Raw genomic sequence first — 72,089 nt, forward strand, 5'->3', positions numbered from 1 at the left:
TTTGGTCTTAGCCAACCTAGCAACAATTTGTGAAAAGGCATGGTATTTATGCAAAGGACATCTTGCGATAAGAAGTGTGGAAGTGTACATTTTGTATTGTATTTGAACTTTTGTGAAAGCGATATATGCAAAGTTTTGAGAAGCTATTTTTGTGATCTAAGATCGAGCTGAAGATCAAAGATCAGTCAAGAAAGAAGTTACAGCACCTATATACCAGAAGTCTAATTACTTGTTTGGGCAGTGAGCTCTTCTTGTAATTGGAAGTGCATGTTTGGGTAGTGGGCTCATCTTGTATCTACTGTATTACAACTCCTAATAGAGTTGGAATCTCCTAACAGAGATTCAAAGTCTTCTAACAAGGACTCTCTATACTAAATTTGCTCATTGACTCCTAACAGGGTCCATCCTCTAATAAGGAACATATATATCAGTATATTATCTATAGTGGGTATCATCCCCACTGGGGTTTTCCCTTGGCCAGGGTTTCCCTAGTTAACAAAATATGGTGTTATGAGTTATCTTTGTGCATGGTTACTGTTACTGTTCTACATTACTTGTTTACTTTCTTATGTATGGTTCAAAGTAACAAATAATATCCAGTTGGTGACTAAAGTTTGTAAATTATTGATTCACACCCCCCTCCCCCCCACCAAGACTAATTCCTATTTCTAACAAAGGAAGTAGATAGGGATATCTTGTAAAGAAGTCGTTAAAAGTTGTAGTTCCGAACACTACTAAATAGTTTACCTTTCCAATATTGAGCCCCAAAAGATATTGGACACCTCTTTGACAATAAGAGGTAACCCCAAACATATTCCAAGGAGAATAACACACGAGAAATCCATAATATCTTTGATTTTATTTTAAAGACTGCACGCGATATTAAAGTTGTTCATAATTAATATGCTATCCTAAAACTTTTGCGCTCTAGTTAAGGAACCATTTTCATTATCTTGCTTCCAATATTGAAGTTGTACCAAATAGGATGGCATCATCCCAAACTACTGGAATACACTTCATGGCATAGTGGGGGTAGGACTTAAGCCCTTGCAATTTAGCCTCTTTAACCAATCTTTAAAAAAGGAAGGATGACGAATAAGGGGGCAAAGGGGATTTCAAATCAATGTCAAGAAGATCAATCTTGTTGATAGAGTCTACCAAATTCACCATGCTCTCAAAGTAATCCACTTCCCTCCCTATTTTTCAGAAGGCAAAAGTGAGGGAATAAACATTAATGCTTTTTAGTTTCTAAACTACTAACTAAATTTGCTAGCCATAAAAATATTTACCATTGGGGAAGTGCAAATATATTTTTGTTTCAAAGGTTTCTCTGTGTAAAATGCCCTAGTTTAGAACATTTTTTATAGGAGATCGTAGCATTTCCAAAGACTAGCCCCTGGGTCCATTTACCGAATTTGGATTGCAAGGCAATGAAACTAGGGAGAGCTTTATTAAATAACATTCAGCCAAAAGAATGCAAAAACCAACATAAATCTCATTTGGTGACATCATTACTAGAGAAATAATGGCCAAAAGTGGTATAAATCAACCTTAAAATCTACTTGTCGCAAAATTCTAGTGGGAATCCAAACACATGTCCAATACTAGTGCTAGTGTAAAAATTTAATTCTATTGCACGATCAAAACATGGCATCTATTCGTAGGCCCAAGACCCTAAGAGGATGGCAACCAAATCATCACCTGCAATGAGTTTAAACATAGAGAACACCAAACATAGTGCTAACCATGGCACTCCCTTTAAGCCTTCATTTCTCTGACACTCAATTCCTAATCTCAAAGGTCGGTCAAGAGGAAAACTTTTCTCCCTAAGTATTATACATGAAGGATAAAATATGATGGACCACTAACGAGTTAGGCAACAAAATCTCAGTACCTTCTTCCATTTATAAGCACTCAAGAGATAACTCTTGTTTCACTTGTTTATAGCTCTCACCGACAATCAGCTTCTTCCACACATTAGGTTGACAATCCTTTGCACTCAAAAGTTCCAACCTATTGGAGTCCTTGACACCATTGTTGTTACGCTTTGACTGAAATCAATTTGTACAAGAGCATGCCCACCTACCATATATATGTGGGGTCCTCATTTGGTAATGTCATTGCAACACCTGAGGGAGGCTCCTCAAATGGTACAAAATGGCCCCTACCTCCATCTGACATCATAAAAATTGTGTGAAATTCAAACCAAGGAGTTGGACAAAACTTGGAGAGCATTTTTCTCTAAAAGTTTATAGATATAAAATTTATATAAGTTACACATAATTTAATTTTTTTTTTTTAAATTTATATTTAGCAAACTATTTTATCTCAATTATTACATATATCTATATATATATATATATAAGACTACATGAAATAATTTTAAAAACTAGCCTCTTATTGCAAAACTATTTCTGAAGTTATTTTTAAGTTTCAAATTTTTGATGATTTTGCATTTAAACTATGCCATTCTAAACAATTTATGTGAATCATTTACCTTACACGCCTTAGTTTTTGTGAAACATTAAAATTCCATGCCTTGCTATCGGATATGCATTTTCAGAAATTCATTTTTACTATCATTTGAAATAATATATTGACACACAACTTAATATTAATCTTTGCATTGCTCCATCTATTCTTCCTATATAGTTTTATATGGTAATAACCCCTAAAATTTAAGACTCTTTCCAATTAATCTTTACATTATTTATAATTAAGAACAATAACATGTGTGACATAGTTTGTTACTAGAGTTGCGGAGTTGGGGCCCTATGGAGGGTAAAAAAAATTAGGAATATTATAAGTTGAAATTTTGATCGTAAAAAAATTATAAACAACAAATTGAATCTACCATATACAAATGCCCAAATTAATTAAATAAATATTTGTAACATTTTTTGTTTATTTTTTATTTTTTAATTAGAAAAAATGGCCACAAAATATAAGTAAATGAAAAAACTATTATAAAATATTTTACTAAAGACGTGCAAAAATAAAATAAATTATGAATAGAACTATAATAGCAATTTAAAATAGATAAACTTGATTTTCTTCCTACAATTTTGTTTGCGTAAGATTTTTATTTGTTAGAAGAATTTAAATTCTAGACGTATGACAAGTGGCAAATAAATCTCCTAAGTTGTTGGGCCAAATTATAGCCCCACCATAGTTGATAGCCCCTCCATAGTTGTTGTGTTCAAATATGCAACCTTAAAATATAGGGGCTTCTAATTTTTTTTTGGAGAAGATTCTAAATAATCATATAGCAATTTATTTTCTTCTCAACGAGAGCTCTTCATCCTTGAAAATAAATGCTTAAGCCCCCTTTAGAATCCCACCCTAAACCGCTCTATACATAGAAGTTATAAGCAAGTGTGCATAGAAGTGTAGAAATTACTACGTTCCCTAGGGACGTGTCCCCTCCCGAAAAGCCTAGATTCTCGAGACAGGGGGGAGGGGTATGGTATGTTCCCCCACCATCCCCATTTTCCCAAAAAAAAAAAAAAAAAAAAAAAAATCTCCAGTACTTGAGGACTTCTAGCAAATAAAAAGGGAATGGTTGGTCATCCCCAATATAGAAGGGGAGCCATAGACATCCCCGAACCGTATCGGGGATGACTAGCCATTCCCATTTCTTTTAAAGCTCAAACAAAAAAACTGAAGCAAGAAATATTATTTTTTAAATCCTAACTTGGTGGTCCGGTGGGCCCTACCCCTCCAAATGCCCTAAGAGAAAAAAAATTACCACATTATGGTTGTTTTGTCATTTTTTTGGTTTCGCCTATGAAGTTAGAGTGTGTTGCAAATAGCTGGGGTTTTCATTTTACAAGAGGAGGTGATTTTTTTTTTTTCACTTCCAAAAGCTTGAGCAGGGATTTGAGCTTCCTCTTTTGTACACCAAGTATAAAACTCTTTATACTTCTATTTTTTATTTTTTAAATAGATGTGCAGCTTGAGAAGTTTGATTGGTTTTTCATTGTCTTAGCTCATATTTTCATTACATATTTAAATCTCAAAACAAAGCACAATCAGCACCAGTGGAAGTACTAGTAGTAGTGGTGATGAGGGGGAAAATGTGGTTGGGGATGATATTACTAGCAATGAGACTAGGAATGGAGTTAATCCTAAAACTGATTTGTTTAAATGCCCTTCCAGCATCATGGAGGATTTTGCAAAAAGTCTTTTCTCCAATTTCTCACACCTACGCCAAAGGATAAAAAAGAATGTGGGAGGGACTAGGGTGTGGGATTATCATGTTTTGATGATTTTAGAGCAGCTATACATGGGTGAAGTCAAACATTTTAGGTGTTACATGTCATGGAGTCAAAATTTGTCCTAATTTGATTGATGAACATAAATTAGAATGTCAAAGATTGCACTTAGAGGCTGAAATGTGAGGGGGAGAAGGGCTCGATGGAAAGTTTGTTTAATGCACAAGCAAAAAAAAAAAGTGTAAGGTATCCATTGGTAGATTCGTTGTTGCTAATGGTGTCCCATATCATGCAGCTTGTTACAATTATTTAAAATAAATGGCGAAAGATATATTGAATATGAATCCCTCATTCATACCCCTTGGTGAACATAAGCTACGAACCACCATCCTAGATGATGAGTACTCTAAGGTTGCTTTGTTGTTTGAGGATATGAAACGTACTTGGGTTAGAACAAGTTGCTCTATTGTGATGGATGGGTGGATTGATGTTAGACATCGGCCACTCATCAATATCATTGTCACATCGTCTGCTGGCTCTTATATTTTGAAAGTCATAGATTGCTCAAGAAAGAAGGATGCAAAATTCTAATTCACCATTTTGAGAGATGACATAAAGGAGGTTGGGACAACTAGTGTAGCACAAGTTATCACAGTTTATGCACATGTTAGTGAACAGATTTGTCCTTCGGAAAGAAACATAAATGACACATATGCCTGAAAAGAAGAACAAAACGTAGTAATAGTTGGATGAATTATCGTGGAAATCATACCAAAATCATGACTTTGTGATGCTTCAATTATATGATTATAACCCATTGTGCTTATCTTCACAAAGATATGCCATCCACTTTCAACTTGGAATCTTGGTCTCACCATCATTAATTAGAACACAATTTTGGCTTTTAGATACCTTGGCTTTACAACTAGTCTGAGCGTATGAACCTAAATTTGGGCCTACACCTTTGAAACCCTTTACTTTGAATTGAACCTTAAACAAGTGAATCTGTATCTGAACCAGTATTTCAAGCCTAACAATGGTGGGACCTCTGAAATTGAAGCTTCAACTTTGGCTCTGCAAACTTGAAATCTAAACCATGTGAACCCTTGAACTTGAACTTGAACCTAAAACTCGTGGTTCAAGTTTGAGTTCAACACGACCCCAGAACATGAGTCTTCATAGATCACACCTTACAAGGCATTGTTAGCAACAAAAACCAACAAGAAACTAAAAAAATTTCCTCACAAGACCAATTTACGAAGTTAAAATCTCGAATACTGAAAGCACGCTTACAACACATATGTGCAAATCAAACAGTTTGATAGAAGAGGGTGCTTATAAGCGCATCTTTTTGACCCCTTGTTATGTTCATGCATTGAACAATGCATTGAGGGACATAAGGAAGATTGAATGGGTCAAACAGGCTATGTTAGAAGCTAGAGAAGTGCAAATGTCTATACGCAACCACCACACTTAACTTGCTCTATTAAGGTCCTTCTTTAAGGAGGAGTTCCTCAAACTAGTTGCGACAAGGTATGTCAATCTTGTAGATATATTTGCTATATCATAGCATCCATTGTAGATGTCATTAGATATGTTGATAGTGATGCTCCTAGTCTAGGAGAGATATATGAGATTTTTGACAACGTGTTGGGAAATATGAAGAAAATTGTAGCAACAAAGGATCCTATATTATTGTTTTATGAGGAGCATATTAGGCCTATTGTGATGGGGAGGTGGAACATAATGAATACCTCGCTTCGTATGGCATCCTTTGCTCTAAATCCAAAATGGTGTGCAGAGTTGGGTGGAAGGGGCCTCCCATGTGATGATCCCAAGGTATTGGATGGCTTCGCAAGAGCCATTGATAAGATGTATCCAACTCAAGAGATCTCTACTCTTCATGCACAGTTCCTTGGCTTCACCAACCTTCATGGCCCAAATGTGGGTAAGACACAAGCGATGTTGAATCGAACGGCTTTGGCACAGAAAGATCCTATTGGATGGTGGACCTTCCATGGGAGAGATACAACAGAAATAAAAGCATTTGTCACTCATCTCCTTGCACATGTTGCTAGTTCCTTAGCTAGAGAGAGGAATTGGTCCACATATTCATTTATCCACCTTGTCAAGAGGAACAAACTTACCTTTAAACAAGCGGAGAAGCTAGTAGCGGTGCATCATGCTCTTCGACTTGCAAATCGTCAAATTCCAAAGTATAGGAATACTCCAGCTTTGCAGTGGGATATTGAGCTTGAGAATGTGGCCCAAATAGATGAGGATGGGACAATACCAAGAATAGTTGGGATTCCATTAGATGAGACTACGCTTCCTGGGGAGTATGATAGTGAGGACTCTAATTTTGATGCCACGGTGGCAGAGGCAGAATAGGAGCAACAGTCTACTTTATTTTTATATATTTTGCTTTCTATGTTGAACTTGAACATGATGATGAAAATTTATGGAAGCCCTCTAGCCTTTGGTCATATTTAGATTTCCAAATTTTTATGACATTGTTCACTACTAAACTTATATTTAAATATTTTTGTTCACATGTTGATATGCATATTGACAATTGAGCACTCAAATCGGTTCTTATTTCCTAGATGGCATTCAAATGGTGTATGTTAAGGTTCTATAATATTTAAATGACATGCTTTGTGCTTAGTTTTATATGAATGACATGTATATTTGTAAATTTTAGTATATATTTTAAATATATATATATATATATATATATATATATATATATATATATATATATATATATATATATATATATATATATATATATATATATATATATATATATATATATATATATATATATATATATATAATCGTCCCTGTTTGTCGTCCACACCCACTCAGGTCCCCAAAATCGCCAAAAAAGCTTGTCGTCCTGAAAACCCATCCCGCCGTCCCCATCCCTGTCCAGAAAACTTGGGGAACACAAAGAAATTACTATATGTTATATGATGTTATTTGGCAAAATGATAAGCACTAGTTGGTTTACACAGGAGTAGATCATTTTAAAGCTTATGAATTGTAAAGGACCTAATTTTAGCTAAACTGTTGTAAATATAAAATGCTTTACACATATCTAATATTCCTTTATCGAAAGAAATAAGGTTTTTTCTGTAAACCTTTGTACATATGCTACATTTGTACATATGATGATGTTGATAATCAATGTGCTTTCTATCTGCACAAATAAGCAAATTCTGTTGGAAATAGAATTTACATACACCATGTCAAGTAAATGTCAACTTAAAAGCATGTTTACCTTATCCCTCAGGCTGCTTTTCTTTTTAAAGACAGGAGCTTCTTCAATTCTATGTTCAGCTTCAGTTAAATGAGTGACAGAACTCAACTCCTCTAAGAGAAGTTTGGGTTTTTTGTCTTCATTTTGAGAATATGTTAGTGATGGGCCTAATAGAAGATCCAGCATGTTTTGCGCAATATCGTCTGGCTCTCCTGGAGGACTAGAAAAGGCATTTTTTTGGCTTTGCACCATTAATGTTGAACTTTTCCTTTCAGTTATATTGCTACCAGAAATACCTCGAGTGATATTTTCAGCAGTTGAAGAGGTTGCTTCTGAAAATCTTGTACTATAAGAAAGATCTTTCCACTCATCATTACTGAAGATAGATGCCGCCTTTCTGGGTGGCTTCTCTTGTTCTTGTAGCTCTACCTTAATGTTTGTTCCCGTACCATGAATTTCAGCTTTTGTATTTTCCTCTGCATCAACATGCTTCACAAAGAAATGACCAAAGTAGTATCAGTATCCAATAAATTATTGATCATTTTTTCAAATTTCAATCTCTATAAAATCTTCAACATCATTAGCAGACATTTAGATCAGGCTTTCTTTTCAATCTTGAAGCATTATCAGTTATCCACATGTGCTCATGCAGTACATTTTACACACAGAAGGACAATCATTTGTAGAAAATAATTTTTTGACAAAAGTTGCCGAAGGAACTTCAAAATAGTTGTGAAACAAAATCCTTTGCAGTATTTCAATGAATACCAATCAAGTAAAATCTATGTACATAGCCATGGAATAGAGGACGGCAACGTAGTCCTGCTTTCTACTACTTTCATGATCTACAGGTTTCTTCTTGTATCTTTAAGCAGGTACTGGATCACCCAGTGTCAAGAAAAAGAGGTTGTCATTGTAAACTCCTTGTAGATCTATGGTTAATGTAGGAGGCTAGGAGCCAGATGAGGTATTGGTGTATTATTCATTTTTATGTATTGCCAGTCCCATTTACATAAGAAGTCGGTTGTAGTAATGTTGATGTTTTCACATTGGTACTTTTCTACAGAAAATAATTGGTGCATTAAAGAACAAATATGATCTTAAAAGCTGGTGCTTGGTTGTGAAAATTCTGAGTAATGTTTCTCTTCCATTAGTATGGCACTTCATTCTAGATAGTGAATCCTAGCATCAACTTGTACTTGTCAATAAAATAGTTTGTTTTCTGTAGAAAAACTTATTTGCTAGCCAAAACATTCTGCTATAATTCAGACCTCGTTCCTTGTGAGCCTTGAATCTGATCAAGGCTCACTGTAATGGAATTGATTATAAATGATTGCCCCTATTAATTTCAGATCCTTGAATAAAATTTTGCCTGTAAGAAAAGCTTTACAGGAATTTTTTCATCGCTGGAATGTACTTCTGAAGCAAAATATTGCAGTTTATGATGTTCAGCATCTTATATTTAGAAAAACGGGCAATTTGCTTCAGGTATGACTGTTAGTATCTCAGACATGAAACAAATGTGCATCATGATACTTCTGCTTATGGGCAAGTAATTTCGCTCAATAAAATGATCAGTTTATGTGATATGATGATGCTCAGTGTCATATATTTGCATAAACGGTCAATTTGCTTCAGGTGTGACAGTCGAGTACCTCGGACATGAAACAAACATGCATCATGATGTTCTTGGGTTAAGACTTTCTTGATCCTGATGCAATTGAAGCTTTAAGGTTGACAGATGAAAATCTGTCTCAACAGCCCTAACAAGGTTCATTCAAGCAACATTATGAGAACATTACAAGTTTTCAATCATCAAACTAAGACAAATACAACTGATGGAAGAACAAGAGTCGCTACTAGAATTCCACAAAGATGTCCCTCTTGGGATTTGAACCAAGATCTCCAAATGAGAACTCATTGCTTTAAACAACTTAGCTAAACCCCCTCGATAAGACACAACCACCTTTGTAATTCTCTTTCTGTAATTTATTGAAATAAATCTTATCACAATTACCAAATGTTGGAAATGCATATTTCAGGCAAATAACATCTTTCGCAAACCCAGATCTGAATTGTAATGAATGCAACATGCAAGTTTGCAACCCTGAAAATTTTTGTATTGATTACGGCAGCAATCTGGAATTTACAAATCTAATCAACTGATTAAAAGCATCTCTAGAGTTTTTTTTGCAATATAAAATCACCCTCTAGGAGGTTTTGATTATGGATGGAATTTTGTGGAGGAAAACACTCAGACCCCCTCTTTGCTGATTGGAGTGAACTATAACCTCTAGGCCAAAGATGAGTCATGGTGTCATTAACATTATGGAAACCCTAAACATCTCAAAGGTGAGAGCAATGATGCATGGGCATCTTTGAAGGCATAGTGACATCTTGGGTTTTCGGTTGTTTTTAACTGTTTGGATCAAATAAGGTCATTTAGGACCATATGGGGTCCTTTAGATCCATTTTGGAATGTTTAAATGTCAAGTTGTCAAAAAGATGCAAATGTTCCTAGAGTTGTCAGTTTTGCACAAAAGTTGTCAAGCAATAAAGTAAAAGTTGTCAAATTTGTTATGATTGTTAAGAATATGATTAGGTGGCAGTTGAAACAGTTGAACATGGGGAATTTGAATGTCAAAGGGGGTAAAACACACAACCCAAGGTGTACAATTGATTTGGAAGACCAAAAAAACTTCATTTTAGAAAGTTTTCATTGTTAAGTAGAAGATAATTTCCACAGCAAGTCATACTGCCCTTGACAAGGGTGTTCCATTTATTCTGATGAGAGATGGATTCATGTTGAATCCACTAGTCATGAAATATAGTTTAATGAGTTTGACTCAAAAACTACACAGTTAAATCCTGATAGCAATTGCTATCACAATGTTTTCATTGTATTTTCTGCTGTGTATTGCAAATTGGGATTCAATTGGTACAGCCTTGTATGGATTGGTATTGCCTGAAAACCAATTGGAGAAGTTGAGGGAACCTTTACTCTTTCAGATGTTTTTGATTTCATAAATTTTCATTCTATTATGTAGAGGTCATGGCTACTTTAGTGTTAACAATTGCAGATTTTTACTGTTAAAGTGCAAATAACTTGCTGGGTACGGTTTTGTACGACCTGATATGCTCAAGGGAAGACGTGAGGATCATAAAGCTATGAAATATGAGATTTTGATTCTTGTTTTGAGTCATTCATTATGTTTTGCATAAGTTATTGCATTTTTAGTGATGACAGTTCTGTACCCTAACTAGGGTTTCCAGAAACACTAAAGAATTCATATTTCCTATTTGGTAAGGTGAAAAAACCTTTTTTTTGTCAGAAACACTGTTTTGACATTCTTTACAATATCCTAAAGTTAGAGGACCTAAGACATTATTTGCACATGCTATGGTGTGACAGTCTGAAAACAGGATGTATCAGACTATTAGGACAGCAGATCATGGGATATGTTTATACCAATTCATGTTTGGGCTATTTGTCATAGGTTGGCCAAGGAAGTGTGCATTGAGAAGTTTTGCAGACCTATTTTAACTTGGTTTAGATCAATCCTTATTTGTATGCGCTTTAAACAGGCCTCTCACGCTAGCCATGCATCATTGCTTTACTGTACAAGAGATGGAGTTGTTTAACATCACAAATGGGCCTTGTGTTAGATTAAAACTCTGATGTTGGTGCCATGTACCAAGAATGTTGTTACTAGACCCCTTGAAGAGGAATTTGGTGGACATCCAGCAAGAAGACAGATTGGCAACCCAAATACCAAATATTTGGCAGATATCATGGGCATATAAGGACCCAGAAACCCCTGAACAATGAACATTTTACTCCTCACTTAACACAGAAATTGAGCCAGCATTTAAAGGAAAATGCATTCTTTGTTAAAAGGGTGGGGATGCATCTTTCCCGCAACAAAGCCCTTTGATGCCAAACAAAGAGATAGGGTCCTAAGGTCAGAGCTAAGTCTCTAACAAATGTTTTTCTTCTCATAGAGTGCAACTCAGTAGATTTAAACAGATCCATATTCAAAGAAAACCTACTAATGATGAAAAGAGCAGGTTTCTTCATCAAGGAGTGGTAATCAAATCTCAATCCCTTAATGCAAAAATTGGGCAAGGTGTCAATGTGGATCAAACTCCATTATCTCCCTCAGTGTTTTGGAGTGTAGAAAGTTTGAAATTGATTGGGAATGAGATTGGAGAATTTACTTTTGTATAACTTCTTAGATGCAGGTTTCAGAGGTTTATTTCAGTTATGTGTGGAGATAGATATGAATGGAACACAATGGCAAGAGCTGCAGATCATCTCGGCAGGGGAAGATGGAAGCAGAGCACTGAAACAGACAAAGAACCTGCTTTCTGTTACCTCTGCAGCAGAAGAGGGCACACCAAACTTGAATGAAAATCTGAATCTGCTCAGAAAAAGAAAACATTGCAAGTCGCATGCCAAGGAGGCAATGCTCAGGTGACAGACAGGCCCCTCCCTATAGATAATCAAAGTGAAGGATCTTGAAAGCATGGGCCCTCCATTCCACCATGCCCAATTTCATCAGAGCTTCAAGCAGTAGAGGTTGATTTGGAGAGAGGGCATGGGTTGAAGATCCATTTGGACAACTCAGAAGACCATCCTTAGGCATGCCCACGGGATCTAACAAATAACCATAATGTGTACATATTTGTCATGGCAGAAGGCATAGGCAATGAACTTTTCAGGATAACCAATGAGAAAAGATTAGAGCCTATAGTCTTTCCCTCTCATCAGTACTCTAAAGATCCACAAGGCTATCCACAATCTGAACTGGACATGACATTAGAAGAGAGTGAACAGGTAGCCACTCCTCCACACCCTGTTGACAAAGGCAATGCTTCGCATCAGGTCAGAAAGTTAGGGATCAGATAGACAGCAGAGAAAAAGACCCCTTCAAACTTTTATTAAGGAATGGGAAAAGGAAGGAAATCCTTGCAAGAAAAAGCGGCTTAGATGGGGATGCAGAAGGTCAAATCAAGATAACCAGATTACTGAGAACAGAGAAAGGAAGCACTCTTCCTGCATGGAATATTGAAGGCTTAAATGCCCCTAAGAAAAACGCCCTAGTCAAGAGACACATGGACCTGTCCATGGCAAATATGATAATGCTACAAGAAACTAAGATGATCAGGCTAGAAATAGAAAAATTTAGGAGAAGACTTCAGGTTTGGGACAGTGTCATGTCTAACGCAAAACTTGTGTCAGGAGGGAGTGTCACCTTCTGGCACCCTCAGACCAAAATAGCTAAGGCAATGGTTGTACAAAGGCATTGTCTGGCTTACAAGTTCTCAGGTGTTGTCTAGAGTCTGATCCCTTGCACCAGGAGGAAGGAAATGTGGTTGAAATTGGAACAGTTCACAGCAGCGTTTCAAAATGATGCATTGCTATAGAAGGTGACTTTAATGTCATTTTGCATAATCGCAATAAGGACAGGGTAAGTAAGAGCAGAACCTCCTTACAGGGATCCATATGGCCAATGGAGCCTTTATGTGGACCAATAGAAGATCAGGGTTCAACAATATCATGAAAAAGTGGATTGTTTCCTAGTCAAAAGCAACGCAGCACCTTCCCCTTCACACTGGAAAGTAGTATCATCCCAGCATCAAGTTCGCAGGAGATCAGGGTTCAGCTACACATCATGGGATAAGCAACCACAGCAATGTCCTATTAAATTTTTTAGTATGTGGCTATAGGACCCATACTTTCTTGATTCGATCAAGCATCAGTGAAGAGAGAGTCAGCCTTTTGGCAGAAGATGTTTTGCTTCTCAGCCAAATTGAAGATGGTCAAATAAACGCTGAATGAATGGAATCAATCTCAGTTCAAGAGCATGCTTGAGATAAAGCAAGAAATTGAGGAAGCTCTTCAAGCCCTCAATGAGCAGGTCTTGGACTCTTAGTGCATGGGATGGATCAAGAACAGTATCAGCGAGAAAAATCATTAATGCAAGAATCTGAAGAGACCTTGGCCAAGGAATCCTCTGGCGTCAGAAGTCGAGACAAACCTAGATTCAGAAAAGCGACAAAAACACAAATTACTTCAATAACAACATCAAGAGTAGAAGGAACATGAATAGAATAACCAAGCTCAAGCCAACGGGCAGGTTTGTCACTGGGGATCCAAGCATAATCAGTGAGGATGTTATTTCCTTCTTTAAGAGGCTCCTCAATAACTAATATAGTCGGATCCTGAACATGCAGCAGGATGTCCTCCAGTACATACCCAAGTTCACCAGGCATGAGAATAACAAAATGCTCTTGGCCAGCATTTCAGAGGAGGAAACCAGGACAGTTTTGAAAAAAACTCACCGCACAAGGCGCTTGTCCCAAACAACTACCTGGCAAGATTTCCCCAAATGTGTTTGGACATTGTCAACGAGGACATGGCTAGGACTGTTAAGAACCCCAGAAAATCTGGCTTTCTTTTGTAAGACTTGAACAACACCTTCGTTGCCTTAATACCAAAAAAAGATAACACCTTCATACTGGATGAATTTTGACCCATATCCTCATGCAATGCCATATATAGGATTCAAGCCGAGACTATTGCTAACCAATTCAAACCAGTTCTCCGAAACATCATATCAAAAGAACAAACTGGTTTTGTGCTTGGTAGGCTTATTGCGGAAGGTAATCATAGCCCAAAGCTATACACTCCATTTAGAAGGTCAAAAATTAAAGCGTGTTGATAAAGCTAGACATCAAGAAAGCCTGTGATTGGATTTGATTAGAGGTTCCCTCTCAAGGTCATGGAAGCCTTTGGTTTCAAGTTTCAAGAAGTGGCTGAATTTAATTTTTAACTAAAATGCAAGGATTAGATTCTCAGTTATCATTAATCATTCTCCTAAGGGCTTCTTTGAACATCATATCAAAGGAACAAACTTGTTTTGTGTTTGATAGGCTTATTGCAGAAGGGGTGATCATAGCCCAAAGCTATACATTCCATTTAGAAGGTCAAAAATTAAAGCATGCTGATAAAGCTAGACATCAAGAAGGCCTATGATTAGGTTCGATTGGGGTTCCTTCTCAAGGTCATGGAAGCCTTTGGTTTCAAGTTTCAACAAGAAGTGGCTGAATTTAATCACACAGTAGGCATTTTCCATATGAAAAGGGCCAAGCTAAATGTTTGAATCAACAGTGTGTTGTGAGGTTCTCACAACATCGCCCCAAAATTTTTGGGGACCCCCTTTTTTTTAGTTGCCTTCGCGAATTTTTGGATTGTCCAACAATTTTTCGATTTTTCAAGATTTTTGAGCCTTGGACACCTTCAGGCCAATGGGAGAGACTTAGCTTATTTTCACCCGGTTCTGCTTGATTTTCCAGAGCCACCAATTTTCATCCGTAGGCCGAACAAATTTTAAAGAGCAATATTTGGCAAGATATAATTGTAAATTTGTACTTAGATGTTTTCTTTTGAAAATCCGGATATAACTATGAAAATTTGAATAATCTTTCAAAAGAAAAATTTTGTTAGACTTGAGTTTTGGAAAATCTTAAATTTTTCTTTGGTGAAAATTTTAATTTTGTGGAAATGGGGCTAAATTGCAAATATTGATTCTTGGCTCTAGAAGCTATTTTATTTTATTTTTGTCAAAAAATTTCTAATTGGCATAGCAAAATCGATTTGAAGTAAATTTGCAAAAAATTGGCTTTAATAGATTAAAGTTGCCTTGAAAAACTTTTGCCTTTAATGAAATTGGTAATTTAATATTGAAAAATGGCTTTTGGTTAGCCAAAATCCAATTATAATGACGTATTAATTATTAAATCCTCATTAAATGGAAATATTTAACATCTCCAAGGCACCATTTAATTTCTTTTTGCAAATTGGAGCTAAATGGCAATTTAAAAGTGCAATTTTCCTTTTGGCAAAATAAAATTTTAAGCTAAGTATTTAATTGTACGCCTTAATTTAGTTTTAATTTTGTTTTTTCTCTCCTCCAGGACCAAGTCGGTTGGCTTAGAGGAAGTGAGAAGTTGGGTATAAGAGGAGGCCTCTCTCCCATTTCTTGCTCACTTTTCTTTTTTTCCTCTCCATGCTTAGGCGAATTTTATTAAGGAGCAGATTTTGGTGTTTGGCGAATTTGTTCAAGGCAGATATCCTCCATTGTTTGGCAATTTCTGCTAGAGTAGACCTGATTTGTGTACCATGGGCGATTTGTGTGAAGGTCTGATTTTCTCTATTTAAGAATGCACTTTCCATATTAGACTTAGGCGGTTTTTTGTTGGGAGAGAGGATATATGAGAAAGTCTGATTTTTGCTTTGTGGACAAGTGGTGGATAGCTTTAGATGTTTAAATTTCTGATTTGTAAAGGGTTTGAAGTTCTTGAGGTCTAGTCCTAATTCTGAAAAGTCGCTGTAAGATTATTGGTTAAGGTGAATTTTCATCATTTAGATTTGCAAGGGGTCCTTAAGCTGACATCCTTCTTTCATTCCAGTCTAAGGATTGTTTCTCTTGGTTCTACTTGCCTTCTGGTCCACCACTCTACCATCCCGTAATAGGGCGACGAGTATGGAGGGATGTTAGTGCAAGTAAGAATCCCAAGCGGACAAACACTAAGAAAGACAGAGGATATGATGCCCAAAACACCCTTCTCGAAAATGAAGAGAATAACCGACACCAATATCGGTACAATGGACATGATACGGATGAAGGAAAGACTAAAGGAAGAACAATCCCCCTTGGCAAAGAGGGTATTCAGAAGCGGAATTGTACATGCAGCAGCTTTTCCTCCTACATTGCTGTGTCCGGAATTGATTATGGAGTGTGCATCTAGATTTGATCTAAACAATAAATCCATCATTTTTGATGAAGGGAAGAGAGTGTTGACCAACATCGGCGAACAAGCAATCGAAGAAACATTCAACATTCTCCAGTACAAAGGCATGATGGTTGTGATGATGGATCAAGCAACCAAATCATTTCACGATAACCAAGAGGCCTATTTCACACGTCTAAAGCAGAATTGGATTCACGAGGGAAAGAAAGGTGTTAGCACATCATCAAGGTTCACAATAGCAGATTTCAAACCAGAATATGGTGATCTCGTTGTTCTTCTCAGCCGGATCATGGGCTTAGCTCAAGGGATGCAATTTGAAAATTGGATGTACTTCTTCATTGATGAGATTGAAAAGGGGAAAAGAAGATTTGATTGGGCTAAGATCATAAGCGAGAACTTAGAATTGCAACTTAGATCTATACAAAACCAAAGGCAATTCTACATGGGCTCCTATCTGTTCTACCTAATTGCTAGATTGTACAAGAATCCAGGACTTAAGGCCTTAGGAGAAGTTGGTAGTGGGCCGGGGCAATATTTGGTACATGAATGCTATCCGCAGCTCCATTTGGACTACAATAAGGATTACAAGATATTTTGTGATGCCTTTGCCATGAAGACAGTAAGGGTATTACAAGGGACACCTGCTAAGAGACTTTCACCGAAAGCAGAAGCAAGAATTAGGAAGTATGGGAGTTGGTTCCTCCAATTTCCGCAATTTACATACGTTAGAGTGGCAGGAAGTACAATTTGTCCCAAGAGGCTTCCAAGGTACCCACCCGACAAGGTAGTTTTAATGGAATTGGCTAAACAACTTGAGCACTATGATAGAATAATGAGAAACGATGGAAAAACAAGCGTTACATTCTCAATCATAATTGGCAATGATAGTTGCCCAAATCGGGCCTCTTTTGAAGCTGTGGAAAAGGAATTGGAATGGTATCATATAGGATGGTACAGAGCAAGGCAAGGATTTGATCCTAATGGTCTTATCAAGGTATCTCATGGAAATGAATTCAAGCATGTTCCCACCATAGAAGACTTTTGGGCCAACGCCAAAGATGACTTTCATGTGAGAAAGCTAGCTTTCTCGAGGCTGTCGGTGAACATGATGAGGGCTATCAGATGCAGAGGCATTGATATTCCAGATCAACTGGAGGATGATGGAAATGTGCTAAGAGAAGATTATGATATAGTAGAGGGATCAGAGTTGAATCCAGTGGATTGGGATGATCATCAAGATCCTTCCTTGGAGGCAGTCACAAGGGCGGTAGATTTACATACTAAGTTGTGGTATAACGAAAGACTAAGGAAGTTGCAAAGGCAAAGGATCCCCCTTACCTATGAGATGATGAGGCCAAAGGAGAAACAAAAAAAATCAATCGAAGAGAGGAATGAAGGAAGTAGCCGGCAACAAGAAATGGTTAGGAACGGCAAGAAGAAAGTTTTGGAGGTAGAGAAAGGCAAAAAACATCCTAAGCCTCCAGCCAAGAGACAACACGCAACGCCATCAAGAGAGAGTATAATTGAGGCTAGAAGCCAAGAGGTCAATTCAAGTGATAAAGGAGCCACGGTGGAGGTGAGCTCTGATTCGAAATCAAGTGGCTATAGTGAGAGCACCGAGTACTCCCCTCTCTCGGAGAACCAACAAGGAAATGATATGGCAGAAACTAGTAGAGAAGAAGATGGGCCAATCGACATTGAGGCAACAAGTCAAGCACCCAAGGCCGTTGGTGATGCTTTATTAGTCGAACCAAATCCAAATTTGGGGAGATGCACTGCACCATTATGGTTAAGGCAAATGCTTATACCAAGAGGCGAAATGGTAATTGCCAATACAATTGAGGACATCCGAGGGTGATAGCAAGAACCAAAAACAAATGGCAAAAATGGTGGCAAGGGTAATCAGGAGCTACAATGATGGTCACCAAAAGGTTCAGATTGCTATTCCAACAGTCAACAAGACAATGGATGAGATTGCTGCCTACGAATATGAGATAGTAGAACATAACTTGGGAAGGAATACAGATGATATGGAGTGTGAGGAGGTCCAGGAAGGTATAGCATCAATCAGAGAAAGGTTGAGGAAAGCAAATGAAAGAATTGCAAAGTTGGAGGCTGAGAACAAATATTGGAGAGATTGACAGCCCATCCAACAGCTGAACCAGGCAGCCCTTCCTCAAGACAACGGAAGCAATTCAGAAGAGATATCAGCTCAGCTACACTAAGTCAGGGGTCGGATCCATGATACAATCCAAGAGGGGCGAAATTTCTTGCCTTCCTTCATCTCAACATTCTAATCATTAGTGGCTGTTAGAGACAAGTTCAGATTATTTGAAGAGGAGTGGAAAGATTTCCTTCCCATCAACGATTTGGCTATTCCTAGGCTACGGGCGTTCATTGAGCTTCCAGAGGCATATTTGCAAAGGGCCAGGTTGATTGATGAGAGAGGATTGAGTACAGTTGAATCTTGGTTTGTTGCATTGACTACCAGATTTAAAACACTTGAAGAAATATATAATGAGATTGCACGGCACAGCCCAAGCGTTGACACTTTTATTTCAACCGTGATGAGCGACGTTGAGGTGGCACTTGATTTGGAGAATATCAGAGAAGAGGATGTCAATGAGACAGATTTTGAATCGAGGTTGGATGAGTTGGGAAAGGTTCCTATCAAGAAAAAGTATTTGAGCACCCTTTCCTCTCTAAGTGCTTTTATTGGATTTGCGAAAGAATATGAGAAGGATCACGAAAAGATACTACAAGCAACGAGTAGCGTGGCGAAGTCAGCAGAACTCAAGGCAAAGCACACACCTTGTCCTCCTATGGAAGAAGTTAACGAAAGGCTAGCTAAGTTCATTGCCTTAGCTAAGAAAATGAAAGAAAAGGGAAGAGTTATATTAGATCATTTGATGTAAGCCCAAGTAGCAATTTCTTTTTCTTCTAGAATAAGACAAGTGTCTATTTCTAATTGGCCACCATTTTGGTGCCTTCTCATTGGTTGCCACTTTTTGCACTTTTTTCATTGGTCCATTGATGAGGTGGCGTCTTCTCATTGACCGATGGGGTGGCAACCCTAATTAGGATTTTTAGGATCCAATCTAGATCGTTGATCTTGTTTTGATCTCCACCGTCTGTTGTATTTATGGCCCCTATATAAGGCTATTTGCTCTCATTTGTAAAGTGTTGGAAAAGTTGTTGTGAAGATAACACCAAAATCACTCTCTTTTTCATTGTTGTGACTTGAATGGTGATTAAGAACATTGGGTGTTATTGCATGTTTTCTACTTCCACATAGTTAGATTTCCTTTCAAGTTGTTGAAGCAAATTTCATTTCAAGTGGTTTAAGCGAGAGTAAAGTAGATGGATAGTTGTATGGTAGCATTGGTAAATGTTTGATAGGGATCAATTGTAGGAGTTCATAAAATAACCTACAGTGCCCTAAGATCACCTACATGCAAATAACCTGTCGAAGGGAAACCAAGAAGGAAGAGGTGGAGCTTGGAAAACCCCTAAACAGACATGAGAGAGGACATATGCAAAACAATGAAAATGTATTTACAATGAGAATGGAATGCTTGAGAAAATACAAAGAAAGACCCTGAATATAAAAGCCTCATAGAAGTTTGTAGAACAAGCTGGAAGGTGGTAGAAGATAAGGTTGACAACCAAGCACACTTCCACAAAAAGGTGGAACGTGCTAGAAGGGAACAAACTCCCATGTTGTCAACAACTCATCACTACATGCAATAAATACTAAATATTAAATAAATGCATTAACCTAAGTAAGCTTAAGTAAATAGAATAAATAATTAATTATTTACTCTAACACCCCCCCTTAAGTACAACTTAGGGGAATGCCTTAAGCTCACAAAACTAAGATGAAAATGCAGAATGGGTCCCAGCAACAAGGCCATGTTAGGTACCTATGTACAATGCAAGAAAAATGCAACCTCTGTACACGGGGAAAGAGAGAAAACCACGCGGGAAAAACCCTCCCCAAAAAGAGGTAAGAACCTAGTGAAGAGCTGAAGAAGCCTCCAACTAGGGAAATGTCCCCATAAAACAGGAACAAAAGCGATCATGAAGAGCATCACTGAAGCATGAAGAAGCCGCAAAGTCTGCCATCTGAAAGAAACTGCTGATCTGAAGAACCTCCATGGAAGAAGGCAGCACGAACCGAGCATGTCTATATGGTAGATGATCCATCTCACCGAAATGCATAGGTAGCTAGCCACTGCAATCGCCTCGTATATAGGATCAACCACTGAATACATAGCTCACACTATCGAACCATCGAACCAAGGATGCATTAGAACAATAGCATAACCCCCCTTAATGCAGACGGGGTGAGATGACAAGCAACTAAGAAGCTGGGCCAAAATCCCCTGCAAACAGAACCAAGAATGACGAGAGGAAGAGGTACAAACACCTATAAAGACATGGTACACACCAACACTACATGGGGCTAATGTTGTGGAAGGGACACTCACTTGACAAAGGGAGAAGGCCTAAAACAGCAAACCATCCCCCCCCATGGTGCTTTATAAAAAGAGTGTAAGTACAACTGTCTCAAAAAACAACATTCATAAACCCTAAATGCAAAAGTGGCACTTTATCTCAGTGCGTATACAAAAGAGCTTACAAATGATGTCTACAATGATCAAAAAAGGAAAAAAGCTGACTCAAAAGATAGTACAACCCAAAACAAAAGAAACCATGCTAGGAAAATGATCCTCGAACCTGAAGCACCGAAGATATCCACCATAGAGAAAAAATACCAAAAACATGATAGAAAGAGCATGGGCCAGAATCTGAAGAAAAAGACCACATTTCTGAAAAGATGACAAAACCAGCTTTTCAAAAATATAAGTTTTCAAAAAACTAACATGGGACACAAAAGATATGCATGCCGAAGTCAAAAATAGAACTTCGGACTTCAACTAAAAAAGGGGCAACAAAAATGCATCAAAACTTAAAAATACATGCACCAATGTCTCTGTCTCGGAACCAGCTTTCCGGCGCTTCTTTCGGATCGGAAAAATACCTCCATATGCTCAAGTTATGGCCCAAAATATCGCAAGTAGGTCCAAAAATGACCCTGGAGAGGTGCAAGAGGCCTGCTGATGCAGTGCTGACGTCATGCTAACATCAACAGACTGCTAGCTTAAAATTGACAGCTTGTTGGCCATCGCCGCAAAAAAAGAAGCTACGTGACAGCCACGTGGCAAAGGCTAACATGGCAGGTACCACGTGGCAACCTTGACACGTGTCACACGCTGGCAGGCTACAAAATCCACGCAGATGCTAAGCTATACTCCACCTGTGCACTGACTGTGCGAAAAATACTCCACGTGTTGCTGTAAAAATTACACCAAGTGTCCCTGACAAGGCAGAAAAGCCATACAGGCAGGTGACTGGGCGCAGTGGTCTGTCGACGGAGCGGAGGGCTCACAGAGCGGAGGACGCCGGCTGAGCGACACTGTGGAGGAACACTACTGATGGAGAATGCAGAGGCAGCGGTCGGGAGGGAAAACGGTGGCATTATCAGACTATGGCAAGACCGCTGCGTTTATTTAATTTTTTAAACGCCAAATCGTCCATACAGCAAGGCCTAAAACAAAACAAAAAATTGCCTCCCAAAGCTCTGTCTCCAAAAACAATAAATTTTATATGGATCCTAGCTGAAAAACGCCTTTTGATTCCAATGGCAACGTTCGTCTAGGCCCAAAGTGCTCTGAAAAAACGCTCTTCCCCCGGATTGAAGGAAAATACACAAACAAACTAGGGTTTGTGTCTCCAAATCGCGGCTTCAAAAAACCTTCAACGAAGCAACAGCAAGGAGGCTCTGATACCATGTAGGAGTTGATGAAATCAAACTCCACAGTGCGCCAAGATCACCTACATGCAAATAATCTGTCAAAGGGAAACCAAGAAGGAAGAGGTGGAGCTTGAAAAAACCCTAAACGGACATGAGAGAGAACATATGCAAAACAATGAAAATATATTTACAATGAGAATGGAATGCTTGAGAAAATACAAAGAGAGAGCCCAAATATAAAAGCCTCATGGAAGCTTGTAGAACAAGCTAGAAGGTGGTAGAAGATAAAGTTGATAACTAAGCACAGTTCCACAAAAAGGTGGAACATGCTAGAAGGGAACAAACTCCCATGTTGTCAACAACTCATCACTACATACAATAAATAGTAAATATTAAATTAATGCATTAACCTAAGTAAGCTTAAGTAAATAAAATAAATAATTAATTATTTACTCTAACATCAATACTAGACCACTAGCATCCTAGCGGTTGGTTGGGAAGCTTTGTGTGGCAAACTAATTTATTATTCCTTCGAATCATTGCACCTGTGGAAGTGAGGCCATTGGTCAGCTCTCATTAGGTTCGATCCCTGTCCATTTGCTAACCTTCCATTCGTAGGAGTAGGAGTAGAATAGTGAGTGGTTGGATAGTCGAAGTCTAGAAAGAGAAGTTAGAGAAGTAAGTCAAATATCATAACACACCCATTCACCCTCCACCACCATTGCTTTCCCATCAACATCACCATTGGTAGACACATCCTCCATCATCACCACCATCAACATTGTCTGCCACCCACATATTTCACAAACCCATCACCATCATTCCACCAAAGCCCAAGTCATCCTTGAATGAATAGCGTTAAGGCAGCCTACATGATTACCAGCAAATCACATCAATAAAATTGAGTGAGTATCCACAAAAGTAAGGAACATTGGAGTTATTCTCTTATCCCATGAGCAATAAATTTTCAAGAGAGGAATTGTATGTTTGATACTCTGTATCGGATATCCAATTACTAATATGTTATGTAAGTGATACAAAACTCGCATCAACACAGTGCAGACTTCTTTAAAACTTGGACAACCATGAAACCGATTGTCACCGCTGGCTTCATTTAGTCCTTTTTCACTTCTCACTCTATTGATTGTTCTCTGTGACAGCCAATTGAAAAGTATGTAGTGCATAGGCCTATTGCAAGATATTTGGAGTAAAAGATCTGCTTCAAATTGTGCATGAAACAAAAATGCTCAAATCCGGTCCACCCTCAAATTTTAAATTTATTTATTGAGTGAAGTTATTCTTTTCAATTTTCTCAAATGCATCTTCTTTAGAATATTTTTTAATTTTAATATATAGTTATGAAATAATAAATATTATTAAAACGGATCTATATATTATTAGAAAAAATAAATCAATGCACTAATTTTTTACTTGGTGCGAATTTAAATTTGTTTGAAAAAATATTTTTAAAATATTTATCTTATATTTTAAAGTAATTTAATTTTTTCATCATAATAGATTTAATTGTCTTATTTTAATTTATAAATTTAATTTTGGTTTTGTGTGTCTATCTATTTTTTAAATAATTGTTCATATATTGTTGATTAGTATAATTGAAACCACCAAGAAGAATTAAGAAGTTTTTAGAGGTAATATTACCCTTAAACTTACCAACTCTTCATGTAGATTTGAATTATACAGGTCAACAATTGTGTAGCTACAACATGTTTGTTATCATAGCTTTGTGTGAGAAATTTGTAAAGCCCATTTTGAGGAGAAAATTATTTTTATTGTTTACTAATTATATTATGTAGATTTATTTTAAATGTGTCTTACTCTTACAAAAGATTTTTAAGTGGAAAATTAAAATAATATTATTTAAAATTATTATAAAGAAAAATTAAATCAATGTCCTTTTAAAAATATCATAATTCAATTTCAAATTTAAAGATTTTTTCAATAATTTTTCATATAAGCTTAAATTTGCACTAAGTTTTATAAATGTTAATATTAACTTAAATCCACACAAGCAAAAACTTAGTTGATTGGTTTTAAAAATCCATCTTAGTATGATTTAGTAGAAGGATATGGAAAGGAGAAAGATAGATGGAGAAAGCCGAGATGGAAGATATATATATATATATATATATATATATATATATATAGAGAGAGAGAGAGAGAGAGAGAGAGGTACAAAGTGATATATAGAGAAATGTATAGAGGAGGGGATACATAAGGATAGAGGGGGACAAAAAGATTACAATATAGAGATATAGACAGAGACAAAGGGAGACATGGGGGAATAAATATGGCGATGCAAACATTTGAAGGTATACGAAGGGATGATGAAGAGAGATCAATGGATAGAGGAAGGATTTGCCTATATATGGATGGGTAGAGGAAGATGGAGATAGAGATGAATATAGAGGAGAGGATGTGAGGAAGGTAGATAGAAAGGTAGAGATACACTGAGAGATGAAGAGAGAAAGAGATATATGGATATACAAAGGGAGAGATTGAGAGGAAGAAATAGAAAGAGATGCATATGGTAAGCTAGATACATAAATAATACTTAAATTGTTGTACTATATACATGACAATAAATAATATATTGACATAATTCAAATCTTCTACTTTAGATTAATATGTGAAACACAAAAAATTCAAATATTTGATATTTTAAAATATATGTATATGAACATATTCATTAATAACTATCAAGAACATTTATCCAATATCCCTTGGACATGACTATGGCATACCTACTCCACACCAAGGTGCAATTGCTAGTTTTTAACTAAATTGCAGGGATTAGATTCTTAGTTATCATTAATCATTCTCATGAGAGCTTCTTTGAACCTTCATAACGCTTGACACATGGACAGATAATGTTCTCTATTGCTTTCCAAGGACACGTTGAGAGTATTCATGTCACTACCAATCAAAGTTTCAAAACTCAGACTTCATGCAAACTCAGTCGCCCAAAATAGGACTCGGACTTGGGACTCGGGGAAAATTCAGCTAGGATTTGGCAAAGAAAAACAAAACAAAGGGTTTTAACTCTATTTTTGTCCTTCCCTACAAATTAATGATTCCTTCCTAAAAACTTGCAAGGCCTTGCCTAGGACTAGCCATTAGTTCAGCTCGCGAGTCCGTGGCAAGACGACTCGGCCAGCCATAGGACTCGCAAGTCTTGGGGAGTCCACGGTGAGTCCACTGAGTTTTCTAATTAGGCTGTTAATGTTCCACTGATTTCACACCAGCAGTTCACAAACAACACCATGCTCTTTGGGGCTGCAAAGAGATGAGAGGTGGTGTGTTTCAAAGAAATGTTAAATCATTATTTAGATGCTTCTGGGCGAGATGTGAGTAAAGAGAAATCAGAAATCTTCTTTACTAGTCCAACTAGGAAAAAAAATGTAAATTTTAATAAAATTGCATTTTAAGTTGGGCACATTCTCATTTACATATTTGGGTCTGCCTTTAGCCAAAGGATCCAACAAACTACAGGACCCACTGGACAAAAAGGTATCCAAGAGGCTTGCCTTGTGGAAAAATCAGTGGCTTTCATAAGTTGGAAGAACTACCATGTTGAAAGCAGTCATTTCAGCAGTCCCTGTCTACCTCAGGCCTTGTCTTTCCCACACAACCCTAGACAATTGTAAACCAAATCAGAACACAAGACATTTTTTTCTGGAAAGGTACCTGAAATGAGAAAAATCTGCCTCTCATCATTTGGGACAAGATCTACAGGCTGAAATGGTAGGGGGTGTGGAGATAAAGAATCATCTCCTTCAGAATACACTTCTTGGGGCCAAGTGGATTTGGAGGTTATAAAAGGAACTGTACCTAAAGTGTGCAAGGATATTACAACACAATTACTTGGATTCAAAGAAAAGTCTTTACATATTAACCTCAAACAATCTACCCTGTGGTTCGAAGATAAGGAATTTTATGATCAGCAGCAAACCGCACAATTTAAACATTCTTTCCTGTGATAAACATGATGTTAGGATAGCTCTTTTTTGGGAGGATTTTTGGGGTGGTCATCGTATAGAGAACAAAATCATCGAGATTATTCACACCCAACAGGTCCTGCAACATTTGTGGGGTCACTAATCTAGAATGAATGGTCAAAATCAGGGCTTCTAAGAGCCTTTTCTCTTCCTCTCAAAACATTACATTTCATTATATATATAGGCTTAATGCCTTTTGTCAATAAAAAATGTGGGTCCATTTTTCAGGAATTATGTGCGACAAGAAGGGGACAATGGCAGTCCAAGCTGGCACTGGAAGGACTTCAATTTCCTTGGTCTGCCAACAACAAGGTACCACATCTGATAGACATCCTTAAGACTAAAGTCATTACCTCAAGAACAGGAGAGGATTGCCTTACTAGCATGGCTCTAACTGAGATCAATGGAAAGCAAAGGATGGGTAGAAAATGGTGGAATGTGCCTTCTTGGAGGCATTCATTCCCATACATTTCTAGTGGGATGAATAGTCTCCCTAGAATGGGGACTTTTGCATGGGCAATATTGAAAAATAAGAACTTGTGTGAATAAATTCGTAGAATTGAGCCATCACTGTCCTTTACGATGCTCCCTCTGCAAAATTGATGAAGAGGATGTCAACCACTTCACGTCGGGATGCACCTTTCCCCAAGAGCATTGGTGTTGGCTCTATGCCAAGATGAGCTGGGTTGGAGTCTTGCCCAACAAAATCTTGTTGGTAAACAGATTCGACACTCTGATATTGTCTTCAACACGGACCCTATTCACCCTGTGAGTAGTGACAATTGTGCCAATAGTTCAAGAGATCCTAATCAAATAACAATTTGTCACAATCTTCCTCTGCGTTTGCGATGGGCAGCTCCCTCGTATGATGGGTTTTCTAGTATTTTTGTGTACTTTTAGCCAGAAAGTACAAAAAGGAGAAAACATTAATCTAAAATAGATGAACAAAAGAAACCTCAGTAACAGACATACAAATACCAACTAGGACTACACAATAGAGAATAATCAAAAAAGGGTTTTAGCATATAAAGCAATGATGGTGAATGAAGCACAACGATCCTTTACGTATGAAGAGACAAGTTCTACTAGCACAACCAAATCAAAATACCATGATCTTAGTGTGCTTTATTACATCAAATACACAAATCACCAAATTAACATACGAGAAGTTGACATGATAACATAACACATTTAGAAGATACGAGCTAAACTACATCCTTTATTAAGTTATACAATCCCAAAATCCTTCATGTACAAATTGCAAACAAAAAGTTCTTCAAAACATCTCTGAAAATTTCTCTAGACTTTGCCCTCTATAAACCCCACTTCACCCGCCCACCCCTCTCCCCCCTTGTTTTCAATGAAAAAGCCTTGCATTTATAGGCTTGAGAGAATAACAATTTTGAGATCACTTGGCATAATAATTAAGATGACTACTTAGCATAACTACCTAAGTTATAGCTTCGAATAACTACCATTTTACAAACAAGTTAGGCTTTAGCTAACTTATAAAAAAATTAAATCCCAAAGACTAGTTTTAATTAGAGTAGGTGACACACATCTATTTTACAAAAATGGTAGTTTTGAAAGGTTCTAAATTACAATTTAAGATTGCGTTGAGGTAGTTATCCATCTTCATCAGCTTCATCCCTAATATTTTCTTAAAATATATCAAATGCCTCGTACTGCTTATCTTGTCCCTTTTGAAGAAATATACCAAGAATTGACAAAAGAAAATGATGTTCCAAATCCAGTCCTTTCCAAGGAACTTTTTGTCATCTCACTATTTCACATTTTAAAGATCTAAAATAGGCAATCTTTTGAATTGAAGTCAATACTTTAAAATTACTAAAAACTTGTCCTTCAATTTAGGATTCAGTTCATCTTATCCGATTCCCTTTCGTTATCTGATTCCCCTTTCGAGTAACCATTTAGTGCATTTATTTACAAATGCTAGTGAGTCTAAATGTTATGCTGAAGCCGTGTAGGTGGATACAAAGATTCAGTGGGAGTCTGCCATGCCAAAAGAAATGATCTCCTTGCTGAAAAATCAAACTTTAGATTTATGTAAGTTCCCTGTAGGTAAAAGGGCTTTATAGAATAAATAAGTTTACAGGCTAAAAGAAGAGGATTGTGGTAAGAAAAGATTTAAAGCCAGGTTAGTTGCACAAGAATTTGCACAGAAAAATGACATTGATTTTGATAATATGGTTTCTATTCGTACTATTTTAAGTTTGTGGGTACTGAAGATTTGCATTTGGAGCAGGTTGATGTTAAATATCTTCTCTTCATGGTGATTTGGATGAAGAGATATATATGGCACAGCCATAGGGATTTTAGGTCAAAGGTAAGGAGAATTTAGTGTGCAAATTGAAGAAAAGTTTATATGGTTTGAAGCAAGCACCATGGCAATGGTATCTTAAATTTGCCAGTTTTATGGACCATGGTTATACTTGGTGTCATTTAGACCATTGAGTTTATTTTATGAGGTTGGATGATGACAGCTACATTATTTTATGTTTATATGTTGATGATATGCTTGTAGCTAGGTCTAACATGGATCACAGTAAGGGGTTAAAACAATAGTTAGCACATTCATTTGCTATGAAGAATTTGAAGCAAGAAAACAAATCCTTGGTATAAAAATTTGTTGAGATAGAAGAACAGAAAATTGACATTATCTGAGGCTAATTATTTTGAGAGGGTGTTGCAATGTTTCTCTACGAAGAATGTCAAAGTTGTTAGCACACCTTTACCTGGTCATTTGAAATTGACTAAAGAGATGTGTCCAAAAACACAAGAAGAGGAGGATAGGATGCTCAAGGTACCTTATCCTTCAATCATAGAAAGTTTAATGTAAGTTATGGTATGTACTAGGCCAAATATTACACATGCAGTGAGAGTCGTTAGCAAGTATATCAGTCATCCTAGGATTGATTATTGGAATGCAGTCAAATGGATTCTCAGATATTTGAGAAGAACATCTAGTAAATGTTTTCATTTTGAAGGCTCTACTACTGATTTACAAGGCTATATTGATTCAGATTTGGCAGGGGATCTTGATACGAGGTGGAGTGCTATAGGATATGTATTTACTGTTGGTGGGTCAGCAGTGAGGTTGATTTCTTGGTTGAAGAAGGTGAATGATTTATCCACAACAGAGGCAGAGTACGTTGTTGCTACAGAGGCAACCAAGGAGATGATATTGCTTTAGTTCTTCATGGAAGAATTGGGATACCCACAAAGGGATAATTATTTGTTTACAACTATTTACAAATAGCCAGAGTCCCATTCATCTTGCCAAGGATTCTCCTCTACATTCAAAGACAAAGCACATACAGTTGCGCTACCATATCATTCGAGTCAATTTTGGATGATGGGCAGTTAAAGCTAGAAAAGATACATACAGATGATAATCCAACAGATATGATTACAAAGGCAGTGACAAGGGAGAATTTGAACTCCTCTTCTGCTTCGGTTGGTCTTCTAGACTAAATCAAATAAAGAACAGCAAAGTCTAGAGTGGTTTACGTTCCAGTGGGAGCCACAGGTTTAGTGGTGCTATGATCAATCTCCAAGTGGGAGATTGTTCTAGGGTCAGAGGCCCTAGGCGCAATCCTTGTCATAATACAAGGCGTGGTCGAGGGGTAGCACTCCTGAAGCCAAAAATGAATTTAATGTTGTAAAGGTGTTGGGAGTAATATTTTTCCTATTGGTCGGCTTATTCTAGACCTAATTTTGTAAGCAGCAAAATCCTATATAAATAGGCTTAGCGTTAGGGATGTTATTATGTAAGATGAGATTGTAGCTTCTTGCAGCAATATTGAGCTATAAGGGATTAGAGATTGTAATCAGATTGTAATCATTGGATAATAAGAATATTGGACTCGTTGTTTGGTGGATGTAGCCCAGGGATTGGGTGAACCACATTAGATCTTTGTGTCTTATGTTCTCTTCTGTGGGATTTATTATTTTTTGATATTGGTTATATTGGCATGTAATTGTTATTTCTGTCTCATTAATCCTAACAATTTTGATATCATATCTTCACCATTAAAAACCGCCTCATGCATGTGTATTTGAAATTAATTTGGTCATATCATTTTCTTCAATGAGATTACATATCTTTGAAACATGTGGTGGCATGTTTGAATGCACTTTGACTGGCATTCAAAACAAATTGAATGACAATGATAACTTTAAAATCACTATAAAATTGTCCTTGGATTTAGGATTCAATTAATCTCATTTGAATCCCCTTTCAAATAACCATTTAGTGCATTTACATGGTAGATGAGCTTCCGGAAGATGCTTCCATTCCAAAAGATACTACATTGTAAACCTTTCAAGAATGGGCCAAAAACCATATTAGGAATGAGATTTCTGATTCAAGTGTTTGACTCACAAGATTATACATTTTCATTTTGATATTGTATCTTCACCATAAAAAATTGCCTCATGCACATGTATTTGAAATTATTTTAGTCATATCATTTTCTTTTGCAAGATTACATATATTCGAAACATGTGGTGAAATGTTTCAATGTACCTTGACTGTCATTCAAAACAATTTAACTATTGAGAAGCTACCAATCAAATTTCTATTTGTAATCTCATTGTAATGCTTAAACTCCAATTGTGTTTGAACTCAATTCATTTGAAAGTTATGATCATTTCCATTCAATTCAAATACATTATCTCTGTCTTCATATCCAATATGAAAGCATCCCAAGCAAGATATCTCATTACACTAGCCTATTGCTTTTTGTTTACAATTTCTTACGACCTCTAACAAATCTTTCAGTGCCCACACAATGTTATAAGGTCTATTCAAGAACTCGTGTATGTGACTACACTTTTCATAAGCATTAACCCACAACATTTTGCTTATCCTTCGTGTTTTGTCACTCATCCGATCTTCTTCGTGAATGCAGTGAGGTTGGCAATGTTATGATATTGGCTTTACACTTGCCAAATGCATTTGCCAGAAAGCTTTGAAAGCTGATTCAACAAATCTATTTTGTGCACATCCCATAATTATTACATTTTCTGATATTGTATTTTCCTAGGGCACATTGCATGAAGTGATTCACCTCTTTTGTTTGTTACCACATTTTAATAGACGATTTTGAAATCTAATCTCCGACGAAACTTTTTGTCTATTACTCTCTCTTGCATTTTAGTAAACAAAACACACATGGAGATTATTACTTTGGAGATTATTACTTTGCAGACCATGCTCAATAAATGCAATTTACATTGACTAGAAGTCTTGAATCTGAAATACCATGCTAGATCATGAGGGTTAACCACAGGCACCGCATAAACAAACCTGGAAATGCTGATGTGGTGTAGAATGCTTCATGATTCAAATGTTTTCAGAATTTTCTTGTAAATTTCATTTTGTGCATTGTAAATTCCATTTTTGGCACCTTCTGCGATCATTTCTTCACACTCTTTGACACGGCATTTCATATGGGGACACTCATTAAGTCATTTGGTGAAAAATTCCATGCCTTCCCTATGCGTTTGAAGGAGTGAAATCTCTTTGAGATATTTCGTCAAACTATAGTGGTGTATTTTTTCTGCAACTCAATCATCTATGCAAACTGCTTGTGCATTGTTTGAAACCCTACACTAGGTGCCGAGCCTCCAATTGCTTCGTTTTGTTACAATTGGTGACATTTCTACACTATATTTTGATCAAGAAACCATGCGCTCAATAGGCTGCATGTAATGTCCCCAATTTTGTTGGCATCAAAGTTCCAAAGATTAGCCTATTATTGTGATCCTCGTAAGTTAATTATTGTGGATAGAGGGTCTTCTATGGCAGTGGCTTGACTTGGAAGGGTCTTATCTTCTCCACATCTCAGTAAGCTACAGGTTGGTTTTCGTTTGGCTCAGATCGGACTTCGTTTGGGCTTAGTTTTGTATACTTACTATTTGTGGTAAGTTGGTGTTGATCGAGATAGACTCTTTCTATTTTTGGAAAGTGCATTTGGTCACATGGAGAAATAATAGGTATGACTCCTATTTCAAACGACATATTTAAATGATGAGTATTTTGGGAGTTATTATATTTTTAGTGGCCAAATTATTATTAATTATTAAATGGTTTATTATAAAGTTATAATTTAACTTTATAATTTCACTTGAGATTTGAGTTATCATTGAAAAGTGTCATTTATTAATTAGTTAAGCCAAGTCAAATGAGAGAATCTAATGGAAGCTTCTAATTAATCTTGTGTGAAGAAGCTTCTTGAGTGAAGTTACATTTTGGCAACAACGGGAATCTGAAAGTTATAAATACAAGCCCATTGTTGAGGAAAGCACAATTGGATAATTTATTTGCTTTTGTTGCCTTTGTGGCTTTTTCTGAGGTTCTTATTTTCAAATCCCTTGTTGAGGTTAAGGGTTTGATTCTAAGTTGTGCATTTATTCTACAGATGAGGTATTGTGGATCAAGTTCTAAGTACTTTACCAATTCTCCTTACTGTGCTCACTGTATCTAAGGAGAGATTCATTCTGTGGTATGATTTGAAGGAAGATTATTTGCTGGAGTTTGTATTGGATCTGCTGTGAGAAGTTTTTGAGAATTCTGAAAATTGCCTTGAAGGATAGCTTGCTAATTGCTGCTGCTGTAACGTAATTTGCCAATTATTCTCACTATGTCTAAGGTGGAATGTGTTCTCATTGGTAGTTGATTGATTTGGAAGTAATTCATTGGCTGAGGTTTGTTTTGGCACTAGAGATTGTTTTGAATCTCCTTATTGTTTTGATTGTGGCTGGGTGAATAATATTGTAGCTGAGATTGTTTGGAATTCTGAAGCATCTTCTTTTCTGTGTTTACTGTGGCTTAGAAGACAGTGGTTTACCAAAAGATTTCATTTAATTTGTGAGAATTTGCAGTTATGATTAATCAATTGCGATCTACATATGTGTGAGTGTCTTAATTACTGAACCTGTTATAGATCGATGTCAAAGAGAACCGACTAGGTTCGAAAACAGTTTATAGACTGTTCATGCTATTGGTGAACCTGCATTTTGTTTTAGAGTTTTACTGTGCAATTGAAGGGTTTGTGTTTGATGGAACAAGGGCCTGTGTTTGAAGATAGCAGCCCTGTGATCTAATTCAAGGGCAGCATTGTCAATTGACGAGCCCGTGTTGGAAGAATTCAAGACCTTGTTAAAGCTCTTGGGCATTGGAAAACACTGTAGCAGGCAGCGTGAGAAATTTAATAGTGTGGTGATGTGGAACAGTCATCACAGTCCGCACATACTGGGTATATAACCACCGCCATTACTGGGTGACTTTCTTGATAGTCTGTAAGTGCAATTTTGGGCGTCCATATCTCTGTTGTTAATAAATTGCAGAAAAAATTCTGTCAGCAGGTTCTTTGCAAAATTAACAATATCATTTCAGTTCTATCGTGATTCAGTATTAGCTATTAGAGAATATTTTCAATTCTGAATTTCACATGCAAACCTGTGAGGAAGGGTTTATATCAGTTCTGTAGTATCCATCAATGCCAAAGTCTGGAAAGTCTGATTCATCTGGTGAATTATGAGTAGTCCAGTACATTTCCTAGTGCTGTGATAAAATTTAAACACATACTTTGATGACTGAATTGCTAGCCAATTGCTAGCCAACTGTTAAGCTAATTGATGTTTTAAGGTTTATTTGTTGAACTATAACCGTCTAGGGGTTTTTACACTGCATAATCCATTTTTGCTTCAAAGGCATCCAAAACTTTCAACACAGCTCACAACAACACTATATTTTGAAGTATTCAATCAAAGAATTCAAAGACAGGGTAGATCTCCATAGTTTCCATAAAGAGCTTGCCAAACCATAATAACTGGAAGAAAAACTTCAAACACATGCCAAGATAATGGTGATGGAATTGGTGAAACTGTCCATTATACAACCAAAAATTTAACATCATGGGCATTGCATGTAGATTTCCTTTGCTAGTTGAAATAACTGATATAATTAAATCCTTTTCCACCTGTAAACTGCACTGACCTTTTGACATCAATAACTTACTTTTGTTTTGCATTCAGTTTTTGAAACTAGTATTCCAGTTATGAGTTGCAAGTTGTGACTGCAAAATTTACATCTCGTAAAAGCTTCTTTACTGCTGCAATTTACCCAGCATCCACTTTTCACCATCCTCCAACTCTGGGTGCTCACTTTTCAAAACTCACAACATGGTTGTGAGTTGTGGATTTTGATCGCGCAACATTTTTCCTTTTGATTTTTCAACTCACAACTTGGTTGTGAGTTATTTAATTTGCATTGCATTGTGTGACATCACTTTGCATTCATATTTTGGAACGCATGATGGAAGTTTTTCCCCTTTTAGCCTCACGATTTAGTTGTGACTTATTAGCTTGAGCTGCGAGATTCAAATTAAAATGCTAGAAAAGTGATTTGATTGAAAATTTGAATATATTTTATTTTTTCTTAATTTAATCACCTATCCTCAATCATGTGACTTTTCAATTAAAATGAGGGGGAATGACATGAAAATTAACTGTTTGACATGAAGCGATACCAGAGACTAATTTTCAAAATATATTGCTTGGCAGATTAATGATATTATCTCCTAACTAAAAGGCAACAGGATTGTAGGCAAAATCCTACAACAAAAAGGTAGCATGTGAGCCTCTCATGTGGGAGGTATTGAGTTCGAGTTCACTCGATCTTAACACATAATAATAATTAATTTCAACAAATAATAATAATTAATTCGGGCCTCAGTCGTTTATCAATAATAATTAAAGGGAACAAAATTGTTGATGAAGAGCTTGGGGATTCAAAAATTTCAAAAATTGGTAATTTAAAACTTGGGGCAACACATCTGAAGCCTTACCAGTGCTTGGACACTGTTACACAAATCGGCATTTTTCTTTAGCCTGTGGTTTATTGGTCCCCATGCTGCTATGCCAGATTTGAAAAGAAAGAAATTGGAGGGCCTTCTAGGATATCCCTTTCTTCCTGAACAAGGTGGAAGCAATAATTGTTGAGCTGGTCAACAGCAAGCTGGTGGGGCAGATCTCTTCTCAAACCTTCTTTGATGGGAAGCAAAGATGAAGTGTAATTTGTATGGACTGTGCAATCCTGTGTTAGGAAGTGGGAGCTCAAAGACAAAAGTTCAAAGACAAAAGGTTAAATAGAAGAACTTTGATAGAGTGTCTAGGGGAAATCTTTGAGCTTCCAGTGTTGGTTACATGTTTTCAAATAGCAAAGCTCTCACAATTGCCAAGATCATAAAACAACTCCTAAATGGCACCAATAATATGGCAGGGATGCAAGCACTTCTTATCAGCTTATGTAAATGCAAAGAATTGAAGAGCAAGTAGCTAGATGTGGAGAATGACACCACAATTGTTATCAAAAAACTCAAAAACAAGGAAGAATATGCTGGAGATTGCAACAGATGTCAGAAATGACTCTGGAAGTGACGCAAGTCTTCCCTCTGTGGGTAGCTAATCAAACCTACAAGGGCGCAAACAGATAGGTTGGTAGCCTTGCAAACATTAAGAGTTCAAAGAGTTCATCACAGAGTCACTCAGCATGATGTCCACAATGGTCGCACCCATTTATGGAAGAAACCATATTGTCATGGAGTCTCTCAACATGACATCCATAATGGCTACTCTCATGTTTGGAGAAGACATCTCCGAGAGTTCATCGCAGAGTCACTCAATGTGATGTCCACAATGGCTACACCCATTTGGGGAAGGAAACATATTGTCATGGAATCTCTCACCATAACATAAAAAAGTATACAAGACTACATCTCCATCTGAGAGATGTACAAGCTTATTTCTCTTTCTTAGAGAAATGTAGAGTCCTAATGATGTTGAATTTCTCTTTCAATAAGGGCAACATTTTCTACAACTCCAAGCTTGTCTCAAAAATATGCAAACTTCTCTCTAGAGGGAGGGTTGGTGAGAATATCAGTTGTTTGTTCATCAACACAAATGTACTTGAGGTGAGTAGCTTTCCGTTGCACAATGTCTCGGACATAATGATATTTGATCTCAACATGTTGTTATCTATCATGGAAGTTAGGATTTTCTGATTGATTTATATAACTTTGATCGTTAAAATGAACTACAGACGGCTCTAGAGGATGACCGAACAATCCTGCAAGAAGCCTATGAAGCCATTCTACTTTTCAAGTTGTAGTACATACTACAATGTACTCTACTTTGTGGTGCTTAGAGCTACAGAATTTTGTTTCTTGCTACACCAAGACACCATGCCTGGTCCCAAATTGAAATAGCAACTAGAGGTACTCTTCTTGCCCATTACATTTCTGGTTCAATCAAAATCAGAATAGCCCTATAATATCAAATCTTCACAAATTGTGTATCTCAAACCATATCCCACTGTACCGCACAAAGACCTCAGTATATGCTTTATAGCAACTATATGCTTTAGACCATAGTCTTTCAAGAACGATCATCAATAAAGATTACATAATGCCCAATAAACCACTTAAGGAGGCCACAAACATTGGCCCACATCAATCAAAGTGAATATGATGAAGGAGCATCCTTGGGTCATTGGCAATCTTGCATCACCCAAAAAAAAAAAAATTTCAGATTGTTTACTTTGTTTGAGTTAGCCAGTTTCTATGATTTTAGCGGTGTTCCTTGGATTTGGAACATTTGCGGTCGCGGACCTCACAGTGTGTTTTGGACATCATGTTATGCTTATGTTTGGGTTCACACTTCATTTGGATTTCTTCTTGTAGAGATATTCTGAATTCTAGTTTCGTTATGAGTGTTCTTAATGTTCTAATGGTCAATTAGAGTTTTCCAATCTCACGAAGGATGTTCCTGATTGGCAAAGCTTTGTGGCTCAAACTAGAATGTTCCTTGATCATTGGCCAACATCTCTCTTCGATTGTGCATCATTTCTACATCTTGGCATAAAGATCCTTATGATTTGGGTCCTAATCTATATTTCTACACATTACATTTTCTTATTCTTGGAAAATGTAATAGATCTAGCCGAAATATGTGTTGCAAAGGCTCTATCTATTGAGGTTTACGGGCAATTGATGGAGAGGGAAACAAGTTGTAATTATACCTCTTGGAGGTTAAGATTGTACAATGTGTTTCTAATTATGGACATGTAAGCCTAGAATGTAATTTGCATGTCCTAGGACAATTTGATGTAAATCTTTGATTCTATAATAATGTGAAGATCTATTACCGCATGTTGATTATCCATTCTTGTGTCAAGTGTCAATTGTTCATTGTGTGACTCATGTTGCATGGTTGGGACCATCTCCATTGGGGAAACTCCTCCAATAATTGTGTCAGATAGTATCAGAGCAGGGTTGATGTTCTTGTGTTAACAAATCTGAGTTCTTCAACATGCAAAGCCCTAGATAAAATTGTTGTAAGGTGATAGAGTGTGGATGTAGCCCGCAATAGCAGAGGACTTGTACAAGGGGATCACAAAGGACTTGTTATTGGTTGAGAACCTTGATTGATTTGTTGAGGTATCCCATTGGTGAACAAATCATTGAGTTGGAGGATAGGCTACAAGTGGGTCTGATAGATCGCCGAGAAAAAGGTAATTGACACCTTGTAAACCAGATCATCGAGCTGAGGCAATTGCACTTGAGGATTGGGAAAGATGTCACCTAGAAGAATGAACCCTAAAAGGTTAGAGCAAATGATGGAAGACTTTAAGAATGAAATGCAAATTGAGATCCAAAATGAATTGACTGGATTGTGAAGAGATCCTAAGACTAAGTAGCAATATGAGGAAGCTACTAAAGCTCTTGAGACTGTAGATATTGAGATTCTTACAAATAAAGAAAGATTATTGAGAGCTATAGCACAAGTTACTAAAAGTCATAAAATGGAGGTTTCTAACTTTTATGGCTTATTGCATCTTGGGGATTTAATAGACTAGATTAGAGAGTTGGAAGATCATTTTGAGCTTGAAGATATCAAAGATCCACATATGGTTAAGTTAGCATAGACTAACTTGAAGGGTCATGTTAACTAACGGTGGAAAGAGTTGCAGAAAGATAGAGAGGAAATGGTGAAACGAAGATCAGTTGGTGGAGACAAATAGTTACTAGCTTGAAGGCTAAATTCATTCCTAAGGACTATGAATTGTAATTGTTCAAGTATCTACAAAACTTGAGGCAGAAGGACATGAGTGTGCAAGAATATAACAAGAAGTTTTACAAGATGACAATCAGGTTTGGACACCTAGAGATATTTAGGGAGAAGGTGAGTAGATATATTAATGTCTTGAGATTTAATATTCAAGATTAGATGAGTATGTTGTGGATTAATACAATAGAGGGCACTTATCAATATACACTAAAGGCAGAACACATAAGGTGAAGAGGAGATAGTGTAATACTAGAAGAAAGGAGAGGCCAGTAGCAATGGCAAAGAGAAGTAGATAGTTAAAGATGAGTTAAAACCTAAGTGGAATAGAAAAACTGATCAAAGGGCATCTAAAAGAGGGAATGGTAGCAAGGAATTCAAAGATAATTGTTTCAAGTGTAGCGAGAATAGACAGAGTTTTTAATTGACCTAAGTAAAGCATAGGTAAAAAGCATCTTGTGGCACATAAGGAACAAACAACTGGAGTATTGAATGAGAAATTGTCACAACCTGAGATAGGAGTCTCTTAGAGCTTAGTAGAGTTTTTTTGGAGCATAGCAAGAAGGAAGTTGTGTTGTGATGTGAAGTCTAATCAGACTCGGAGGTTAAGTTCTCTTACTTTATTCGGCATGGTTTCACTCCTAATTATTACTACGAGGGTTTGGGGGCAACACCCCCAAGACGAGGTCAAGGGGCAGAGCTCCATACGCGTCGTAGTACAGGGTGGGTTGAGGGGCAATGCCTCCACGGGAGCTTTCAAGGTCAAAGCCCTTGAAGCCAAAAATGACCTTATTATTGTAAAAGATGTCGGCTGCTAGTTTTCTATTGGATGGCTTATTCTAGCCCTAATTTTGTAAATGGAAAAAAACTTGTATAAAATGGCTTAGGGTTAGGGGTTTCATAATACATGATGATATTGTAGTTTCTTGCACCGGTATAGAGTTTTAAGGGATTAAGGATTGTAATCATGTTGTAATCACTAGATAATAAGAATACTGGACTTGTTGGTGGACGTAGCTCAGGGAGTGGGTGAACCATGTTAAATCTTTGTCTTGTGTTCTCTTTTGTGCGATTTATTATTTTTCCAATATTGGTTATATTTGCATGTAATTGTTATTTGTGTTTGTGGTTAATCCTAACAAGTGGTATCAGAGCGAGGCGTCATCGTTTTTTTTAGCTATCCTCTATAGGCAGGTCTCATGGTAGAGTGGGAGCGATGGCAAACAAGGGTAAGTTAAAGGTTGAGAAGTTTAATGGGCAAACCTTTCAGTTATGGAAGATGCAAACAGAGGACTATTTTTATCAAAAGGATTTATGGCAATCATTACAAGGAAAATCCAAGAAACCAACCACTACAACAGATGAGAACTGGGAAATTTTGGATCGAATGGCACTTGGAAGTATTTGTTTATGCCTAGTGCAATCAATGGCATTTAATATTACAAAAGCTAAGACAACAAAAGAGTTTATGCAAACCAAGCAAAACTGTATGAAAAGCCCTCTACTTCAAACAAGTATTTCTCGTGAAGCATTTATTTAATATGAAGATGGCAAAAGGTGGTTATGTTGTTGATCGTTTAAATGAGTTTAATACAGTTACCAGTTAGTTATCTTCTATAAATGTCAATTTTGATGAAGAAATTAGGGCTCTCTTAATTTTGTGCTCTTTGCCTGAAAGTGGAATGGCTTGGTAATGGTTGTGAGTTATTCTGTTTCTGGATCTAATACCCAAAATTTGATGATGTGATTGTTGTTATTCTGAGTAAGGAAACTCATAAGAAAATCTCATGAGGATCTACATCAAGAAGTCTTTTGAACACACAAAGCAGAGGGAGAATGACTGAGAGAGGAAACAATTCTAAAAATTGTGGGAAATGAAGAGGAAAATCAAAGATGGAGAGGTCTCAATCAAGAACCAAAAGATTGTTGGTACTATGGAAAACCAAGGCATATGAAAAAAAATTGTTGGACTCGAAAGAACATAAAGAAGACAAACAAGACGAGAACAAAGAGGCAAATGTGGTGAGTAATAAATCCGAAGCAGATGTTTTGCTTTTTTCTTAAGAAAGTGTTGATGATTCTTGGGTTTTAGATTTAGGGGCTTCATTTCATGCTACTCCCCATAGAGATTATTTTCTTGATTATGTCCAAGGGGGTTTTGGGCTAGTTTATTTGAGAGATAATGAACCCTGCTAGAATGTTGGAAAGAGCAAAATTAAGATTAAGTTGTTAAATGGGAATCATTGGCTACAACAAGAGGTAGGACATGTTCCAAAGCTGAGTAGGAATTTAATTTTAACAGGACAGCTGGGTGATGAGGGTTGCATAGTTACTTTTAATAATAAAAATTACAAGATTTCAAAAGGTTCCCTTGTAGTAGCAAAAGGTGTGAAAGTAGGCACCTTGTATCTTTGTACAAGCCATATTGTTCTTTCTACTTTAATTGTTTCAAAGAAAAATGAATGTTCAAGAACAATTGTTGCAATTGAGCAGGAAGAACAAACAATTGTTGTAGATTCTGAAACAGCACTATGATACAACAGCCTTGGGCACATGAGTGAGAAAGGTATAAAATTACTTCATTCAAAGAAAGTTTTACCAGGTCTGAAATATGTGAATATGGATTTCTGTGAAAGTTGTGTTTATGGAAAACAAAAGAGTTAGTTTTGTGAAGAGTGGGAAGGAAAAGAAAAATGAGAAATTAAAGAAGCTTGTGCATACAGATGTATGGGGACCAACTCAAGTATCTTCCCTTGGTGGCTCTCATTATTATGTTACATCCATTGATGCTACAACTAGAAAAGTATGGGTTTATTTCCTTAGACAGAAATCTGATGTATTTAAATCTTTTAAAAAATGAAAATGCTTTGTTGAGAATGAGACTGGTAAAAAGTTATATATTTCAAATCTGATAATAGTGGTGAGTATTGCAGCATTGAATTTGAAGATTATAGCTCCACTAATGGTATTCGTAGGCAAAAAATGGTTCCAAGGACTCTAGGAAAATGGAGTGGTTGTACGCATGAATAGGACAATAATGGAGCGTGCAAGGAGCGTGCGGTTGCATGTTGGGCTGCCCTTAAACATGTGGGCTGAGGCTGTCAATATTGTTGTATATTTGATCGATAAAGGTCCCACTACTTTTTTGGGTTGTGGTATTCCAAAGGAAGCATGGACTGGTAAGAAGGTGAGTTATTCTATTCTCGTAATCTTTCATTATGAAACATTTGCACATATAGATTCTGAAAATAGAACCAAGCTGGAAGCAAAATCAAAGAAATATGTATTTGTTGGATATGGCATTGATGAATTTGATTATAAGCTTTGGGATTTTGAAAATCTTAAAATTGTAAAAAGCATGGATGTCATATTCAATGAGAAAGTGTTGTACAAAGATCTGGTGCAGCAGCATGAGAAGAAAGAAAATAATTATGTTGTGTTGGATGATACTTCAAGCAATGATGTTCCACCAATCCCTCATGCTCTGCAACAACAAATACCACACAACCCAATGAATGTTAGACGGTCAACAAGGCTAAGTAGACCTCCAGAAAGATTTTCTCTGTCTTTGTATTCTATTTTATTATCAAATGCTAGTGAGCCTAAATGTAATAATGAAGCTGTGCAGGTGGATACAAAGATTTAGTGGGAGTCTACAATGACAAATGAAATGGACTCCTTGCTAAAAAATCAGACTTGGGATTTATGTAGCTTACCTGCAGGTAAACAAGTTTTACAGAATAAATGAGTTTATAGGTTCAAAGAAGAGGATGGAGATAATAAGAGAATTAAAGCTAGGTTAGTAGTAAAAGGATTTGCATAGAAAAAGGGCATTGGTTTTGATGAGATATTTTCTCCTGTTGTTAAAATGACTTCTATTCGCATTGTTTCAAGTATTGAGACATTTTTTATACTCTGCATTTGATTATAGGGCTATGCTGACTCAGATTTGACAAGGGATATTGATACTAATTGAAGTAGTATAGGTTATATATTTACTGTTGGTGGGACAGCAGTGAGTTGGATTTCTCAGTTACAAAAGATTAATGCTTTATCCATTATAAAGGCAAAGTATGTTGCTACTACAGAGGCAGCCAAGGAGATGATATGGCTTCAATTCTTCATGGAAGAATTGGGGTATCCACAAATGGACAATTATTCGTTTACAGATAGACAAAGTGTCATTCATCTTGCCAAGAATTTTGCTCTACATTCAAAGACAAAGCACATATAATTGTGGTACCATTTAATTCGTTCAATTTTGGATGATGGCCAATTAAAGCTAGAGAAGATACATACAAATGATAATCTAGCAAATATGTTTACGAAGGCACTAACAAGGGAGAAGTTGACCTCTTCAACTTCAGTTGGTCTTCTACATTAAACAGATAAAAGAATAGTAGCGTCCAAGGTGGTTTGATATTCCAGTGGAAGCTACAAGTTTAGCACTGCCATGATTAGTCTCCAAGTGGGAGGTTATTGGTGTGGAGTTTGATCAGTCTACAAGTTGGAGATTGTTGTGATGTGGAGCCTAATTAGATTTAGAAGTTAATTTCTCACTTTATTTGGCGTAATTTCCCCCCAGATTATTACTATTGGGGTTTGGGGGCAGCACCCAAGGGGCAATGCCCCTTGCAAGGTCCTAGGGAAGAGCCCCAAGTGCGCTCCCTGTCACAATACAGGGTGCGGTCAAGGGGCAACACCCTCCCGAGGGGTTACGGGGGCAACGCCCCAGAAGCCAAAAATGATCTTATTATTGTAAAAGGCATCAGCTGCTATTTTTCTATTGAATAACTTGTTCTCCCCCTAATTTTGTAAGTAGCAAAAAGCTTGTATAAAATGGATTAGGGTTAGGGATTTCATAACGCATGATGATATTGTAGCTTCTTGCGGCGGTATTGAGCTGTAAGGGATTACAGATTGTAATCAGGTTGCAATCACTGGATAATAAGAATATTGGACTTCTTGTTGGTGGACGTAGCCCAAGGATTGGGTGAACCACGTTAAATCTTTGTGTTTTGTGTTCTCTTCTATGCAATTTATTATTTTTCTAATATTGGTTATATTTGCATATAATTGTTATTTATGTCCATGGTTAATCCTCACAAGTTGAGCCTATAGAAAGGAGGAATTTGTTTAGGATTGTCTTTGAATCAAGAGGTAAATGTTGTAAGGTTATTGTGGGTAGTGGTAGTACTTATAATTTGGTATCAGAAGAGATCATAGAAAAGCATGGCTTGAAGAGGCTAAGACATCCTTATCCTCATGGGATAAGTTGGTTTCAAGATGATCATATGGTGGAGGTGAAGGAGCAACATTTGGTGAATTTTAACACAAGGTCTTTCAAAGATTAAGTATTGTGTGATGTTGTATCTATAAGTGCTTGTCATGTTCTATTAAGTAGACCTAGGCAATTTAATAGGGGCGCACAAGTTTACTTTGGTTCCCTTGAAGAAGAAAGAGGGGAGAATTGCAACAAATTTGAAAACTATGAAGAGTTATTGTTCTGAGAAGCAGAGTTCAAAAGTTAAGTTGAAGGAACAAAGGAAGGATCTTGAAGGAAAATCTAATCACAAGTGGGTATCAGAAGGTGCCAGAGATAAAATGATGTAGCAGAAGATTTTGGAGTCTTACAGCAAAGGTAAATTAGATGTACGGCAAAAAAGAAGTGGTGGTAAAAGTCCATTACTACATTGTGCAGATGTAAGATATGACATAGAAGATTTAAGAAGGAAAGTTGCAGATAAAGAGGATATTTGGGTCAATAATTAGCGTGTGATTTACATCATGAATCCTATCAGATGTTCATAAGTTCCTCTTATGGAACATCTTCTCACTAGGAGTGTTTGATGTAGAAGCATCATTGGGTCGTTCGCTGAAAAATATCTCCTTTAAGATTGTTCTCAGTTTGTTTCAGTTAGCTAGTTTTTGTGCTCTTAGTGACACTGTGTGTATATGGATCATTTAAGGTCACAGACCTCAAGGTATGTTTTGGACATCATATTATGCTTATGTATTTTCCCACTCAGAAAATTTTTGTCGCCCATATCATGATGATCGTAAATCTTTGGCCAATGTCTCTCTTTGATCACGTGTCATTTCTACACCTTGGCATCAAGGCCCATGGCCAATATTTCTACACATAGCATTTTCTTATACTTAGAAAGTGTAATAGATCTAGTCAACATGTGCATTGCAAAGGCTATGTACATTGAGGCAATTGATCTTTGCTTAGGGGCAATTGATGAAGGGGCAATTAATGAAGAAGGAAATAAGTTGTAATTATACCTCTTGGAGGTTAAGATTGTAGAGTTATGAGCATGTAAGCTAGAATATATTATGCATGTTGCAAACCAATTTGATTCAAAGTTGATTATCCATTCTTAAGCCTAATGCTAATTGTTTCTGTTGTGTGAAATGTGTTGCAAGTTTGGGACCATCTCCGTTGGGGAAATTCCTGTCATGCGTGTGTCAGAATAAAATCTACCATTCTCTTTGATCTAATATCATTGTTACTAAAGGGATTCTTAATGTTCTTACCAAGTGCATAGCCTTCGCAAATGCCATCATGCTTGAGACCAAACATCAGAAGACCAATTACCATTGTTAAAACATGTAGCTTCAGTTTAGACAATATCTCTGATCATATGAGAATATATTCATGTGTGTGTGTATATATATATATATATATATATATATATATATATATATATATATATATATATATATATATATGTCAATATGATTTGAATATCGATATGTATATATGCACGAATATAATCTGCATTATTCCTGATGATCGTTGTATGTGTATATATATATATATATATAGTGTTTATAGCTAAGATTGATCTCAGTAATGATCGCATTCCATTCTAATCATTATCGATTGCATTGGGCTTTGTTAAGTCTTGAAACAATTAGTTTAGTTATAAATAATCAACGGGTGTGATCATACCACCGATCAAGTATATCAATGAATGGTCATGTCTCCATTTGGAGACATGCCCATTCACCCATATACCCGACCACTCTTGTATATATGTTGTTACCGCTCGATATTGCAAGCATCAAAATTCATTAATGCGGGCATATCGGAAGTAATACAGATATCAAGATTGAAGAAACTTTTATCATATCTTTGTATTGTTATTATACATACTGTGGAGCACATAAGATCCTCCATTAGCAGAGATTGAACCTGAAATAAAAATCATACATTCATCAGCACTGTTGTAGAAATCTGCATAAACTTTACATGGTATCAGAGTGAGGCTAAGGAGAGATCACATTAAGAGGGAGTTCACAGTCCCCTACAATCCTCAACAAAATGGAGTTGTTGAAAAGAAGAACAAAACTATTGAAAAAGTTGTTAGGGCTATGATTTTTTTATCAAAACTTGGGTATGTCTTTCTTGGCCGAAGCATCTAACACAACAGTCTATATTTAGAATACATGTCCTCACTCATATTTGGACAATAAGACCCCTAAAAAAGCACTTTCTAGAAAGAAACCTAACATCGATCACTTAAGGGTATTTGGATGTCCTGTGCATGTTCATGTACCTAAGGAGAAGAGGACAAAGTTAGAACCTTCTGGAAGAAAAGGTATCCTTATTGGTTTTAGTGAAACAATAAATGGATACAGAGTCTACATACTTGGACAAAAACAAATAGAACTAAGCAAAGATGCCATTTTTTAGGAAGACATTGCTTTTAGAAGAGCCAAAATTTCTAATGAACTAGATACATTTGATGTATCCCAAGAAGAGACTCCTGCTCCTGAGATTCAGAGGGAGTACCCTGAAGAGACTTCAAATGAAACTGAGATTCTTCCTGAGACTCAAGAAGAGTCTTGGTCATTCTAAAGGGCCACTTTGGGCAAGGAAAATTATACAGGAAGGAGATAGATTTGCAGCACCCTCTAGGACTTTCCGAGAAAGCGAGAGACCTAGAAAATTGACATACAATGCTTTCATGTGTGAGAATCCAAACCCTAAACCTTCAAGTACTTCTAAAGCACTTAAACTGAAGCTTAGAAAGATGCAATGGTGGAAAAATATCAGTCTATGCTAAAAAATGATGTTCGGGACAGGGAAAAAATTTTGTGTCTTCAAAATGGCTCTTCAAAGTTAAGTATGTTGCAGATGACAGCATTGAAAAACATAAAGCTTGTTTTGTGGCTAGAGGTTTTTCTCAAAAGGAAGGAATAGACTTTGAAGAAACTTTTGCACCAGTTGCCAGGTATACCTCTGTTAGAGCTGTAATGGCCATCGCAGCAACCAAAGGTTGGAAAATCCATCAAATGGATGTAAAAATTGCTTTTCTTAATGGAAAAATCAAGGAAGAAGTATACTTGGAACAACCAGAGGGGTTTGTGACACATGATGTTGCATCTTATGTATCTAAATTAAAGAGGGCTCTATATGGACTCAAACAGGCTCCCTAAGCCTAGTATGAAAGGATTGACAAATACCTTTTAAGTCTTGGATTCACCAAGAATGTAGCTGATCCAAATCTTTACTTCAAGGTAACTAAAGGTGATATGTTAATTCTAATTCTTTATGTTGATGATCTTCTGATTACAGGGGAAGAACATCTCATTAATCAGTGTAAGAAAGATTTAACTTCTGAATTTGAAATAAAGGACTTAGGAATTCTTCATTACTTTCTTGGATTGGAAGTACGTCAGAAGTCTGGGAATATCTTTTTACATCAAAAGAAGGATATTGTTGATATTTTGAAAAGATTTGGAATGTGGGACTGTCGATCTATGTCTACACTATTGGAAACCAACTTACACAAGCTAAAAGATGCAAGTGTTGAATCCAGACTGGTTGATCCTACTTTATATAGACAGATGATTGGGTCCCAAATGATTGGGTCCCTGATGTATCTTGTAAATACTCGACCTGACATCTGCTATGCTGTGAATGCATTGAGTCAGTTCATATGTGAACCTCATGAGATTCATATTGTTGCTTTGAAGCATATATTAAGGTATCTCTAAGGTACTATTGGGTATGAACTTAAATATGAGAATACCAGCTTGGAGTTATATGGATATACTGATTCTAATTGGGTCAGAAGTGTGAAAGACCGGAAAAGCACATCAAGATGTTGTTTCAGTTTAGGATCAGCTATGATTTCTTCGATCTGCAGAAAGCAAGCTTTTGTTGTTCAGAGTTGTACTGAGGCAGAGTATATTGCAGCAACAATGGGAGCTAGAGAAGCAGTGTGGCTTCAGAAGTTGCTTTCTAACTTGTTTGGTGAGCCTATGAAACCTACCACTATTCACTGTGATAACCAAAAATGTATCAAGTTATTTGTGAATCCAGTATTTCATGATAGATCCAAGCGTATAGAAATTCATTACCACTATGCAAGAGACATGGTGGAAAGAAGAGCTATTCAGTTGGAATATATCAATGCAGATGATCAAATAGCTGACATTCTTACCAAGGCACTTCCTAAAGTGAAGGTTGATCATTTCAGAAAGAAACTTGGCTTAGTTGAAATGTAAGTTAATGAGATTGAATCTCAAACTTTGTAAATTTGTTTTATTTAATAAAGATGTTTAAAGTGTAAACTCTTTTGTCATATGTGTGACTCTATGACTCATGGGCCTACCCTATGTTTAGTATTAAACGGAGACAATCTTTTATATTGAAATGTTGACTCTGATAATATAAGGTGACAACTTCAAATTATTAGATTACTATTATGATGAATATCATGTGACTTGATATTCTTGAAAATCATAATAGTTAAAAGAGCATGTTGATGGATATCATGTGACTTGATATCTATTGAAGATCAATATGTTTAAACTCATGGTGGATATTATGTGTCTTAATATCTATGGATATGCCATGATCCTTTATGGAGGATATCATGAGACTTGATATCTGTGTACACACAAAATTGAAAGAATATCATGAGACTTGAATTTTTAAAATATCTAGAGGATATTACTTCTTATAATGAGAAGAATTCATATGCACTTTGTCTTCCCTAGGCTAAGAGAGAGTGTTAAAACATGTAGCTTCAGTTCAGACAATATCTTTGATTGTATGAAAATATATTCATGTGTGTGTGTGTGTGTGTGTGTGTGTCAATATAATTTGAATATCAATATGTATATATGCACAAATATAATCTGCATTATTCATGATAATCGTTGTATTCAGAACCGACTGTGCATATATATATTGTGTTTATCTCTGCGATTGATCTCAGTAATGATCGCATTTCATTTTGATCATTATCGATTGCATTGGGCTTTGTTAAGTCTTGAAACAATTAGTTTCGTTATAACTAATAAACGGGTGTGATCATACCACCAATCGGATATATCGGTGAATGGTCATGTCTCCATTTGGAGACATGCCCATTTACCCATATACCCGACCACCCTTGTATATATGTTGTTGCCGCCCGATATTGCAAGCATCAAAATTCATTAATGCGGGCAGATCGGAAGCAATACAGATATCAAGTTTGAAGAAACTTTTATCATATCTTTGCATTGTTACTATACATATTGTGGAACACATCAGATCCTTCATTAGCAGAGATTGAACCTGAAACAAAAACCATACATTCACCAGCACTGTCATAGAAATCTGCAAAAACTTTACAACCATCTTCTCCATGTATGGAAGAGCTTTGTAGTGTGAGTAAGCAAGTCTCCTATGCCATAACTCACTTGGACTGATAGAATTGTGAATTAATGCCTAAATTGGTTGAACAGGTAATTTGTATAGGCTATCTTGACGAATGCCAATCACATCTTGGGCCATGCAAGAACTTTTCCTTCAGAAAAAGTAACACTGTACTCTGTTTCCCCTAACATTGAAATGGAGACAAGGTTTCTTTAGATCCTTGGTACAAACAATACATTGTCCAAGTGAAGAGGAATACTTAGATCCAATTGTAAAATGGTGGTCCCAGCTCCCTTTATGGGGTTACTCATATCATCACCAATAATTACTTGCAGGTTTGACTTTTCCAGTACTAGGTTGGTGAGATGTTCTCTGTAGCCAGTGATATGGCATAAAGCACCATTATCTATCAACCAGGTATCACTGTTGGTTGGAATGTGACTTGAGAGGGCAGAGATGAATAGAAATCCCTCCAAGTTGTCTTTGGATTCCTTTTGAGATGATAGGTTTGCAGTATTGATCTAGTTAAACAATCTCAAGCATGATGACCATACCTATCACATTTAAAACACTAGAAGTGAGAGATATCTTTTTTCTTCTTTGGTCCTGGGCACAATCTCATTTTTTATCTCTCTTATCTTGAATGAGCCTCTCTTTCCTTCACTTCTTGAAGTATGTGCAGCAAACACATGATTCTCTTCATTGTGAGGGTTTCACCCATTTCCTCATGCTGCCAGCCTCAATTCTTCTTGGATGCAGTCAGCTTGAAGACATTCAAACTTGGGAAACTTGGATCTTCCATTGATGCTTAGAATAAACAACTCCCAAGATTGAGGAAGACTATTCAGGGCCAACATGACTAGATCTCTATCATCAACATAATCCCCATATTGCCTAGTTGATCTCTCAATTCAAAAATCTTCATAAAGAACGACAAGATCGATTCACCTTTAGTTATCTTGATATGATAAAGTTGTTGGCACAAGGCAATTGCTCACCTTTTATTGTTGATCTCATATAATCCTTGGCATGCTTTCATCATATCTTTGGACATCTTCATTTTGGAGATCATCGGAACTAGGTGGTCTCTCGGAAAGCCAATGATGATCTTCCTAGCCTTCATGGAATTTTTCTTCCACAGAATTTTCTCTGCATCATCATACGGTTCAGGTACATCTATTTCCAGATAATCTAGAAGATCATTCTCCTCTAGGACCATTGGAACTTTGAATTTCCACAAGTTGAAGTTTGATGCCCCTTCAAGTCTATCTTCAACTTTGATGCCGATCACCAACTTGAATTCTTCAGAAACCACCTTACCAAGATGCCTTGACCTCATACTCAAATCTGATCAGATCTTTTCTTAAGCCTGCTATGATAACATGTCAGTTTTTATGATCAGAAATGAAACTAAGAAGAGATTACAGTACACACAGCAAATTATCTTGGGAAAACCAGTCCTGCTTGAGGGAGAAAAACCCAGCCAAATATATCTCTTCTGTGTGTGTGTGTGCGCAAGTGCATACATATTCAGAATATGATTGAGGACGTACTGCTCCTTTTGGATAAAACACAAAGGATAATGCTGAAAGACAAAATGCTGCTGAAAAATCGAGCTGTTGCTCTGCTACAGTAGTATGTATTTTATTGAATTGAATGCCTCGAATTAGAAAGAAATCTTCCATATATATGTGCCGGTGCCTCTAAGCTAGGTCGGCCAGTGAGGTAGGGGAGGCCGAGAGGAGAAATATCTCCTCGAGCTATCAAGAAATAATACTACACTCAGTAGCATGGTCTTTCTTTGGTCAGTGAGCAGTGGAGCAAGCCTGGAGGTTGGTTAGGGACCCAGTTTTTGTTTTATTTCATCAATTTGTTGCTCTCCTCCTTTTGCAAGAGTCATGCTCAAGTCCAACAGTGCAAGGTTTTGCACTCCCTCATATGCTTTGCTTGGGTTTGCATTGTCATTGTAACACTCGATAGAACCTGCAATCTTGAGAAGGGTATGACTGGTAGCTAAACAACTTAGTGGTTGTGCTAGCATTGATGTAAACCATGCAACTTCTTTTTGAATTCAATATACTACTAGAAGCTTTGATTGCCCTTATTCAAAAAAAAAATGGAATTATTTAATAAATTTGAATGAATAAAGAGAAATTGAAATTTGAAGTAATTTAAATTATTTAATCCTTAGAAATTAGAGAGGACATTAGCTTAATTAAATAATTGACATTATATAATTATTTTTAAATAAAAAGATTGATTAATCAATTTTGAGCATCTTTTCTAATACTCAACTTTACTTTGTCCTCAATGTTGAAAAAATTCATATGCCTAATGTTAATTTGCAATTAAAGATCTTTTTTTGGCCATAGTGCAATGAATGCTAATTTATCAAGTCAAGAGTTTTCCGTGCTAAAAACAGAAAATTTCGCTGCTTACCAATAGAATTTTAGGAAAACCATATCCAATATGGCATGGACAGTAATATTTTGGACTTCAATCAAAATAAAAATTTGGCTTGCTTATGTAATTCCTAAAATTTAAATACTAAAACAGATATTCAAACAGAAACCGGAGGGGATATGGTCCAATGGCAAATCACTTTCATGAAACATAAGAAAAGGTTGTTTACTAATTGGAAGGTGGGCACTTAGCATAATCTATTTCTAAAAATACAATGAATGTGATTCACGCTTGCCTAACAACAAGTGATACCAAGCAATCCACCTTATTGTTTTTACACTATTTGATGCAACATGCCCTGCACTATCTCTGTCATCTAAAGACTCGGAGAGTCATCATATATTTACCAAGAAAATACAAAAGTATCCACGATAAAGGCTAAAACCCTAAAGGAAACGAAAAAGAAAACTACCTGCTTGGCCATGCTGAGTAGATCTTCCACACTCAAGTCCAGCCTATTTTCAACAGAAATACCCTCAGATGGGTCCTCAATATCGTCCTCAGCATCAGATATGTGATCTCCCGGAAGATTACTCTCAAACTGGGGATCCTTCATCTTCCTCCTGCCTCTAGGTGCGCCCTTCCTAGACCCATTTTGTTTTCTTTCCTTGTACACTCTTTGAACTTTACCTTCGGCAGCTGAATTACACCCACTTTCGACTTCTGCCCCTTTTATGGCGGTTCTCTTTGTCCTAGAAGAGCCTGCACGTTTTAAGGGTCTATCCGCAGCTCCTTTGGGTTTTCCTTCTTCCTGAATTCCTCCACTAGACGAACCATTTTCGTCAGCAGATAGTTGGGATTTCTTAGCCGTATTTCCTGTGATTATTTCGTTTTTCGATGCAGCTTCCACTCCTGTGACTCCCAACATCCATTGTGGCAATTGTCTCTTCTTGATATTAATTTGACCATTCTGTGTCGGTGGAAAAGTGGGGCATTCGGTAATCTGGGTTAGGCAAGCCTCTGAATCGTTATCTTCCATGTTTCTGTTGGATTCGTAGAGTTAAAAAGTCCTCCCAAGGAGAGAGGGATGGTGTACAAGGGCTTCGATTATATTTCACAGAGCTTATAGATTGCCAAACCTTTGAAGCGTGTCTATTCTTAATGTTGATTTAGCTGGACACCTCGATGGCTATAGTTTATTGATTTTCGGTTCTTTCTTTTGCAAGCTTTTGAAGCATATTACCGTTGAGTAACGTTTTCCGAAAGGGCATTTGCCATAGGTTTTGAAAAAAATTATTAACTAGCAATAGCAATCGCATTTGCGGCGTAATGAGTAGGTTCAAAAGGTTAATTTTGGAAAAATGAAATATTATTTTTTTAAGGAAGAAACACAAATCTAATTTTAATCATGATATAAATCTAAATCATTATCCCAATTCTAATCTTAATAAACAATCAATTTTAAGTATCCTAGTCATAGTTTAAATCTAATTCTAACCTTAACCATAGTGTAAATCTACACTCTTACCTTAATTATTATCAAAATTCTCGTACTAACCATAACTAAAATTATTACATCAATTTGATGACATGTGCCATATAATAACTTAGTACTTGCCTTTAGTTTTAATTTAGTAAATTTATTATAATATATAAAATAATATTAATTTAAATTTCATATATATATATAATATTATATTATAAATAAATTATAATATTATATATATAAATAATATAGTATAAGTAAGACCATTTTTAAAATATTTTTAATTGAATGACAAAAAATTATATTATAAAAAAATATAAAAATTAAACTAATGCACTTAAATATAAAATTTAAACTAATGTACTTACATTCAAAATAATAATAAGCATCTTAATAAAAAATACTCTTAAAAAGTATTCATCTAACAATCAATATAAGAGCTAAATGAATCTGTCCTATCAAATCTTAGAAAACTATTTTTTTAAATTGTTAAGTTAAAAATTTTGCACTATGCTATGGACAAGATATTAATTTGATAAGAAAATTTCAAAATGATTAATTCTAAATCGTAGAAACTAAAAAATTTAATCACTAATTAAAGCGTAAAAATCAAAAAGCATCACAATAGTACTTAGCCTACCGCAAGTACTAATAATAATAATAAAAGTCTCAATCCTAACCATAACCATAATATGAAACATAATCTTAAATATTAAAATAAAATTATAACCTTAATTAAAAGTCTAACTATGATTCCTAGTCATTATATTTATTCATTATTTAATAAATTAATTTCAATGTATGTTACAAAATCAAATTAAAAAATAATTTTTAAATTTCTCTCAAAATTAAAATATTTATAATATTATTTAAATTCAAATACAAATCAAATATATAGTTATGTTATAATAATTAAAATTCTAATAATCATCACAATGTGAGATTTCATGGGATTTACATAGCCAAAGCAGGAGGCGATCTGAGGAGGCGCTACGACAAGTGATCATGTACCTTAGTTGTTGGGGGCCAAATTGATTATTTGCCTTGTTATTTCTTTGCAATCTAAAAATTAAAGGGGGTCTATGAAGCTTTCCAAGCATCGAAATTGTAGAGGATTAAGTTTAAAATGATGTACTAATAGCAAAAAAAGTATGCTTTTTTTATTTTCTTCTGGTGCATTTCCCAGCAGCCTATCAATTTGTTATGAAATGAAGTCTAATTTTAGGAAGGAGAAGATTTTTCTATGTTTAAAATTGTAACTACCTTCCAAATCTCGGTGTGGAAGTGGAATCTCAAGGGAGGAATTCTCCTTTGTTGATGCCCAAACTTATTTTGCTTTGTACTGTAAAGAATGTTTTCAGCCCAAAAAAAAAAATATTAGTTTTATTTTCAATTCAATTCAGGTATTTTTAGGGATTCCTTTCATTTCTTATAATTATGTGAAAGGTCGCCAAGGAAGTGAATTCAATTCGCAAGTTCAACGCTAATTAATATGTCTGTGTAAAATCAAGGCATTATGAATCAAAAGTTACAGAACATGGCAAGTAGAGCAGATTGTAGCTATGTGAAACATATGAATTGTGTGAATAAAGACAAATGGCAATGTTATAAAGGTTGGCATCCCAAGAAATTGAGGTATCTAGTGAACTCTCAAAACCCTAAATCTAAATCATTATGCAAGAAATCGGTGCATCATCCTTTGCCATCACCTCGAAGCACTAGTGGGGAAACAAATGAGTCTAGGAGACTCTACATTGGCAACCCCCCAATCATCTACTCATTTTTTCTATAAATTTGAGGAATGCAGTGAAGACGACAAATTCTTTTTCAGCTCTAATTAAGCCCAATGTTTCAGAATATGCTAATGTATAGCAGATGAATCTCAAACATAAGATCATCGATAAAAAATCAAGTGCCACTACTCAAGATATTCCAAAGAAATCCTTAGAGGGGTTAAGGTTTCAGCCAGTGGTAAAACCAAATGGGAATAACAGTGCCAAGGCTAAACTGGATACAAATCAGATCATTCCGCCCCAAATTTTCTCAATTTGGAATAAGGCAAGTAAGCTTTTTGTTTAATCATCAAACCTTTAAAAGTGAAGATCTCCATCAATTAGTCAACTCTTCTACTCAAAAAGGCTTTCAACCTAATATCATATTTTCCATTGAAAGTCTTGACAAACAATTTTTCTTTTTTAATCATACTAAATATGCTACCCGAAATAGATTTCCCATGTATTCCTAGCAAATAGGTTTTCTAGTTGAACCTAGTGTGTATTCCCTCAATATCCGTGAAGCTCATTTTCATAAGCTTGATACTTCAAAAATCAAACCATTTCATATAATCCTCCTAAAACATATATCCCCCCTCACCAGAGTAATATTACTCCCAATTTTCCTTCTCAGTCCCCCTTTCAATAACATTCAACTCCTCACCCCAATGTTAAAACTAAGGAACAAATATTGATTATCAGTAATCAGGACAGTGAAGATCGTTGGCAGGATTGCCAGAATGTCGATGTATTTGCATTTTGGAATGGGCCAAAACAAGAAATGATCAATCTCATTAATTGGCTAAAGGATTTTGGTCAAAATCAGGTAAGTATATCTCACCATTCGGATAGATTAGTTTACATTCATTGTAGTGATGAATATGTCAAAAAAGATTTCCTCTTTATCTCTGTTTGTTATTTTAAAGGTTATGTTATTAAATTCTTGGAATGGACCCTAGATTGTAAGGAATAACTGTTAAATTTCTCCATCCCAACCTAGGTCTCAATTCAATATCTCCCTCCAAAATTTATGCATATACAAATTCTCAAGAATATAGGTTCATCAATTGGTAATCTGATAAGAATAGACACTTCTTATAAATATAGTAATGATATTAAATTTTTGATTAACTTTGAGACCAAAACTCCAGAACACCAACCTATTAAGGTAATAACAAACAGATCTATCTATAACTTAAATTTTTATAATTTGAAGGCAAAATTTCTAAAATAATCAGATTAAATAATGAAAGAAATATTACATTTAAAACTTGTCAACCAATGTCGGATCTTAAAGATACCTTCCCTATGATGAATAAAAGGAACAAAAAAGAATTCCAGGGGAAGTGTAGTCATGTTACAGCAGGAAAAGAAGTTTCAGATTTAATAGATGGTGAAATAAGAATAGGAAAAACAACAGTCATAACTCCAATTATAGAAATCAAATACAAAGATCAGAAGAAAGTTACAGAAATACTACAAGTATTAAAAGAAAAAGAATCTCAAATCAAAGAAAATGGAAAGTCTTCAATATCGTATAACAATAAAGAAATGATTGAATTGTTAGATATGAAAGAAAGTAAAGGCACTAACTCATAGTTGAAAATTGATCCTACCTGTGAAGATCAAAGTCCTAAAGATATCAACTAAAGAGAAGGAGAAAAAATAGAACTTAATACAACTAATATTAGGACGCAAAAGAAAGTAAATAGATGCAGAAAGTTAAACAAGAAACTAAGAAAAGCATAGAAAGCTAAGGCTACAAAAGAAATTAGTAGGAAAGAAAAAGAGCTAGGAAAAGAATCTAGGTCTCAAGACAAAAATATCTTGGTCAATTCTAATAGCATTCTTGAAGAAATTGAAAACAAAGGTCTTTTCTCTTATGCATCTACTAAGTGAAGTAAGGCTAAATTCACAAAAGAATTAATAGAGACTCCACTGCAACAAAAAGAAGATTCTATGAAGGAGATCATAGACTCCAATAAAGAGGCGGTCAAGATGTGCACCAAATTTTGGCAGACACTAAATGCAACACAAGAATCTCCTGTTTATAACCTCATTAGGCACATTGTAAGGCAAAAGGACCAAAGTAAGATAAAAGGAATATTAACACAAGATTTTCATGACTTCTTGAATAATGATATGTCAAAAATTGATGATTTGGAAATGTTACTTTTTGATGAGGCTAAGAAAGAGAATTTGGAACTTCTAACAGATGAACTGATCCAAGTTTCTGACTTTGACAATATTGATAAAAGCAATGACTTATAGAAAGAGGAACTGATGCAATGAGTACTGAAACTAGGCGGAGATAACTACACCTTTGAAGATTTAAGAAGAGACTTGTTAATCACTGAGGATGAAGATAAAAGAAGTAAAGTTGTACAGACAATCAAAGAGAGAACAATTACAGGACAAGGAGATGTTACTGATTTGGGTAGAACATGGAGTACACCAAATTTAGTGGATAATATACATATAGGTGCTCAGATAACTATTGCAGATCAGATAATGAAAGAATTAGAAATCGAAGAAAAAGATGTGAAAGAAGGTAAGTAATCTAAAAGTGATGTAAATGCATAGGAGAACATAAAGCAATTGGGTATTATGATGAATCAAGAAAGGATAATTACTCCCAAACATGGCAGACAAAAAGCTAAGAGAGGAAGGAAGTCTCTTAAAGAACTTAGAGAAGCAAATAGGCAGGCAAAAGAATAGCAAAAGATAAGTCAATTATGTAATCCTAGGAAGGGGAAGAACCTTCCCAAAGTAGCATGAAGATCACTACCTAGAATGCTAGGGGCTTAAATGCCCCTAGCAAGAAATGCTTACTAAAACATAATTTAAAACAATTTGAGTCTGAAATTATTATTTTACAAGAAACAAAATTGAATAAAAAAGAAGGAATTAAGCTAGTAAAGAAACTAAGTAGTTGGAACATTAACTTACATGATTCTAGAGGAGCCTCAGAGGGATTAGGAATGATTTGGAATCCTAAGAAGGTAACTCTAAATATACTAAAATTAAACAATTCATGGGTGAGCGGCAAAATTAAAAGCATAAAAACTAACTTACAACTAATTATAATAAACATTTATGGCCCAATCCATAACATAGATAAAAAATTGCTATGTGATGAAATAAGTCTATTTATTAAAATCACAGCAATGAACTCATTCTTGTAGGTGGAGATTTTAATACTATCATGAATATAGATGAAAAATTTGGAGGCATCCAACAAATTTTCCAAGCATCTTTGGAATTTAAAAAATGGATAGACCTTAACAACCTATTTGATATTCCTACTAATAATGATAAGTTCACATGGAATAAAAGAAGGAAAGACTTTTCCTTTATTGCTGAGAAACTAGACAAGTTCTTTCTCAAAGGAGAACTAAGTGGACTAGATTCAGATATTCAAGCCTCAATCCTACCTATAGTAGGACCAAACCACTACCTTGTTAGAATTGAATTTTTTGAACCTACTAAACCCATCAAAAATTTGTTTAAATGTGAAAAAAATGTGGTTTTTAGACAAAAATTTTATGGAGCTCATTAGAGAATGGTGGAATCAAGGCAATTTTAAAGGTTCCAAAACGTGTATATTTGTCTCTAAGATGAAAAAGATTAAAGAAAATATACTTAAGTGGAATAAAGAACATTTTGACAATATATCTAAAGAAAATATAGACATCAAAGAAAGCTTTAAAAAATTAAACACAAAAGTAATTAAAGAAGGTATGAATAATGAGAACTTCTTTCTAGAAAAAGAACTTCTCGCTTGGTAGGAAACCATTCTAGCAAAGGAAGAAGTCTTTTGGAGGTAAAAATCAAGAGAAAAATGGCTAGAAGAGGGAAATCGTAATACAAAAAAAATCCATAATAGCACATTATACAACAGAGCTAAAAGCAAAATTATTAAAATTAAAGATTCATTAGGCTCTATCACTGAAAACCCTGACAATATAGCAAAGATTTTTGTAGGTCATTTCAATAATTTATTAAATAATTCTGATAGTTTGAATATGATAGCTCAAGAAAAAATGCTTGAAGCCATACCAAAAGTGGTTTCTATAGAAGAAAATAAAGCATTAAATTCACCCATATCTCTTGAAGAAGTTAGATCTATATTATTCAACATGAACCCTAATAGTTCTCTAGGTCCAGATGGATTCCAGGGTTTCTTCTACCAAAAATGTGAGGATATTATCAGAATTGATCTTTGGAAAGCCATTGAAGCATCAAGAAATGGTGGGTCATTACTATCAGAAATTAATAATACCTTTCTTACTTTAATACCCAAAAAAGATGATCCTAAAACCCCAAGGGATTTTAGACCTATAGCTCTTTGCAACACCATCTATAAAATCATATCCAAAATTTTAGTTAACTAAATGAAAGTGTTTCTTCCTAAGCTTATATCAGAAGAACAAACAAGTTTTGTACCAGGAAGATTGATTCTAAATGGGATACTCGTTATACAAGAAATATTACACTCATGATAAAAATAAAATGGCAAGAATGTTCATGAAATTGGATATTCAGAAAGCATATGATATGGTTGACTGGAGGTTTATATGCAAAACCTTAAAAGCATTTAGATTCTCTCACCAATGGATTAATCTTATTTATCAATGCATTTCAACAACTAAAATTTTAGTTCTTATTAATGGGACCCCCAAAGGCTTCTTTGACACATCAAGAGGTATAAGACAAGGAGATCCCCTATCTCCTTTCCTATACATTATCATGGCAGAAGCCTTCAGAAGAGAAATTACCAAAGCACACATTGACGACAAAATATGGGGAACTACAGTAACCAAAAATGTCCCTAATATAACCCACCAACAATATGCAGATGATACCAGTCTACCAGGAGAAAGTACAATAAATGAGGCCCTAAACCTCAAGATAATCATTCAACAATATATGGAAGCTTCAGGTCAAAAAGTGAATGCTAAAAAATTAGAAATTTTCTTTATTAACACTAAACCTGAAATAGAAAAACAAATCTGTAACATTATGGGATATAAAAGAGGTACATTCCCATGTAAATACTTAGGAATAGAGTTACAAAAAGGCAATAAAACTAACAAGGGATGGCATAGTATCCTTGATAGAATGGATAAAGGATAGGAGGCTAGAAAGATAAATGGCTTACAAAAGCTGGTAAAGTTACTAAGATCAAAGCAATTTTATCTGCCCTCCCAACATACCCCCTTTCCTGCTTACCTCTATCTAAAAGTATCAATAAGAAGCTTGAGGCAAAACTCAAAAGCTTCCTTTGGAATGACATTGGCAAATAGAAAAAGATGGTTCTTATAAAATGGGAAAATCTATGTAAACCAAAGGAATTAGGAGGCCTGGGTATCAAAAACTTAAGCTGGATCAGGGTATGTGCAGGATCATGGTGTGCCAAAAAGTGGCAGTGTGAAAAAAATAGAGTTTGAAAACGTCTAAAAGCGCTTCAAAATCTGCTCTGACTTTTTTTCACCTATCTAGGTACCAAACCTAGAAAGCAAAGCCTGACCCTTATCGAATACCCGATAGTATATCGGATATTCGATATAATTTTGGATACCCGATAACGAGTACTTAAAAATATATAGTATGAAATATATATAAAGTAATATGAAATAATAAATTAGTTATTACATTATATAATTATAAAATAATAAATATATATATTATATTATTTATGAAGATTAATATTTTTATATTTCAAAAATCATAATATAATATAATAGTATAATAGTATATTATAGTATAGTATAATATAATATAATAGTATAAATTATAATATAATACTATAGTATAGTATAATATAATATAATAGTATAATTGATGAAGTATGGCTCTGATACGACTGATGAAGTACGGCTCTGTATACCACTGATGAAGTACCTACTCTAATACCACTAATGAAGGTACGCACTACCCTTACCAACTCATAACCAAAAATGCCACAAAATGGAGACAAGAAATGACAAAATACTTCCCAAGCAATTTTATTATACTTGAAAATCTTTACCAATTACAATAACATTTGTACAAGATCTCTCAAGATCCAATCCAAACCCAAGCTAGTCCAGCTCCACACTCTGGTAGAAACCTCTGAGATCTCAACTTGTGCTCGCAAGCCACCAAGCAACCTCCTTGTTTCTAAACTGCAATCACTAGCTCTTCTCCAACTTTATCCAGGATCCAAGCGTAAATTGCCTCACATTCGGCGCTCTGTCTACACTCAGAAGTCCATCACAATCCTGTTGTAAACTGCCTCACATTCGACGCTCTGTCCATAGACTCAAAAAAACTCACTCTTCACTACCTCCTTCTCTTTCACACTTTCCAAGTTTCCACTTCTCGAGCTTCAACTTCTAGAGCTTCTACTCCTCGAGCTTCTCCTTGAGTTTCCACTTCTCAAGCTACTCCTTGAGCTTCTACTTCTCAAGCTACTCCTTGAGCTTGATTTAGAAATGCTCATATGCCTTGCTTAAATAGGCACTTACCACCCCATGCATGACTTATCCACAACCTTCTAGAATTCCTCCACAATCTTCTACAACTTCCATTACCTTCTACAATATCCACAACTTTTTACAATATTCATAACTTTCTAGAATTCTATCCACACACCTCGATAAATGGAATGACAACCATTTATTTTTTATTTTTCTATTATGCCACCTATGCACCTCGAAAATAGAAATCCTCTTTTTCTTTCTTTTCTCCTTTTTCCTTTTTTTATTTTTATTTTTTTATTTCTCCTTTAATTTTCGTCACTTTCTCTCTCCACAAATTTTTTTTTTTTTTTTTTTTCAATTTTCCCATGCAAGATGCTCCTGCATCAATAATATAATATTATAATATGATATAATATAATAGTATAATATGATATAATAGTATAGTATAATATAATATAATATTCTAATATGATATAATATAATATTATAATATAATACTATAGTATAGTATAATATAATACATTAGTAATATGTTATTTTTGACTCGCGGGTTCATCTACGACTATGCAACACAACCCACGAGTTGATCTTTTTTTTAATAACATTGTCACTTTTCGGGTATCTGATATAAAGATACCTGAAAAAAGTGACAATGTTATTTTAAAAAAAAGATCAACTCGTGGGTTGTGTTGCACAGTCATATATTTGTTTTTAGTGTGGATATCCATTTTACTATCAGATACATGATAATAGGTTGTTGTTTTTTTTGTTTTTAATGAATTTTAATATAAATTTTTAAAAAATAATTATAAAATTGTTAGTTTTAGTAGAATTTGTTAGAATTTAGGGTTTTTTTAATAAAAATTGTTAAAATTTAGGTTTTTTAAATATAAATTATGTTTTGCAAATTAATAGGGATGGCTAATCAAAATGATGACCATGAGGCAAGGAATAATATTCCTCGTAACCCCCCATCAAATGATCCAGTGCCCCCGCAAAATCATCCACCAAATGATCCTTTACCCCCTCAAAACCCTCCTCGAATCGAGGATTTGATAATTGAAAATCTCACTAAATTGAGGGTTTTGCAAAGAACATATAATAATGTACTCGCATTGGCTCCTATATTATCCACGTTAAACACCATAGTGGGTAACATTGAAACCCTTACCAATGAACAAAATGCCGCTCTTCGTTGGCGTGACCAAATGCATGAAATGTTTGATGATGGCTTGGACCATGATGAGGTTGCAGCCCTCAATATAACCAAAGATGATTTGGTTAGCCTTTCTGTGAACCCAAAAACCAGTATAGCAGTCGATCACAAAAAACCCAAATTATCGATTAAATGGTGCACAAATGATGACATACGTGCAAACTTTTGGGATCATTGGTAGATGGTTTTTGATATCCCTCCACATAGCAATTTAGAGATGCCATTTTATTTTCTTAAAAAATTGTATGCAAAATTTGTGTTGAAACTCAAAGTGAATTATTAGAGCATGAAGCCGAACATGGGTGTAGGACTAGGAGCTCCTCAGGATAGACCCTCTTCCTAGTGGAAGAAAGCTAGCACTTTTGTCCCCCCTACTGATGTCTCCCCCCCTCCTAGAGTGCAGCATCTTAATATTATCACAAAGGCTAGCTCTTAGACCATTAGAGTCATTCATAGATTGAGTAGTCTATTGATATCTTAGACTAGGTTAGTCTTATCTCCTCGTGTTGATGATGCTGGTGCTAGTTCATCATCAGCTAGCTCTGTTGGGTGATGCAACGCGCTCCCCTGCCCACAGGTGGTTAATTATGTGGTGTTCCATGTTCACTAATAGTCATGGCTTTTGGTGCAACGACAAATGGGCCCTACAATTGGTATCAAAGCCTGGTTTTGGCCTGGTCATGGGTTCAAATCTCCCCGGTGCCTTCCTGACCCGTGTAAGCACCTGGTATGCGCGTCAAGGGGGAGATTGTTGGGTGATGCGACGCGCTCCCCTGCCCACAGGTGGTTAATTATGTGGTGTTCCATGTTCACTAATAGTCATGGCTTTTGGTGCAACGGCAAATGGGCCCTACAAGCTCATCACACGTTTGTGTGCCTCACACTTGCATTACATGCAAGAATATTTTCTTGGGTCCTATAGGTGATATTCTTGAGTATCATTTTGTATTAGACGAGGATACGCCAGATGCAGATGCAGAGGCTACAGACCTGGATGTGAGAGAGGAGGGGAATGCAGAAGCATGGACTCCTTCTGTGTCGGTACATGTATACATTTTTTTGTTATGATATATATGATTTAAAGTTAATTTTTATAATAGAGTAATTTTAATTTTTAAGCCATACTGACTTATACATGTATGTGATCTTCATTCATGTTTAGTTGATGACAGAGGAGGAGTTGAGACAGGTTGATAACGTCACACTCTCAGCCATTCCATTTGGCCTTGAGACATCTACGATACATTATTTGATATTGTAGCATATATGGTTTCTAATCTTTCTTTTATCTTGCAGGTATCACCTGTCCCTAGGGGACAAAGTGCGGGGGATGAGCCAACACCCATCAACAAAGGAAAGGTAATTAGGTGCTTTCTATTTGATTAAATATCGATGCATTCTTATAAAATGTTTATGGTAATGAAATTTAATTATATTCTTTATTGTATATAGGTCGTAGCTACTGGTAATGAGCCCATACAAATTTTGCATCATAGACGTTTAGGCATTTCTATTTGCATCGAGAGACCCATTATATGTATAAGTATCATTTATTTTTCATTTTCCTTATCTTCATAAATAAATTCAAAACTAAATTTTGTGATATTAAAAACTACTATTTTGTATCTCATAGGAAACTCCTAGTGCACACGAAGTTCGATGGGACAGTTTTATAGATTTGATGATGCAGCCACTATATCCTGAGGAGGAGCCTACACTAGTAAGTTGTAGTTTGAATTCATGATTAAATATTTTATAAATTTAGCATGCTATGAATTATAATGTTATACTTTAAGTTGTCGATTCATTTGACAAACATATTTGAACATACATAGACCACAATCAGCGAGGTATGAGCATTTTCGAGGGCATACGAGAGGACTCCTAACTGATATAGGAGGTCAACAAGAGAGGTATTTATTATGAAAGTTTAATAGTATAAATCTTCATTAAAAAAAAGATCATTATGCATTTGAATAATTCAATGTTAGATACAAAGAATCATATAAATTTAATAGTCTAACTTTGGGTTTTCCTTTTTTGTTTATGTAGGAGGCATTTGATTCACCTAGTGCAGTGAAGAGGCTACATTTTGATCATCCACCAGCACCCTAGGATAGTATAGTTGTCATATGATGCATCATGAGACATTTTGAGATGGCATATGCCACATTGTTTACAAAAATATTGATATTATACACATTCTGATGGCATGATCAGCCACATTTTGTATATAGATCTATGTATTTTGATAAATATTTGTGTACTTTGTCTATGGATACATGATCTTTGATATATATTTGTGTAATTTGTCTATGGATACATGTATTTTGATATATATTTTTGCCATTTATGTGCACAATGATATACATATTAATTTAGTATCTAGTATTGTTTAATTTATCATGGATCATGTGTATCATTCATATTTATGGAATATCATTAATTTTGATATTATTTGTTATATTCGATTCAAATGCAATAATTTGTGAATAACATTTTAACAACTTTTATTATCAAATTTGGATGCAAAGTTTAATTTCAAGTGCTATCATGACATAAACACACTTGTTAACCTTGTACACAAGGTTCACATAACCCATACTGATCTAATTAACAAAATTGGCTTCATTAATGCATACTATAATTTCACACCTTATATATGTGTTTCCAACCTTGTATGGTCGTGCTCAAACCCCTAACTGACTCTTTGCACTCATTTTCACTTTGCAAGAATAAGATGCAAAAGTTGCAAAATTGCAACTTTTGCAATTTTGAACAATTTTTTATATAACTTTAAATTCTTAATTAGATAAGTTCACCAAACTTAGTAAGGGGTTATTAATAGCCCTCACGAGCTCTGAGTTACGACCCTCGAAAGATTGACCTCGAAACACACTTAGAGCACCTTGGAGACTCCTTGGTATGAGGTGGTTGCAGATAATGGAGGGTCTTCGTGGCCAAAACAAGGGTGTCACTGGGGTTCACCTGCCCATCTAAAGCTAATGGCACTGATGATTCGATGCCAAGATTAGCAGTTTCACAGTTACGTTGTGGTGCACCTATGAACTGAGGCACACTACGAGTTTTGGCATCGAGCGAGATCACTGTGTTGAATCCAAATGGAATATGATCTCTTGAAAATGAGATACATTATTTTAGGCCTCAACATCATTGTCCTATAGAATTTTATGTTTCATCGATAGCCCTCACGAGCTTTGAGTTATGACCCTCAAAAGATTGGCCTCGAAATGCACTTAGAGCACCTTGGAGACTACTCGGTATGGGGTGGCTGCAGATGATGGAGGGTCTCCATGGCCATAAAAAGGGTGTCACTAAGGTTTACCCGCCCATCTAGAGTTAATGGCGTTGATGATTCAATGCCAAGATCAGCGGTTTCAAAGTTACGATGTGGTGCACCTATGAACTGAGGCACATTGCGAGTTTTGGCATCGAGCGAGATCATTGTGCTAAATCCAAATGGAATGTGATCTCTTAAAAATGAGATAGGTTACTTTAGGCTTCAACATCACTATCATATAGAATTTGATGTTTCATCGATAGCCCTCACGAGCTCCGAGTTACGACCCTCAGAAGATCGACCTCGAAATGCACTTAGAGCACCTTGGAGACTACTCGGTATGGGTTGCCCGCAGATGATGGAGGGTCTCCGTGGCTAGAACAAGGGTGTCACTAGGGTTCACCTGCCCATCTAGAGCTAATGGCACTGACGATTCGATGCCAAGATTAGCAGTTTCAAAGTTACGGTGTGGTGCATCTATGAACTGAGGAACACTATGAGCTTTGGCATTGAGCAAGATCATTGTGCTAAATCCAAAAAAAATGTGACCTTTCAAAAATGAGATAGGTTATTTTAGGCCTCAGCATCACCTTTCTATAGAATTTGACATTTCATCGATAGCCCTCATGAGCTTCGAGTTACGACCCTTGGAAGATCGACCTCGAAATGCAATCAAAGCACGTTGGAGACTACTCGGTATGGGCAGCCCACAGATGATGGATGGTCTCTATGGTTGGAAAAAGGGTATCACTAGGGTTCACTCACCCATTTGATGCCAAGATCAGGGGTTTCAAAGTTACGCTATGGTGCACCTGTGAACTAAGGCACACTGCGAGTTTTAGCATCGAGCGAGATTGCTATGCCAAATCCAAATAGAATGTGATCTTTGAAAAATGAGATAGGTTATTTTAGGCCTTGGCATCACCATCCTATAGAATTTAACATTTCATCGATAGCCCTTGCAAGCTCCGAATTATGACTCTCGAAAGATCAGCCTCGAAATGCACTTAAAGCACCTTAGAGACTACTCGGTACAAGCTACCTGTGAATGATGGATGGTCTTAATGGCTAGAACAAGGGTGTCACTAGGGTTCACCCGCCCATCCAGAGCTAATGGCGCTAACAATTTATGCCAAGATTAGTGGTTGCAAAGTTACACTGTGGTGTACCTATGAACTGAGGCACATTGCGAGTTTTGGCATCAAGCGAGATCGCTGTACCGAATCCAAACAAAATGTGATCTCTCAAAAATGATATAGGTTATTTTAGGCTTTAGCATCACCGTCTTATAGAATTGGATGTTTCATCAATAGCCCTCATGAGCTTCAAGTTATGACCCTCGAAAGATCGACCTCGAAATGCACTTAGAGCACCTTGGAGACTACTCGATACAAGGTGGCCGCGGATGATGGAGGGTCTCCGTGGTTGAAACAAGGGTGTCACTAGGGTTCACCCACCTATTCGAAGCTAATGGCGCTAACAATTCAATGCAAAGATAAAAAAAATATGAATGATATGGTAGCTAACCAAAGCTTAGAAGATTATTTTTATAGTATTGTAAAAGTTTTTAGTGAGAACCTTGCTACTGAAAATTTAGAGTATATGTATTTTTTCTAATGATTCTAAGCATGAATGCAAGATGGATCCATTTCTCAAGAGCATTCAACAGGTTGATAGTTGTTATGAACTTTGAGCCACCTTAACAAAAGGAGGGGACTCCTTGACCATGGAGGAAGAGTTGGCATGGTTGTAATAATGCATGGTAACCATGATGAACCAACAAAAAGGAGAAAGACTATAGAAACCAACAAATCAAGCTTAAAGTTTGTGCTTTCAAGAGGCTATGCAATCGGGTATTTTTCCCATCTCAAGTCAAGGGAGGAGTCACCATTCAAACTAGCACTTGAACATGAAGATGATTATGGAGAGGATCAAACGCAACATGTTGATTTAGTCCCAAATGTTGATACTCTCAATCAACAATGTGAATTAAGTCACACCATTTTCATTCCTCAATAGATGTTGCATCGAACGATTCGATATTGTTCATTTATCCATATTTTGGTATTTACCTTTAAGCATGTTAATTATGGCACTTTTAAGAATAAAGTCAACTATTTTAGCTAGCCAATGAATGAATCTATTTAGCATTTGTCTAGAATAGGTTAACCTAGGTCCAACTATTCCAAAATAGGATGACCCAGGTTGACCTATTCCCTAGGGACTTTGGGTCCCAGTGCAATTTTTTTCTTAGAGTTGTAAATTTGGAATTTGGGTGACTTGTAGGCTTGCTTTGTTTTTTGCCATTGTAGAATTTGAGCAATATAAATTCATGAAACCCTGAAGAACACATGTATGCAAGAACTTGTCACAATTAGGTAAAGAGCAAAAAAGACAAGGGTTTAACTTTGACAATATACAAGATCACATTATTAGAATAAAACAATGAGTAAAATATATAATGGATATATATGGACAATAACACTTTGAGTTTATACAAATAGATTAGATAAATGTAGCAAAGCACACAAGTGTTTCAATAAGTTTATGTGATTGTTGTCACACAACTAGAGCCTATATAATATATAGAACCTAAAATTTGACTTGAACTACAACAACCAACTTTAATAAAGTGTAACATAACCACCCTAGCATTCTCAAGATACAGAAAAACATTATCCAAATCAACTATTTCTTCCACCCATCACTCTTCTTGCACCATGAGTCTTTGTTTATAATAACCTAGAGATGGAAACCTCACACCATAAAAAGAAATGATATGCATTGATAAGACTTGTAGTAAAAGGCTTACACAATATTAGCATCATAAAATCACTTCTTGTTTTAATGCCTAATTACGAATGAGTATTCAAACTTATTGACACTTTCCCCAAATTGTTTTTTAAGGAATCAAGTATTCTAATTGTTCATTCGTATTTTCTAGATTTGTCTTGTTTGATTAGTCTGATAAAAATTGTTTTAATAATCATAATGTCAGCTCTATGTCAAATAAGAAAAAAGCCAAACTTGTAATAAGATATCCACAAACAATTATCTTTCATTGTCTCCTTGCTTCAATACTCATATAGCTATAAATGCTCTTAAAATTGTCCTTATAGCCTTGTATCACATGCAAATATGATTTGCAAGAACTTGTTCAATATCTTCCTCTTATAATTCCTTACAAAGAACCTACCAAAATACAAGTTACGATATGTAATTAATTTAACCTATCTTTTTCATTGTTACAAAAACCATATAAAAAAAAACTTCACATTTTACATCATAACACATCATAAATCTTAGGAATTCTCCCCAACACCCCGCCCCCCTACTCTTCATGATGTACCTACATTCCAATATCATAAAAAATATTAGTAACTTATTGTATTAAACAAGATAATCACCGGTTCATTGAATCATTATGAAGAAACTAACATAAGAAGTAAATATACCTAGTCGAGTGTTCCAGTAGGGTCCTCTCTCTATTTTAGGGTCTCCAATAGGGCTTCATGATCAACATTAGTAATAGTAAAAAGTTATTTTACTTTTGATCTTCCTTGATGCTTCAACAACTTTACATTTGTTGCAATAATAAGATGCGAAGATATGAGAATTATTTTGTCCTTCTGATAGTCTTCGAATGCAGGAATTCCATTCCTTCTAAACATGTATGTCTGCAGCCATGTTCCAACAACAACCACTGAACTAGTAGGATATGTGAATCCATCATCATCCGTGATCAGTTGTGCAAGTTTACCTCTTACACAATGTGTTAACCAATAATCGAATTTCTCATCATTCCCCTATGATGCAACCAATGCAAAGACATGTCCTAGCTGAAGAAGATCTGATAGATGGTTATGCTCAAGTGAACTTTCCATGTCATTATTTTTTATAGAGGGTATGATAGACAATGGAGTAAGATAATGTGGAGCCCATGTGTCCACCCACTCACTCGACTCACACTGATCCCAATCACACTAAAAACAACTAGGAAAAAAGCAAGCTAGTTGTTGTGTCCAAATGGTCCATGTACTAGAATCAAAGCTCTAGAATGAATGCATTTTTTATGAGTCTCTCACTATAGCACAATCTAATCTATCACCTATGGACCCTTCCTCAACCAACCAAAAGAACTTGCATACCATTGAATCAAGAGTTCCCCCCTATGATAATGCTAAATTACACCAATCAACAATGCTACGAGCATCAAGAAGCTTTGCTACTGAAATCTTTAATTGCTTCTTAACTAGAGCTCTCTTCACACATGCCCCTGCTCCATCATGTTCCCCTTTCCCATGGCCGGACTCAAAAAAACTCCAAATATGAGGCACCCCCCTCTCTACATGCATCCTACACAACCAATAAAACATGTGAGCATTCTTGAATTGACCCATACAGTTATCTGACCAAATGATATGTCTATTCATAGCAATTGCATGCTCCTATAAGAAATCAAAATAATTCTTTAAACAATGTTGCACAAACTTGTGAGAGTGAGATCTATCATCATTCATATAAAAATGATACTGTCTAATAATCTTTTGATTATCTTCTACACTATCAGGGGCATGTCTATATGTTATTTGGATGAAAATAGCGATATGAATGGAGTTGTAATACTGAGATTGTGTCTCATTTTGAGGTTGCAATGTGTAGTTCTTAGCAAAATCAACAATTGATATAATAGTGCCAATGGGAAAAGTCTCCTTACACATTCTAAATTGTTGATCCAACCACTGAGACCTGTGACTATGTCTTGCATACTTGTAGAAAATATTTGCCTTGAAATATGAAATAAAACTAGCCACACTGATTTCTTTTGCAACCAATTCACATCTAGAGCCCTCACCCCCACTACTCAATGTGTACTTCACCGTTTCATATACCTTTTTTTATACTATTGTCTTTCCAAGATCTTGTTCACACCCCTCATGGAAAGATGTTTCAAACTTGAATAAGCCACCACATTCTAAACACTTCTTATTTAAGCAAGCATTTATATAAAAGAAACAACCATCAACTCTACGACATAAAAATTGATCTAGCAAGTCTCTTGATGATTTTGGAAGCCCACTAGCACCACAATTCTCCAACATTTCTTTACTATGCAAAGTAGAATGGATGGAGTGTAATAGTTCATAGTGCATAGAAAACTTGACATGATATTTGCAACAACATATATTTCAAATTTTAAGTGGCACATAATAAAATGGCTTCAAAGATTCAAAAGCCCTTTGTGATATATGAAGACTTGGATGACTCTCTCTAAATTGTTTGAACAACATAGTTTGACTTACCTCCAAATAGTGTTTAAGATGTGGTGTACAATCTCTAATGCCAATTCTCAACTTTAACACATCTTTAGCATTGGGTGATACTCATGAGCTAGAGTGCCAAAATTGTGTAATTTCTTCCTTCACATTATTAGATAGCTTCTTATCAAAACGTGGAAGTCTCCCACCAAAAGCCCATGTTTCATTTTGAAGAGGATCATCAATTCTCTCTCATCTACTAAGTGCTCTTCTCAAAGTAGTACAATTTAGGTTCAAGTCAATACAATTTTGTCTCATATATCTACCCTTTCTCAAATGATGACTTACCAAAGAGGTTGTAATAACCCTTCGAGCAGCTCTCTTATCCTTCTCCTTGCTATTTTTCCTAATGCTATTGAGAGCACTAAAAAGATTCTTCACAATAATGGCATTTCTTTCCAATTTTTTATTGACACAAATCTTCAATTTGGAAAGCATAGGTCTCATCTTTTGTATTTTTAATAAGTGCATGAAAAGCTGACATTGCTCCACCACTATCTTGTTGCCAGAAAACATCTTATATAGTCTTGAAGCCCATAATTGAATAGTTCTTTCTAATTTTTTCCCTTCCAAATTGGTAATAATCATTTCATCAATTTTAATTATTCATTTTGGTGTTCTAGAACCTTTATGTCGATTATAAGTAGGAGATATGTAAGGTTCCTGTGTATTGTCATCTTCGACATGGTCAATCATGCAATTTACATTATGGCTTGGTAGCATTTCATCGTCCAAATTTTCATTCTCCAAATTTTCAATCTCGACATCATTATTTTCAATTGGCACATTTTCATTCCCCAACTACACATATTCATTATCTGACTCTATGATTTCACTTTCGACTAATTCATCATCAACTTGATTCACATTTAACATACCTTGTCTTTTTCTTCGATGATTTACTTTGTCAATTTCCCTATATGCCACAATGTCTTCATTGAATAACTTCCTTTTGCGTTTAGCCTTTCGATGACTAGTGCTCCCCATTCAAATCACAATATTGAACACCTAGGGATATACTATCAAACTTTTTTCGATGGTTTGGGCCCCAAAACATGACTTTTCCAAAAACCCATGAAAATGGCCCACAAAAAGCGATGTTGTTAGGTTTGCAGTGACAGGGAATATTTTGGAGAAATCATGCCATTAAATATCGAGTATCTGATTTCAAATCAAATACCCA

General features: G+C 35.9%; 1 protein-coding gene across 1 annotated transcript; it reads right to left on the bottom strand.

The window, feature by feature from the left end:
- Positions 1-7,289: 7,289 nt before the first annotated feature.
- On the bottom strand, positions 7,290-52,570 carry LOC149545993 (uncharacterized). The gene is made up of 2 exons (XM_089790928.1): positions 51,822-52,570; positions 7,290-7,968 (listed from the first exon to the last, which is right to left on the bottom strand). Exons 1-2 carry the CDS (start codon positions 52,386-52,388, stop codon positions 7,480-7,482), a joined length of 1,056 nt encoding a protein of 351 aa, XP_089647054.1. The 5' UTR covers positions 52,389-52,570; the 3' UTR covers positions 7,290-7,479.
- Positions 52,571-72,089: the final 19,519 nt, after the last annotated feature.

This window comes from Cupressus sempervirens, chromosome 7, assembly GCF_028749045.1.
Source record: "Cupressus sempervirens isolate cs-2001-9-10 chromosome 7, ASM2874904v1, whole genome shotgun sequence".
Lineage (NCBI taxonomy): Eukaryota > Viridiplantae > Streptophyta > Pinopsida > Cupressales > Cupressaceae > Cupressus > Cupressus sempervirens.

Coding starts and splice junctions, on each gene's coding strand:
- LOC149545993 (XM_089790928.1), bottom strand. CDS start 52,388: ATGGAAGATAACGATTCAGAGGCTTGCCTAACCCAGATTACCGAATGC. Junction 7,969..51,821: donor TACTCAGCATGGCCAAGCAG/GTAGTTTTCTTT, acceptor TTCTTTGTGAAG/CATGTTGATGCAGAGGAAAA.